The sequence below is a fragment of the Camelus dromedarius genome, chromosome 17 (assembly GCF_036321535.1).
Source record: "Camelus dromedarius isolate mCamDro1 chromosome 17, mCamDro1.pat, whole genome shotgun sequence".
In the NCBI taxonomy this organism is placed as follows: domain Eukaryota; kingdom Metazoa; phylum Chordata; class Mammalia; order Artiodactyla; family Camelidae; genus Camelus; species Camelus dromedarius.
The window spans coordinates 10,546,559-10,618,647 of record NC_087452.1 but is presented as its reverse complement, the minus strand read 5'-3'; positions in this window follow the sequence as shown (position 1 = coordinate 10,618,647).

Sequence of the window (72,089 nt, the reverse complement as noted above, 5' to 3'; positions counted from 1 at the left end):
GGAGTCATAATACGATCTTCCTAGTAAACACCCAATTCCTTTGCCATTTGTCACGTTATCTGTGCTCCTTGTTGAAAATTAACTTAGTTTCTCTACTTTTATGAGGTTCTGCATTTTGAAACTGGACCACAGGAACTGCAATCAAAACAAATGTGTCCCTCATACAGACTGAATTTTTCCAGTCCCACCACTACTGCACTGTTTACAACTAGGTAACAACCGTACTAGACTAATTGTATGGCAGAGTTATAATTCACCTTCATCCTTCAGCTCACACTCAACCAGAAACAAAGACTCAAATACTTAGCTGACAGAAGCTGGAGACAGACAAGTTTGCCGAATTTGCTCTTCTGTAAAAATAGACAAGACTGGGCTATAAAGGGGGAGGTGTGATTAGAAATATCACTTAGACTGTAGGAGCAGAGAAACCAGTGTGCTTGAAGTGGGAGTGAGGAAAGAAATGTTCTACCTGTAGAAAGAAAATGGATTGGGAGCTGAGTGATGACCTCTAGGGTCCAGCCTGTTGGCCATCGAATATCCAAATGGCCCATCTTCCTGTGCCTCCCAGGATCCTCATGCCATGTTGTCCCAAACAGAGGGTGGGGAATTAGTGGGAAATAGAACTCATGACCCACTGAAATGGGAGAGGACAGCAGCCGTTAGATACGGGTACTATAAAGGGGTGCACAGCAACATCATTTCACACGCTGTTTCCTTAAATGGCCTTCCCCTTTCCCATCTTTGAGCTTTTGATCATATCTCCTCCACCCATCATATCTTGCCTCCGATGACTAGGGTGATTCCACATCCCAGTTTTCCCAGGACAGTGCCAGTTTATTCCTATTGCACCAGTGTATCCAGTGTAATTCTCTCTCCTGCTGTCCAACTATGAACAATAAATTATCACCTCATCAAGGTCTATTTTTAGCTTTAAGATTTTCCCGTTCCTTCAAGATAGAGCATAATTACTCCCTCTTACAAGAAGCATCCCCAAATTTCATAAGTTACAATCTCTCCCTTTTCTATGACTCCCAGCTATTTGAAAGGCTATGGTAATGTTCTACTTTTATAAAACAGTAATTTGTGAGTGTATCCTTCATCTACTAGACTTGTAAAGGCCAGGACAACATTCTTCTTTTTAGTGTCACCAACAGTGATTTGTATGTAGAAGGCTACTATATATTTCTCAGATTGGTTTAAAATTATATGTAATTTCAAATTTCCTAGTCTTCAAATGAAAAAAAGGTAAGAACTTTCTGTAAAACTAGTATTAGAATTAAATTACATTATATATGCAAAACACCTAGCACATTGTCCATCACACAGTAAGTTTCAGAATTGGCAACCATTTTAATGTTATTATAGTTATAAACTATTATTATAAATATTTTACATATTTTAAATATTTGTACTGACGAATTAGTTGGTTTTTCCTCTGCATCACCATCACTCTTTGTCCATACATCTATTACAGCATTTTTCATGTATTCTTTAGATACATGTCACAGCTCAAGTACGAGACACATAGGACAAAGACTATGTTTTTTAACAATGTTAGCACAAAGCCTGGTTTATAGTGTAGTTGAAAAATATAAAACATGTTGAATTAGATTTTTGCTGTGGATGCCACAAATTCATTCATGTAATGAGTGACTATACATAGCCACAAGGTGACGGAAATATTCTACAATTAGATTGCGGTGATGTTTGTATAACTACAAATATACTAAAACTCACTGACTTGCACACTTAACCTGGGTGAATTTTATGATATGTAAATTATACCTCAGTAAAGAAAGTGAACTGACAAAGCAAAATTAAATTGAAATTAAAATTAATTGAATTGAAAACCTACTAAATTACAGAATAGTTACGCAGAAAACCTAGAAACATCTCCCATTTGCCAGTCACTTGCCTCAGATTCCCAGCCCGAGAGTGTTTACCTTCCATCTAATTAGGAAGGAAAGCTAGAAAGGTGTGATAGATGCAACATGCCTTTGATGATTTTTAAAAGGTGGGGTGTGGGCTATAGCGGAGTAAGGAGCCCTGGGTTCTATCACTATCCATCAGTCAACAACTGGCTACCTAACCGAGGAGAAACCATTCCCCTCACAGGTGTTCAGTTCTCACATCTTTAAAACGAGAGCCCAGCAGACCTGGTGTGCTACGCTTGCCCGTCCATAACACTGGAGAAGGAGCTGGCCCAGGTAGCCACAGCTGACAGGATGAAGAATGGACACATAATTCAGGCTGAGCCAACCAGATTCTTCTCCTAAAAATTTGGCTTTGAGGCTCTGGGCCAGTAAATGTGCAAAGTGAAGGGAAAGTCGTGGCAACTCCTGCCCTCAGTGCAGTAGCTGGACAATTGAGAATCTGAGGAATGCCAGAGAAGAACAACCCACAGTGAACAGCAAGAAAAAGAAGCAAACCAGAAGCACAGCAGACAATTTTGAGAGATGGTGGCAAAGGCAGACCGAGTTTCTGAGAGCTTTCTGCTTCCCATGACGTCAAGCAATGCTCTGTGTCCTATTCTTAGATTCCATGAAATCTGTTGAATCCTTATAATAATGTCCAATTTTCTTGCTCGAACTTGAGTGGCCTCCGTTCCTAGCAATCAAAGGAATCCTGTCTGGAAGAGAAGCCATCGCAATAAGTGATTTCTACGGAGTTTCTCAGCTCTTACACCTTTTTCAGGCTTGAAGTTACTGGCCAGCATGCCTTTGGCACCCAAGCCCACCAATGACATAATGACTTCCTCACAGACGAGTTAGGCATTTCCCCATCAAAAACCACCTCTTCTCTTCAGTAAAACTGACCTTGAACTGTAGATTAGTAACTATCACCAGATACCAAAGATGTCTAAATACCATAACATTGGTATTCTATGCACATACATCATTGCTAATTAAACTCCAATCTTTCTTACTAGATTTTTTTTTCAGCTTCATATTTTTCTCCTTTTCCTTGAGCACTGGTATACCTTTGTATGAAGTGTAATATTGCCTTATTGCCTGTGATATGAACAGAAAAAAATTAAGATTTGATTAATTTTGTGATCTCTTATTTCATTAATCTGCCACCTGTGTTTGTTCCGAGATTGTGGGCAAAAGGAAGAAGTGTTTGGTGTCTGAATATTCAAGATGATTTTGGTTACAAAGCCACTGAATTTATTCTCTGTTTATAATGATTTTAAGCAGAAATGAGAAAATGGTGTCAATTTGAGCACAATAAAAGAAAATTTTAGATGGGGAAAAAAATAGCCTTGAATTGGCCAAAACAAAATATGCAAGGTTGAAACTTACATCAGTGTGTGTCAAGATTAAAGTACAAAAGAGTTAATAATAAATAAAAACCCCACATCTATACTCTTTTAAAAATTTTTAGTTAATGGTATGACTGAAATAGAAGGGTTTCTAACTTTCAAATCATGAGAACAATGTTATGTATTACCATGAACAAAAGTGGATCCCTGAAAGACAGCTGGGGAAGATTTCTTCAACATTGCCAAGTAAATATTTGGGAATAACTATTGGATGAGCCTACTGCAAATTGTGCAGCCGTCCCACCTCATTTCAATCCCTGCATTTTAACGTAAGCTTGGATTTAAAAGTTAAGACAACCAAGATCAGGTGTGGGATTCTATGGTCTACAATTGTTAGCAAAAACATCCTAGTAATTACTCATTTAAAAGGCACTCCTTCCAGCTCAGCCCCCTCTATTCTCTTGCTCTCTGCAGTTTCTAATCTTTGAAACAACGTAATAGCTCCCAAGATGGGAGGTCAAAACTCCAGTGATTAAAATCCAACTATTCCATTCTGCTTCACTCCCACTTCATAAAATGGATTTTTAAAATGGCAGGCAAATGCAAATCGGCACATTATCCCATCTTATTGGGCCTAAATGATTTTAGTGCCTCCCAAAGAAGGAGCTAATGTGCCCCATAAGTAAAACAATCGAAATTTAAATCCTCTAGCCTGTTTTCTCACCGGACCACCCACTCTGACTTCACTGCCAGACAGCAAGTAGGACATCAGACATCCTACCTACTCACTCAGAACCCATGCACCCACCTTTACCATCTTGCTGAGTCGTGAGAATTTAGAACAATCATAGGTCTTTTCTGGCTACCATACAAAAATAACATAGCATACTGGACTTAAATGTGCTATCAGCTGCCTACTTCGCAAAAGTTCATTCATGTCCTGGAGCAGCAGTTCTCAATCAGGGGTGATTTTGTCCCCCAGGGGCACCTGGCAATGTGTGGGGACATTTTGGTAATCCCAGCTTGGAGGCGGGCAGGTACCACTGGCATCTACTGAGACGTGGACTATCCCATGTCTGAAATTTGGTTCAGATGTCAGGACTGATGATCACACACACACATACAGACACACCTCAAGAGGGTAGGAAAAGGTTTACTGTTCACATAATAAGGCTTCCTGGAGAGTGCAGGTGCCCAAGCCAGCCTGAAAATGGCTCCGGTTTTTACTGTGGCTAGGAAGTAAACCTAGGGTGAGGATTCCCACCCACAGGCCTGGGTTCTCCTGATTTGAACTTCCCTGCTAGAGCCAATAGAAGGAACATCCTAGCTTTCTCAGGACCTGTTCAGGCATGGAGCAAAAGGACAACAGGGAGTGGTGGGGCTTGAAAACTATCAGTGATCAGTCATCAAAAATGGAGTCAGTTTCTTTATCATATCTTACAATACACAGGACAAGCCCCTACAATAAAGTTTCTCCAGACTTGAATGTCAGTAATGCTAAGGGTTTAAAAGCCCCTGCACTAGAGTTGGGGTCGTCTGACTCAGACCTATCACTCTACCTAGGTGGTGGCTCTGTGGATGCCATGTGCTTCCTACATGGCCCCCTCAGCACCCAGGCACTCATTTCTCCAGCTGTGCAGGCTGCTGACTGCTCACAGCAGAGTTCCTCTGCCGGAACTGCCCTCGGTCAGCAAAGGGAGCTACCTCACCCAGGGTAACGCCCCTTCCCTAAGAGCAGCCTACACCCCGTTATCTGCTATGTGGGTACAAAGGTCCCACCTCATCCTCAGTTTAGGACAACTCTGTGAGCTTTCCAAGCTCCCAAGCTCCCCAAAGGGATCGACTGAGACCTCTGTTGTAATTGCCTCTCTGTTCGGTTTCTTCTTCTGTCCAATCCCTCTCCTCACAGGTTTTGCTCCTACACTGCACTTCCCAATAAGCCCACTGCACACAAATCTCCATCTCAGAGTCTCTTTCCCCAGGAACTTGACCTTTCTTTAACCAGACCTAGAGTGAGAAATAAAATTTACATGGTGACCAGGAACGTATGCGCATATATATGTGTTCTCTCTACATTAATCAAGTTAATTTTCACAAACCAATACTAACCATTACTAATGTACATTCCGATATTTTCTGTTCTAGTCTATTTGTTTTAAGCTGTCCACGAGCCAGTAAAAGGATCTCACAACCTGCTAATCTGTCTTGATCCACAGACTGAAAAGCATTTGTTTAGATGTACAACCAGATTAACTTTTTTTGGCAGACCATACTTTTAAAATTGTAACTAATTGGTTTTTTCCCAGTTACTCAATTTGATAGGCCAATTTGGATCCAAAGGCCTAATTAGTTCTATGTGTGTAGCCACAAACAGAATAAAAAGTCTCAACCACAAGCCACTCTAAAAGAAATGGGCCTCATTACTTTCAATCATGTTTTATAAACCCAACTAAGGCTAACAGATTGTTAAGCCCTTGCCAAAACCTACTCCACTGAGTTGAGTCATGATCACGTCATTAGAACTAACTGGATGCAATGCTCAAAGTGTTAATTTTCTTAAGAAAGTCAAACATTCCCCTCACAAACCTGACTTACATAATTGTCTTAAATGACTGCCACTTTCTTCTCTGAAAGAGAGCAAAGAAAAGCTCTGATAAGGTTACAACAGAGAAAGTTTTGCTAGTTTTCAACATGTAGGAAAAGTAATTTAAAAGATGAAGAATTGACATGTGTGCCTCTTGCCTTATCAATACCGTTCGCAAGGGTAGATAGAAGCTGTATCTCATCAGGATTTAGTGCTTCTGGGAGGCGGATTCATGAGAAGCCGGGGAAAGCGTCACAGTGAAATGACCAGAAAGACAGTGATGAAAAGAACACTAGTGAAGTCTTAGAAATTGTCCACTGCTCGCTTTTTACAGAGGGAGAAACTGAGGCTCGGGTAGGGTAAGTGACTTGCTTAAGGGCAACATGTGACAGGCAGCCACGCTGGAATGGGAACCTAGGAACCCTGCTACCTTGCCCTGATGCTCTTTCTGCCACATCGTGGGCCTTCCAGCAGTGAGATCTCCTTCTGATCAGAAAGAGCCGATTCTTTGTGATTTCTAGATTTATTCAAAATAAGCTCAAAGGAACAGGTGGGGTTGTTTTCCATTCAAAATACACCTACCTCAGGGCTTGCTGCCAACATTAGGAATATTCTGACATCTTTCCACTCACCTGTAATAGCAGCAGAAGTTTACTCCATTGTTCTTCTTTTGCTAAAATGGGCAATCCCCAAATCTATTCTCTCTTCTGGAAATCCAGAAAAACTGCTAAAACCTGCCATGCTTCGTTCTTTGAAACACTAACTGAGTCCTTGGCAGTGAAAAGACTTCAGCAAGATTATGGCTTGAAGTCGTGGGGAACTTATGCCTTGTTTGCTCATGTGGCAGTGTAGACTCTTCAAGTCAAGACCTCAAGGAAGTTCTTATTCTAAATAAGCCTTATTTTAGAATTGCCCTTTCCAAATTCCTATCTGATTCTTTAACAGGCTTTGTAAAGAAATCCCTTTATCTCTTTCGGATTTCTGGAAATCCTGCTGGTTGGACACAGCAAAGCAAACAATTTTGCTTAAGTAAATTTCAGATCTTTAGCACATACTAAAGCGAATGTTTGCTATTAGAGCACGTGTAAATATTTTATGAAAAGAATGCTTGCCTAAAGTAAACATTTCAAAGTGATCAAATGGAGCTTTCATTTAGAAACTACTTTCTCCAAGGGTTTACAAACACTTGCTTGATCATAAATCAAGATTTTTTTTTCACCTTGCAACTATTGAAGCATGTTCTTCTGTTGAGTCTTATGTTTGCACAGACTTTCTACTCAGGGGGAATGTCCATGATTTCACTCAAAGTTCCCCAGGAATAGTCTAATAGTCTGGAAATCTAGAAGCCTATTTGGTCCTCTCTGTGTTGTTAGTTAACCAGCTTGGTAACCTTAAGCAAGTCAGTGCCCCACTCCTTAAGACCAGGAGGATGGCCTGAAACTCCTGGAAAATACTTTCTAGTCTGATTCACAGGGGCTCCCCTAACCCTGAAGGCATGAGGACACTTCGGGTGATACCATCAGCCTTTGAATCTCTCTGTGTTGATGGCTAATTACACTAAGGAGCTATGCAGTTTTCTGACAAAGATAAACCCCATTAAAAATAAAGTCCAATTTTCCATTTCTCTTTTTTGCATGTTTACAGTTTCAATCTAAAATTCTAGATGACAAGAAGAGTCCATAGGATGCAGGGTTAAGAGAAAGAAGTGAGCACAAAACGTAGCTACCCCATTTCCTAATCTGTCAATCGGGACTAATAACACCAACCTGATAAAACTGGCAGGAACATTAAAGGAAATAGGATACACTGGGCCCACGGCATGTAATCTACTGTCATGAGATGGTAGAGAGTCTTAGGATAGTTAACAATGATACATTTATCCAGCTCATGAGAAAACTGGAAATAAGAAATTATTTCCAGGATGAGTTTAGGGGGAGAAAAGAGTAATTAGAAAGAATGTTGTCAATAATAATGTTCATTTTGAGAAGAAAGGTGTAAACAGAGAGAAACTTCTGGAAGCAAGGGAACTTCATAAATGAGAAGGATGTATTGTGTGGATCAGAATAATGCAGGTTATAACAGGATGAGCTGGACTATGAAAGAATCCTATCTGAGTTGGAGAATAAAATTTTTAGAGAATGAATTATGAATCCTCTATAAATTCTCAGTAAATCCACCAACTACTGAATGTTGACATTCTGCAAAATGACAGAGATCCATGTGCTCCTGAGAATGACTGAGATTTTCTTCAGGTAACAGGTTAAACAAAACAAAAAAAAAAAGGATGCTAAAAAATGTAATGTAATATCTAGTCACATTGTTACTGAAACAGAAGTGAAAATAATGGTTTCTGAACTCTAAATGCTACTTCTTTAACATCATAATTATTAATGCACAGTCTTAGAGATGATATGACTCTCTATGTATTTGACATTTTAAGGCCACCAACCATATGCCAAATTCTGTAGTGGGCACAGAGGAAAATACGGCAAGAGTCCCTATTCTTCAGAATTCTAGAGTCATCTATCCATATTCCCAAAAGATAAGAAACTCTGTACAATTATTTTGTTCCATTGGTTCCCTGTGTACCGTGTTAAGTGCTTCTGCATTACATCATGTACGCTGACAGATGCACTTCTGCCTCTGCTGGAAAACGACAGGGCATTTTCCGACCCAAGGCCAAACTCTCCACTTGTGAACAGATGCTGTAACCGAAATCTGCATCCTATAACTTCCACCTAATCCCCCTGGAGTCACACAGTATCAGGCTAATTCTTTTTCCATATGTCAGCTGTTCAAGGGATGTCAGCTAGCAAGGCCATATCATCACCAGATCAATCATCCCCTTTCCAAGCTCACCAGGTTTAACTCCTGTTTGCCACTCTATCCCTAGCACTTAGGACAACATCTAGCATGTAAGAGGAATTCAGAAACATTTTTCCTGTATACGAAATCCTAGCCACATACCTTAGATGTCCTATAGTTTATTGATACCCAACCCAGAAGATAAACATCAGCATTGAGCACATTTTCCCAGGTATAGTTTGACCAGGGCAAAGTACAGTACAACCCAATGAAACATTACCTTTTCCGGCAAAAACATCACCCATTCACCCTGAGCACGAAATTAACTCAGAACCTCAGCTCTTACTCATGGCAACATTTTTTGGGGCAGGTCTTGCCAGCCCTTCATTTGTTTTGTTTTGTTCTTTTTAATTCTAAACACGGGTCTTCACATTTATCCTTGTATATTTTTATCTTGTTAAATCTGGCCCTGTTTCCTACCTTGCTGGTTTTAGTTAAATCTTCCATGTGGTTTCTAACATAATGTTTACCCTCTCCTAATTTCAGGCCTCCCAAAAATCTGATTGGCAGACTTCCTCTGTGTTATCTAACTGACAAAGCAGAGCCTCACAGAATGCCACTAGCAACCGAGCTCAAAGTTGACGCTGATAACACTATTCAACTTCTAAATCCCCATAAATCACTATTATTTGGCAGATATTTTTCTCAAAGATATCATGTAAAACTTTATCAAATGCTTTGCTCAAATTTTGTTACACCAGAGAGCACAGCTCACACTGTAGTAATTCTAACCAAAAGCTAAATATGCTGGGGTTGGGGGGTGCCCTGTATTTCAGTTCATCTAATCTGCTGTTTATTGCATACATATAACATCCTGATTCCTTCAGGGCTTCAAATTTTGAAATTAAGCCCAGGTTCTTCAGACTCAAAAGTCTTAGTTTTTGGTACTCAAAAGTAATTTCTCTGTTTTTCTGCCGTATTTCTCCCTTACCCGCGGCAATGAATGCTTCTTATTAAATAAGAAAGGAGCAATTTGTTCAAGAGAATGAACAATGAACGGGTCCATTTTAAGGGAACACTAGTTAAAAACGTCAAAACATTATCAAAATATTATCTGGCTATATAGGTTTAGAACCCGATCTCTCTCACAACTGGTTAACTTTTCTTCTTGATGCAAGAATCTCAGTGCTTGGACTAAGTGTATATTACAACTTTCTATCCAACTATGAGAAGAGCAACTGAACCATCATGAGAGGGGCATTTCATGGTATTCCACACTAGTTAAAGGTTAATATAGAGATTAAACTTTACATGAGGCAAACTTTTCAGGAATTTTTAAGAAAAGGAAGATCATAGCTCTGTACAGAGAAAAATGACTATTTTTATTATTTTGCCTTTAAAGCCATTGACAAATCTAGACTTTTGGAATACGTTGTCTTCGGTTGTTCAGGCTTTACCATCTGTTAGTACGGAACAACCTATTTTTCTTGGGGGGGAAACAACATCTATGGCATATGTTTGCTTTAGAAGATGGTTTGTTTGAGTTGTTGGAATAAATCACAAGGTCCTATTTCTATTTTTGTCTTTTCACAAGGATTTCTACAGTTCTTTTTAAGGTATGTTTTTTAATTAAGGGAAAATATCCACTCAACACATAAATGAAATTCATCTGCATTCACCAAGGGAAATGTAAAGGAGCTTTAAGCTCTTGAGGAGCTTAAAAATATAAGGATCAAAATTAAGGTCAATCAAAATTGCTAAAATAAATATCTACCACTGCATTCTCTAATAGCTTATTTATTTACTTACTTATTTATTTAATATAACTGGTTATATTATTGTGATGCCAGCCTCTTCTCTTTTGGACCTTATAATATAAAAATGAGCTTCTTGCTGTTTTTTAGTGTTGGTTGAAAAATCCCATATCAACATCTCTGTCCTTCCTAAAAGTCTTTTGAGATTAGATTCTTAGCTGTAGTTAAGTCAATCAAGTTTTTCTGTGTTTGACTCATAATATATTTTAATGAAAAATGGGTGCTTAAAGCTCAATAATATGTGATTATTAGAGTGATGTATTAAAAATAATATTTCATGACAGCAATGATTCTGATATAAATTATTCTAAAATCCTCTTGGAAGCCCATCCTTTTTGTTGCCCTTATGAAATAGTATCACTTATTTTGGTGTAGAGCAAGGATGATAAATAGAAAATTGTTATGTTTTCAACCATAAATATTCATTAGAACTTGTTCCTGGTCAATCTGTGCATCTCTCCTTATTTTAGCTCATATTGTTTCCTCTCAGTTCTTCCTTGTATTTTGCTGGAAGCAAAATGGCATAGTCATAATTCTGCAGGATCCGTGTTCTCTCACTGCTGAAGCAACTGAATGTGCATAACTTTGAAGGAAAAAAATTAAACAATAGACGAAGAGCTCACTGATGACAAATGTCTTACTTACTGATTCTAGATGAAAATTGGAATAAATTATTGGTTTAATAATATTACTCAAGAATTGCCAGCCTTCTGAAAACATTAACAAAATGACACATGTGAGTTCTTTCTCACATTGAAGATACTTAAAGACTCTAGTCCCTTGAGGATAGACCAATTTGAATTCTTCTCAAAAATCTAATACATTTATTTTAAAAAAAGGCATTTAAGTAAAACAATGAAAAGGGAGTCCTCACTTTATTAACAATTTCCTCATATCACCCATCATACTATCATCCTTTACAGATAAAAGACTTACCCTCAATATGGGCTTAATAGTTATTATAGACCATGAAGAAGACACCCAGATCTTATCCTTGTTTAGGCAAAAGGTAATAAAGCAACTAGAAGAGTATAAAACATTCTCTCTTATCTGGTTCAATATTAAGGAAATACTAAGAAACCTGTAGAATGCTAGTAAAGTTTTGATTTTTTAAAAAATTTACTACATGAAAATCTCTATGGAACCACAAAGACTGCTTTAGGACATACTTTAAGATTTTATAGTGCCTCGGAAACATTATTATGGCATTAAAATGTAGATAAACTCACTCTTTCATACAACAAATATTGATTGAGTGCTTGTTGGGTGTCAGGCCACATCTTAGAATTAAAGACATTTAATACATGTTCCTTTTTGTAAAGAAGCTTCTAGTCCAAGAGGAGCAGACAGACAAAAAAATATATACATCTAGTAATATGTTAACTATGGTATCTTAATTTGGAATTCTCCCAAAGCAGACTCTGTTACAAAGACATGAGTGCACGTAATTTATTTGGAAGGTGACCCTTGGATCACAAATGAGCAGGTTACTATGTGGGCAACTGACATTCAATTCCATGAGGTCTTGTGTGGAACCAAGTGCAGCAAACCTCAGAATCAACCCAGTGAGGGGTGGGTAAGCTGAGCTTCCCATTATACATTTCCTCACTGGTCGAAGGTTGTCTCCAGAAATTGTAGGTTGTCAGTTAGAAAACACTCTTGGGCAGAGAAGCAGAAAGATGTAGGCTTTTGAGGTGGGAAGCCATTGCCATGCAGGGGGAACTGTTCACCAGAGCTGCAGGTAGACTCTGAAGTAGCCAATAGGGTATGAGATATAGTACCAACTGCCTCTGCTACAGATGATGCTGCAGAAGACTCTGCTTGTGGAGTGGGTTCCAGAAGAAGAAAACATTAGTTCTACCTGGTGAGTCAGGAAAGACGTCAGATGACAACAGACGCCTAAACTGAGTAGGTGTTCCCTGGGAAAATGCGGAGGAGCGATGTGGAGGGCTACCACTTAAATGTAAACAAACATAGTGGAATATCAGATTACAGAGAGGTCAGTGAGCATGGAGTCCTACCCATGCACTGGCTGGGATCAAATGCACTGCTGAGAGAAATACACATGGGCTTTGGCTCAGGTAGACACAGGCTCCAATAGAGCCAGTTTTCAAATCGAATGTAAACAGTTCAAGCTATTGACCATGTAATAGACAGTTCCTCACGTCAATTACAGAAACAACTGCTTTACTTCTCACCCTTGGATTTGACCAGAAGATGTGAAGGTGGAATTGGGAAGCTGGAAGCAGACAGATGAGAGCTTGACTGACTGGTGCTCTGTATGTAGTGGGACTTCAGGAGAGAAGCTAAGTTCCAGGAGAACAAATGAGGGCAGGGTAGGGCACTGGTTTCATAGAAAATGGGGAACTGGATCAGTTTTCATGGCAGGTACTAGAATGCGGAGTATGAAGGAGTGACCAGAAACACAGTTCTTGAAATTGTGCTCCAAACAGGGACAAAGAAACAGAGCAGGATCACACTAACTAGAACTGAGACACCTAGAACAAGAATAGCAGCAAGAATGATTGATCCAGAGCAAGAAGTTATAAAAGTATGATTTCTTCATTTCCTTATAGACCAAACCAGTAGTTTGGAAACATTATGAGCGTAAGAATCATTTGGCAAGCTTGCCTTAAACATGCAGATTCCCTTAGTTCTAATCCTCCCTGCCCATATATCACACTTCCATAGGTTAGTAGTGAAGTGCAGGAATCAGCATTTTTAACAAGAGTCCAAAGTGACTTCAACACAGGTGTTCTGTGCCCTATGTGATAAAAAAAACAAACAAACAAACTCTGAATTAAGGTAAGGTTGATTCCAGGGTCTGGGGGTGAGCTTCAACTGATCCCAACAATGTGTAAAGCAGAGTGATCAATTCATCCCAGTACACCCAAAATGTTCCCAGTTATGGGAAGGAAAATCCCATGTCCCAGGAAACCATTCTGCCCCAGTCCTGGAACAGCTGGCCACCCTGGCATAAAGGGAAGTTCCACTGAGTCAGGTCGCTCATGAAGACCGAAGCATCATTATCTCAATTCTGTGCAGCCCTCTAGACTCTATATTGAACCACCATTGTATTCCCCCACACAGTTCATGTTACTTCCTACTAGAGTCAAATCTGTAACACTTACTAAGGTGAGATCTGATGTTTAAAACCTCATGAGGTCCTGGGTTGAGGTCCTAGTCCCAGAGGTTACAAACCTACTCCAAATTCCCTTGCCCTCATGCCTAGAGGAACTCCAGAAAATAAAAGGGAATGAAAGAAAAGCAAATACAAGCACACACTGGCTTTTGGATGACTATGTATAAGAACATCCTAACATCATGTGTGAGACTGGCCCCCGGGGCCAGGTACCTGGGTTGTATCACTGCTCCATTGCTTACACGCTGTGTGAACCAGGTCAAGTTACTTCCGCTCTATGCCTCTGTTTCCTCATCCGTAACATGGAAATATGCATCATCATAAGACCCTTAATAATGTCTACTTCATAGGAATAAATTAGTCAACACACGTGAAGCCCTCAGGACAGCGTCTGCCACATTGTAATTCCTCCATAAATGAAAGTTATTATGATTATTAAAACCCTAATATCTAAGACAACTCCAAGTCATTCAGCTACTTGTATGAATAACCTTAGTCTTCCAGTCCCCAGGCAAATTCAGTTGTAACATTCAAAGTCATTTGATACAAAGAAGCTTCTTTTCTTATTACGTATGTAAAATACGATGTGGAAAAATTTACCCTGCACTTCAGGGTCTCTCTGGAGCTGGTGGAAGGAAGAATGAATCAGCCCCACACAGGATGCGTATCAGGGCCCCCGTTGGGCTAGAGCATCCAGTAAGCGCACAAGCACAGGGAGGAGGCCTGGAAACACTTCAAAGCCTGCAGACACTCAGATTGCTTCTTATGGCTGGTGGATTAGTATCGGTGTCTGTCCTTAACCACACACTTCACCTCCATATGTCTCAGCCCTCTTCACCTTTCCCTCTGACTGTGACAATGAGAATACTGAAATCAATAAGTTCACTCTCCTTGCTCCAAATACTCAAGTGCTTTGCAGTGAAAAATGATTCAGGAGGAAGAAGCCAAGGCAGAGGCAGGGAGGATATAGGTGTGTTAGAACTGGCAATATCTAGAGTCTAGAGGAAAGGGGAAAGAGGACAGTGGACTAGACATGAGAAAACTCAGGTCTCACACCATTTTTTTCACTAATCAGTAGAAGGAATAGAGAATTTTAATTCCACAGACCCTGCAATTGCTCCTCTGTAAAATAAAAGTATTGATCCAGATAAACAGCTATCATTCCTTCTGGTTCTAAAAATCCTAAACATTTTTATGATAAAATGTCAGACAGTTGGTTTCAGTTTTATTCCTCTCTTTCATAAGTTCCCTCCTCCTTCTTTCCCTATTACAATGTATTCTTCTAACATCAAATTCTCAATTTAAACCAACTTGTACGTTTGTCTTCCCTGTTAGACTAGAAGCTCCTCAGTGGCAGAGATTTTTTCATCTTGTTTTGTCCCCAGTGCTTAGAACCACACCTGACACTTAAAGGTGTTCAGTAAGTGTCGTGGAACTGAACAGTGCACTAACCTCCAAACAGGTATTAGTCAGGATCTCAGCTAGAAACAGATGGCCCACTCACACTGAGCAAATGCGGGGCCATTTCCAAGGTTATGGCGTCGTGAAGCACCCTGGGGTGACAGCAGGAAGAGTTACTACCCCTTCTAGCGCTGAAGGGCTGAGGGAAGTTTGCAGTTACAGAAACCCTGAGCAAGTAGCTAAAGCCACAGATATTGAGAGAGCCTGCATGCCAGGGCTTGGGACCTTCTTCAGAAGGAAGCAGTTGACCTGCATTCCAGAAGGGATGGAATTGGGGGTCCTAACCGCACCCTTCCCTGCCCCATCCTCCAGTCTCCTGCCAGTGCGCCCATCGGCTGAACACATCAGGAAGCTGAGAGCATGGTGGAGGGTCTACACAGCAACCCCCGAGGCCAGCCCCCTGGGGCACAGAGTGAGGTGACAAGGTTGAAGAGCAGATGCTGTGGAGCAGAGAACGTCCAGCATACTCGTGTCCCTGTATCACTGCCTCCTCGTCTCAAAATGACCCTGAATGACTCTGCCCTGAAGAAAGGTAACTTCTTTTCTCCACAAATGTAGGGACATTTCTTCCTCAAGTATGTACATATGTACAGATGGTCCCTGACCTACAATGGTTCAACTTACAATTTTTCAACTGAATGATGATGCAAAAGCCATACACATTCATTAAAAGCTGTATTTCAAACTTTGAGTTTTGATCTTTTCCCAGGCTCATAACTGGCACAACACTCTCTTATGATGCTTGGCAGTGGCAGTGGGCTGCCGCCCCCAGTTGATGCAGGGTAAACAGCTGATACACTGACAACCGTTCTGTAACAAGACACTCTGTTTTTCACTCATCAGCGTATTCACTGTTCCCCATGGTGTCATCAAGAGTCAGGGTGGAAGGAGAAGTCCGCTCCAGGACTCATAGTATTCACAATTCCAGGCAAATGATGATAATAAAAAGCTTCCAGACTTTTAGTTGGTTTTATTATTCTTTCTAAATTCTCCATGGACAAGGCAGCCCTCCCCTTCCTGCCTGCATCTAGGGCAAACCACTAAACATATATTAACTCATTGAATCTTCGAAACATCCCTGGGCGGTAGATACCTTTATTATTGCCAGAGAGGTACAGAAAGATAAGTGATTTTCTCAAGATAACAAAGTTAGTAAATGGCAGAGTTACGATTTAAATGCTGGCTGTCTGGTTCGTAATAACCATTCCAACTGGCAAGAAGATGATAACTTCTTTAAAATCAGAAGTTATGCCTATTAAACAAAGCTCCATGCAGTCCCTTGGTAAATAGGAACTTAGAGTGGTTTCTTTGCGATGATTTCAGGCCTAAAGAACTGATCCATTTTTCTATATACACATAGGATTCTAAATAGCTCCCTCCTGATTTTTTCAGTTGGTTCTATTTTGAGTCCCAATAAACATAAATCAGAGTGCTTACTAAGAATCCAGGTGCAGTTGACAGAAACCAAATAACTACAATTGTCTAATCAGGCACGTGGAGGTAAGTGCCATGCCAGCAGCTGTAAGGGCAGGGCAGGGAGTTAACGCTCTCCAGGGTTAAGTGAAACCGCTTCTTGCGTTCTGACTGGACAGGTTATTTGCAACATTTCTTTTCTACGGCAACCACGCCTGCTTCCCCCAACCCCACTTCCCTCCTTCTCAGCCATCACCACCCACCGTGGCCACAGTACCCATGGCACTGCTGGCACAACCTCAGAAGCTGACAAACGTATGAGGGCCTGAGCTTGGGTCAGACCCCTCCAGATTAAAATGACCATAACAGCAACAATAATGACAACGGCTAATACCCATTTAGTGCTTACCGCTTCCTCTGCACGGTTTCATCCAATCCTCAAATAACTCTTAAGCAGGAACTATTCCTATCCCCATTTTCTACATGAAAAAAAAAAAAAATGAGACTCAAAGAGGTTCAGTGAAGTTGTCAAGATCATATTGTTTGTAAATAGTGGTGTCTGGATTTGCCGGGAGGCCTGTGTGACTTCAGAGTCCTTGCTCTCAGCCCCTCTACTATACAAAGGGTTTCCCTGCAGTGGTACAATCAGAGGAAATAAAACAGCACAGGAATGATGGAGCGTATGAACAAACAGGAGAGTATGAACAAATTGTTTGAAGCAATTTCTGAAAGAAGCAAGAGTCCTAAGACAGTTGTCTCTTTGGCTGTGTTTGGCAGGTGGGGAGGGGTTTCCCTCCCTGGGATAGAGTTAAGCATTTGCAAAGTTCTGGGAACCCCTCCCGGATCATCCCCATAGTTGTGACCGGCTGATACTGTTATCCTTTGTCTCTATTTTAAAAAATGATTCTAGGAAAATTAAATCACTTTCTCCAAAATATGAGAATCCCAGATCTCTGACCTTCTCCAATGAGTCCTCGGTCTATTTACTTAGTTCACAAAACTCTTCTGCCTTGCATTAGCAAAATAAAGTTTAAAAAAACAAAATGAGATTTTACCCACAACAGTTAAATGAAACTCTCCAAATTAAGCCCATTTTTTTAAGGTAATTGAATGCTAAGTTTTTTTACTTAAGAGCAATTCCATTCCACCCACTCCCAATTACCATATGAGACATTCACATTCACCAGCATGCTGTAAATGCTGTAAGTGATTCACCTATTCCATTCTTCTCCTAGTCCATGTGTCTTTTTAAGCAGAGAAGAAGATTTAAAAAAAAAAAAAAATTCCCTGCACAGCAATGCCAGACCTGAAGGTACCGTATCATGACAAACAGATCCTCAATCCAAAATGAACATACTTCATTTCCCCCTTGGTTTATCTTGTTTTAATCTCATGATATATGGTAGACCCACCTGGATCCAAATAATGCAGAGTGTCCATAGAGCTTTTTTTAAAACCTCTTCCAGCTCTGCACTCCAGATGCTCAGATGGCCTCGTACAGGGGAGAAAGATAAAGTGGTAGAGGACTTGCTTAGCCAGCAAGTGCATTTGTGAAGTAAGTTCTCCCCTAAATAAGCAAGATGGCAGATAGGCCTTTCAATGCACAACAGTCCTGAACAATTCTTAGAGGTTGCTTGGAAAGATGATTTAGGAATGTAGATTTGAAAATCGTTCCTCCTGACCCTGCCAGGGCTCAGGAGGAGAGAGCCGTGATCAGTCAGAGCTGTCTTCCATAGGTGCAGAAAAGAGGGGCAGCAGGATACAGTTTGGGGTCTGGCAAAATACACTCGATAAGATGATGATGTAACCAATCTTGGCCGACTTCTGCTGATATTAAGATTGGGTTTACCATAAGCTATTCTCATTATTTGCCCCTAGGCTCTCTTATGTATACATTCCCTGTCTAAGACCCAGAGTGATAGATACAGTTTAAAAGACTTAAAAGAATGATGTGTTAACCCCTGTATATCTATCCAACCGGTCCTTTATCACCATCTCCACTGACATTACTATGGCGCAAGGCACTGTCACTTCTCACTTGGCTGCGGCGATACCTTCCACACAGCCTCCATGAACTCCAAGAACCAGCTCTTCTTAGCCCTAGAGCACCTCTCCTCCCTACTGACAAAAGATTCATTTCAAATTACTAACCTGGTCATGTCATACTTTGCTGAAGTCCAGACTCCTCAACGAGATCAACAAGCTCCACATCCTCAGGCCCCGAATCTCCTTTCCAGCTTTGTCTTTTACCTTGTTCCCCCTAACTCCTCCTGAGCCCTCACATGGGCCTTTCAGTTCCTCACGTGAGCTCTGCTGCCCCCACCCCCACAGGTCTCTGCACATTCTGCCTGGTGTTCTCTTTCTTCCCAGACAACTCCCCCCTCCAACATTGGTCAAGTCACTCATCCCAATCATCCTTCCTCTGGGAAGGCTTTCCTGAAGTGACTATGTAACTTGTCATCCAAATCAGGATATTTTTGATAACAAGAGGGCTACCAAAATTTACGTTGGGGCACTGACTGGGACCCTTGCAAGATGTCTTCACAGGAGCTCATATGGGTATATAGCTCTCCTACATATAGGGATGAAAAAGTAAGGATAGAGGAGAGAATTGGAAACTATCTTGTTTACTGAAACTCAAACCACCTTCCCCCATCCCTCTTCCTCTAATAATCAAGCACAACTTAAATTGTGGCTTAAAAAACCACAGGTGTGCCTTTATCTCCCAATTCTACCATGGGAGAGAGCTGACATGGAAAAGAGAATAGGCTCCCCTTGTGGGTGCTGGGTGGAGAGAAACAAGCACACTCCGCTTACTTGGACAGACATCCCAGCTTTTGCTCTCCATTTAGAAGTATTTTGATGGCTTTTTTGCTTATAAAAATAACATGCCCTCATTATTTTTTTAAAAAATTTCCAACAAAATAGAGAAGTAGAAAGTTAAATAATCTCCCACAATCTAGCCCCCTTTAATGGACCCATTGTTGATAATGAGGAATCTATTCTTCCAGCCTTTTCTCTACGTCTGAAGAAAATTTGCGTTGCTGTTTTTGAAATGAGAGTACATCGTAAGTGCTGTTCTGCAACTTGCTGTTATTTTTTACTGAATATACCACAGGTGTCTTCAGAGAAAGAGAAAAGCAGCCTCTGACATCTGAGAGCTGGCCTGGTACTACAGTGAGAACTTGATGTTCTTCTGTTAAACATTAGCAATTTCAAAGAACATCAGCAACTTCAAAGAACATCAGCAACAGACAAGGCCACTCTGTGACCGTGGTGGATCAAGACGAAAACAAGACAACCTGTACTCTCGTCTGAAAATGGACGAAACTTGAACATTGTCCAAGCCCCCACAAAAATAACCAAACATTCCCCTTTCCTGACTAATGTCAGTGGCTACTGCCTCTTTATCAATTACAACTTCAGCTTTGCTCTACTCCGCCTTCCTTCCAGAAAAAGATTGATTAAGATGTAAATTCATGGAATTGCTCTGCTTCTTGACAGCATTCACTCCACAGCAAAGCCCTGCTTCCTCAAACCCTCCCCCAAACCACCTGACACAGGCCACATTCCCTAGAAGTCCTTTCTGTCACCCTCTAATTGAGATGCCCCACCACTTCCCACGGTGAGGTTCTCTCTCCTTGCCATGAGGAACAATCCCAACTTGCTCAACTACAGGCGTATACTTGGTGAGAATCAGCTGGAGGGAATTTGATGTCAATATGTGTGTATCCGTTTATTTTCAAAAATCATTTTATGGCATTCAATTGTATGAATTCACCGTATTTTATTTAACTGAGTATCTACTGATAGATATTTAGGTGTTTCTAACGACACTGCAATGAGTATCTTTCTTTAAACATTTGTGTACAATTACTTCATTAGTTCCCTAGGATAAATCTCTAACACTGCTAATTGCTGTGTCAAAGACCATCCTCATTTTCATTTCATTCTAAACTAGTTTTTTATAATATAAAGATAATATGTAATCTTGGCAAAAAAATAACAAATCAAAAGTTTAGATGAGCATAAAGTTATAAAAAAGCTCTCTTTCTCTCCACAACCCTCTGGTATCACTCCAAAGAGATAACCATGTGTATACTTCCGTAACTTTTACCCAAATGAAAAAATAGGTATAAATATAATTGCGTTTGTGTGTGTATGTGTGTGTATGTATACATACAGATACATGCACACATATACATACAGACAGACATTCTCATTTTTTAAGGTCATGTTAGGCTTGTATTTAGTTTTGATTCCTGTTGCAAAATTATCTACTATAACATTTACATTCCTACAACAGTGTATGAGCATATCTATTTTTCAGTATGTAAACTTAAGATGTAGAATATTAAGAAGAAAACCCTATGGCCAAACTCTCAGATCTGCTTTCCTTATTTTTAAAAGTCAGCTAATAATATCTATTTTGCAAGGCTGTTTTCAACATTAAATGAGATTAAATATAAAGAGAAATTCCATGCATTGTCTAGACCACAAAATATGTATAAATAAATACTAATAATTTTTATTATTATCATCATTTGGTTTATCTGCCACATTCAATTAGTTCTATGTAGTGGTCCCAGTTCTATTCTTTAATGTTAAGAAAATAAATCTAATATTTCTAACCTTAAAACCTTGAGTTACTGTCTTTAATAACTTCAAGGGGCTAAGGAATTTAAATGATATGAGCTGAGCTGGCTACAGTCTCCAGGAAGGAAAAATATTTTCCATACTATCTTGCTAACCAGTCCTCTGGCTACAATTTTCTATTGATCTTTCCCTCGGAGAATTTGAGAATATTCTAATACTGAGAACTTTGGCACACAGGCACTTGATAAATGTCTCCAGATTCCATCTTAAAGAGCAATAATGCAATTTGGGGGAAAATAAAGAGGTGGCAGGGCAGAGGCTCTGAAGGATGAACGGATAGGTTTCATGGGCCCATTTCCCCATTACAGAAAGAGATATTTATTGCCTGCAGCACAGCTGAGGGACTGCATTTGGAAATGCCATAGACAGCGGTCTGTAGCTGAGGTCCTGGGGCTCAGCCCAGGATAAGGCATTTGGCAGGTTCAGGCCCAGAATGGCAGGAAGCCTGCTTTCCAAACAGCAGCTGCAGAAAGAGACGGAGTTTGTTAAAACTTCTTGGGCCTCATTTTCATCTCCCACGGCACCCTTCGGCACTCTCCCAGGCACAGTGCTGTCTTTGTAATCCAAGACAGGGAAGCAGGAGATGGAGAGAAAGCAGAGGGGTGAGGGGAGGAGGACAGGGTAAGGAGAGGGATGAGGGGAAAGGAAAGGGAAAAGGCGGGAGAGATTGAGAGGGAGAAACGAGAAAAACCTGGAGAAAAAATATGAATTCACTCCTTGACAATAATAACCACACTCAAGATAATAGTAACAAAAAGATCTTTCCCACAGGGGAACCCTGAGGTTTTCCTGCATTCAGGCAGGCCTCTAATCTGAATCTACAGATGCGTTATTATTATTATTATTAATTTCCTTTTATTTAAACTCTTAATATCTATTGTTTTAACTCCAATAATGAAATTTTTTAAATAACAGTTTTCCATTTTACAGAAGAATTAGCTCAGTAATATTAAATAACTGTCTTAATATTACTTCAGAAGTTGATGACCAACGGGATATTAAGAAACAGATTCCTAGAATCCCAACCCAATGCTTTCTCTCCTGAGCCAGCCTTCTGACTACCTCTCTGTGTTTTCCTGTTTGCTTAACAGATGGATCACACCACTGTGGATGTCAGCTAATTGACAGAAACAATTCCATTCCATGCTCAGATTAATAGGTTGAGTATGCATTTGGATTTCACTCTTTAGCTTCGTGACTATAAGCAAGGTCCTTATCTCTCTGTGCTACAGTTTCCTTATCCATAACGGCAAAATGGGAATAACAACAATGCTACCTAAAAGGGTTATTATAAAAATGAAATAAAGTAATGCTCACAAGGTGCTTAGCATGGTGCCTGACACATGGTGAGGACCCAGTAAATGTTAGGGGAGGTGGTGGTAGTTAAGTACCAGTGAATTATAATCAGACTGTATCAACAGCATTTCTCAGTTAACACAGCAGAGATTGAAAAAGTATTCTCATGACTGATGTTAAATTTTTGATGAAAAATGCAATTGAGATTGTCTAGAGCTAGGGAAGCAAGTTTTTCTAAGAGAACACACACAACGGGGCAAACTTTGGTGTTTATTTAGCTAAAGTGCTCAAGGGCTCAAGTCTCAAAAGACTGGATGGTAGGAGATACCATGAACTCTGTACTTCACAAGGACACCCCTCAGAGTCACTCAGTGCCATCGTATGGGTGGTTCTTTACCTTTAGGGAAACATTTATCTTTTTGAGGCTCTGATGCCAGCTATGGAGAAAAATTTACAAACATGCCAAAATGTTCTATCCAATTTTTAAGAATTATGCCTCTGTGAAATGCCAAGCACATGTTGAGAGATAAAGACAAAAGATGTAATAGGAGGAAACAGTGTTGCCCGTCTCCATGTAAGATTTACAGCAAAGTGGAATTTTGATCCTAGATTCTTCTCCCTGCTGACTTGGAGCATCAGCATCTCCTCCAGCCCATGTAACTGGTAAATGTATGAGTGAATATTAGGTCAGAAATGGAGAAACAGGACAGAAGCAGGTGGCGGGGGTGGAGGGGGAGATGTAGTACTGTGTAGGTAAGAATCTAGAGCCTTTTATTATGCCTCTCCTGCAACTTTCTCACCTGATAAAGGGGAAAAACAAAACAAAACAAAACAAAACAAAACAAACACTGGATGGATTTATAGGAACAAAGAAAGGGTTCTTTCAGCCCTGTGATTCTCTATTGAGAAAATTCATCTCCTCTACACTTTCCATAAGGCATTAGATGCTCTTCATAGTTATTAAGACAGCAGATTATTATTAGTTCTATGAAAAATATTGAACCACAGTTGTTCTCAGGAATATCTTGCTGTGAAAGCTTAAATGTCACAAGGTATTTGGTCATAGATCCTAACAGGGCAGGCTAAAGCCTACAGACATCCCAGAAAGGCCACAAAGAAATGACAGAGGTGGACACAAAATAGGTCTGGGGATGTCAGAGACGGGTAATACATTTTTCGTGAGAATAGTGATTTTGCCCTAGAATATAGCTTGCAGCTCTCCAGTTGCCTTTCTTTGGCCTGTTCAGCTAAGGGAGCCATTCCTCAGCCCTGGATTATAGCATTTCTTTATCAATTATTCAATAAAGCTGCAAATAAGAAAGTTCCAGCACTGGCTCAGTAGTAGAAGTTGTCACCCTCTTTTTCACCTGGTCTTGCTATGAAAATAAATTCAGCATATCTGGACAAAGTCTTTCCAAGGATCTATTCAAAATAAAAGTAAAAAATAAAAGTGTGACTCAGTCTATTTTATATATCTTTAAAGTGTGATATATTTTATATATCTTTAAAGTTTGATTCATAGAATCAAAACATCTTGGTGTTGAAAGGAACTCCTAAAGTCACCTAGATTTAGCCACTTCAGATGTAGCAGAAGAATAAACAGAATGAGGAAAAGGACCACATTAGGTTATCTTCCTTCCTTTTTTTTTTAAGTGATTTTTTAAGTAGATTTTTTTTTCTTTTAAGCTCAGGCACACGGTGTACACTTGAGTAACTAGAATTAAGCTGACAAAGTATTGCTGAGCAGAGAACCAACTCTAACAAACAGATAAGGATGGCTGATTATCACATATCAATTACTTCTAGACACACAGATTTAGGTTTTCCCGAAGAACTTGCAGGTACTTTGTGTTTTTTCAGTCTCCTAATAAGCCTATTCAGCCCTGGGGTGCCATCCACTTTTCTTCTTTCCACATTCAAGACAAAATCTCCTTTGATCCAGACTCTACCTCTAAAATTCTGAATTAATGGGGTCTATGTAATGCAGATTTTAATGCACATGAAATTCTGTCTGTATGTCCCTAATTTTGCCTTCAGCCCAGGCTCTCTCCCGAGCTCCACACACTCCCAGTTCTCCACTGCGGCAGTTTTCACACTGGAGTACTTGTACCCTCATATGCACATGGGAAGGTAAGAACAGTTTCATGGGAATGCATTTTCAGATCATGGTCATGGGGGTAAGAACAGTTTCATGGGAATGCATTTTCAGATCCTCATTTTCTACGTACCTTTTTCCCTGAAACTTATCTGCCTAAGAAAGCACCTCCAGTCAACATTATGCCTTTCCATCTCCCCCGTTTTCTCCTCTTTTAAAATAGAAAGGACTAGCTCTCATCTATCCTCAATTTTACTATAAAATATATCAGATGGTTTCTAATTCTTCATTTATAATAAATCTGAAGGAGAATTAAATAAACATATCCATTAATACTTCATTAAAGTAAGTTTGATGATAGATTATTATGTGATTTTTTTGTCAAATATCTTTTGAAATGTTCATGGCATTGGGTAACATGGCTATTTACAAAAATAAACACAGAAGTGACAAAGAATTGATGTTGCAGCATGTCTCATTCTAACAATTAGTCATTTTTATTCTTGATCCAGGAGCTAATTAGAAAAGAAAACCAGCCCCAGTTATTTCATCAAAAGATGCATTTCCAGTACAATTCTATTTAGTAAGTGTTTACAGAAATTTGTACTATGTGTTATTCTGATCAGTTGTCAACTAACTGATCAACTAACTGTAATAAATAATTTAATCCAGCAGAAAATTTTAACATTTAAACCTTATGAACATGAGAAATTTTAATTAAAAAAAAGTTTAAATTTGTATGCATTTATTTTGTGTGGTAGCTAAGTAGACAGAGTGATCAATAAAAGCTTCCAACAGAAAATTATATCACTTTAGGATAAAATTCTGTGGGGAAGTAGAATGGACATGTGCATACAATGAGAAAAAGGAATAGTGTATAATTTTTTTGACTGTAAGAAAAGCTTGTTCAAGTGTATTGTTAAATAGATGATGATCATCAAACCACTAATGGTTTATAGGCCTGGGGATACATTTGAAAGAGATGTGTAATGTTTTATTTTAAAATATGAACAGTGACAACACACTGGAAATCATATCCTCTGTAACTGTTTAAATATAATGAAAAGTACTAGATGTGATCCTACAAATGTGCTGGAAGGTGGGTTTTCAAAATGCTTCCGATTGTTCAGAAACAAAAGCATGAGAAGTCCTTTGTTCTTGAACCTTGCTGCTGGAAGTGTGACCCCTGGACTTCATCAGCATCGCCTGGGACCTTGTGAGAATACTGATCTCAGGCCCCAACCTCAGACCTGAAGAATCAGAATCATTTCAGTAAGAGTCCCAAGTGATCGGAGCAGTTTAAGAAATGCTCTGCAAGATTCCTTCACCTGGGTGGTATCTCCGGGTCAGCCTATTATCCCCTTAACCATCAACATTTCCTCCACTTGTCTTCCTGTCCTGGTTAATGACAGCAGCATGCAGTTAACCTTTGCTAGAAACCTTGGAGTTGTCCTTAGTTACTCTACCGCTCCTCACATCCAATCAATAAAGAGGCCCAATCAAGTTTATTTTCTCCATCAGTCACTGTGAACCAGGCAATGAGGACAGAAAGTTAACTAAGATATATTCTGGGCCTACCTTGCATATCTGACTTCCAATGCTCTCTCTGGAGGACAGACTGCCAGGTGACCCACACTGAACCCTGCCTTCTGGTCTTCACAGCTTTCTGTAATCTCCTCCCCCGTCATCTTTGGGGGAGAGGGTTGATCTGTGACTTGCTTCTAACCAATACAGTACAGCAAGTAGGTCATCCTGTGACTACTTTACATTATATGACTCTTAGCAGGGTTGCTCTGGAGTCCCCTCCACATTGCTGGTCTTGGAGAAGTGAGTCAAGAGGATGGAAACTGCGTATGGAGAAGGCCATGTGGCAGGGACAGAGGGCGCCTCCAGGAGCTAAGGCAGCTTCTCGCTGACAGCCAACAAAACACTAACACTCTCAGAATCACATCTACAAAAATAAATAAATACATAAAATCTGCCAATAACCAGAAAGAGCTTAGAAGCAGATTCTTCTCCAGCCAAGCCTCTAGAAGAGAGTGCAACCTGGCCAACATAAGGAGTGCAGCCTTGACCCAACTGGGAGAGAACCCAGCAAAGCCACTCCTGGACCGGGAACGTGAGATAAGACACAGACACCGTGGGATACTAACCATGTGGTGCCGTAAGCTGCTACGTCTATGATAATTCCTCATGCACTGCAGAAAGCTGTGCGTGCTCTGACAGTGCCTTAGCCGGGCAGGTCCAGGAAGACCTTCTGCATCCCCTTTCAGTCCAGTCTCTCTCCCCGCTTTATCCAGGTCTGAAGCTTGCCAGCAGAGTCAAACGAACTTCACCACGTCAAACCCACACTTAGAACACTGTGAGGGCCTAAAAACAATGCCCAGCATTCGGCAGGTTTTCAATAAATATGTTAAATGAATGGAAAGATACAAGTCCTAAGAAGTTACCTGTACATAAGCAGTGAAGCAGTCTACTTAAAAAGACACAGGGCAGGCCCTCAGGATAAGTAAAGAGAGATGACGAGGCTGAGATAGTGGTTATCCTGCTTGAATTTTAGTTTTACAGCTGTCGTTTGAGTTCTTTGAAAAGTTATCTCTAATACCTGACAGTCCTTTTCTTTAGTAACAAAAAAGTACGCAATCTTCCATAAGCGCCTAATGTATGTATTTTAAAATCATGTCCTATTTCCAACTGTAAGGAGAAGAGAACTCTCTGTCTACTGAACAGTGAATCTCCCCCTGTACATTTCACTGACCCCCCTTGATTTGGGATCCGGCACATGCCCAGCATACACATATCCCACAGACACACTTCCTCACATCAAAGTAACTTTCACATTTCCCTCCACTTTGCTTTATTCATTTGCAGAGAGCTTTAAGAGTTGCCAAGTTCAAAATGTGTTGCTAAGAGACAAACTTGCTCTGTGGTTAAGAAGCAGGAATCAAAGGCAACTTGCTAATAGATTCATTACTAACTCGTTTATCAACCTTGGAAAATGCTGCTGCTCTGCCTCTTGGTTTTCCTAAACGGCAATTTAGAAAAAAACTATAAAGATGGATGTTCTGTGCTGTCCTTCTGTTCATTCCCATTGTGACAACACAACACTGGAATGCAGTTACCACACCCACCGCCGGTCTTCACTCTGTCCACTCTGTGCTGCAAACCACGGCAGTTAACTTTCAGACAGCACACCTCTTATCTTCTAAAGTCCTCCAGTGACTCCCCAGTGCTTTAAGGACCCATTCAAGCTGTTCTGTGAGAGCCCTTTAGGATCTGGCTTTCTCTTCCTGCTCTAGTTCTCTGTGTTTACCTTGCATGTTCCTTGTACCTCAGCCACCTGGCTCTCTAGCTAACCCATGCCTTCCATTTCAATATTTTTTTGCTGCCATTCTGGCTGGTTTAGAAAGAAGTGCTCTAATATTCTGTCGGAATTTCCCCCATCCTTCAAAGCCTTTGAGACACCTTTTTGACAACATGCTCATAGCAAAAGTAATCCCCCTTTCCCTTAACTTCTGTGACTTTTCTTTTTGAGGATTCCTGCTGTCTTCACAGTGGTGGTTACAGTGTGTGTGTCCATGCCTTTCCTCCACAACTACTCTGTTAAGTCCCTTGGTTATAGGAACTGGGTCATCACACTTGATACCCACACAATAGCTCACACAAGCAGACACTCTATTTGCTTATTGAATAATAATACTGGCAAATACTTGTTGAGTGTCTTAAACCAGGTTCTAAACTATTTTATATGCATTATCTTACTCCTCATAATAACCCAAAGAGTTATTGTTATCAACCCCATTTGGCAAATTAGAAAACTGAGGTTCTAAAAGGTTATAACCTAGCTCAGGGTCAGCCACACAGCTATGAAGTGGCCAAGTCAAGACATGAAAAAAAGTTTGTGTGACTCTACTTACTACTAAATGCTATTGTCTAATGGATATTTGGTGGCTTAAAACAAAAGTTCTGAAAACCCTTAAAATTCTCTTGAAAAAAATTACACTACATCATTCGTAATAAATTCCATTTTTTCCCAGGCAATCTTATTCACTGCTAGTCGGAGTGTATATTGGCATGGCCCCTTTTCAGGGCATTTGGATATTATTTTCAAATTTTTCATTGTACATTTCATTTGCCTAAGTTAGGGTTTCATCTGATAGTATATAATAGGGGAAAATATTGCAGTAGCTGAAACAACATTGAAATTTAGTTCTCTTTATGTAAAAGAAATCCAGAGGGAAGCACCTCAGGGTTACTACGCCGGCTTTAAGCTATCAGACACCCAGGCTCCTTCAGTCTTGCTACCCCACTGTGCCCTTAGCATGTTATCTCATGATCCAAGAGGCTGCTCAAGTCCAGCCAATGTGAAAGAGAAAGGGGTAAAGGAAAGTTTACTCTTCCCTTAGTAAGGAGACTTAAAAGAATTATATAACACCTGAACCCGTATTTCATTGGTTAAAAGTAAGACACATAGCCTTGCATAACTGCAAAGGAGGCTGGGAAATGTAGTCTTATAGCTGGCTCACTGTTGCCAGGAATAAATGCAAGGTTACATTATTAGAGAACTAGGAAATAATGGATATTGAGAGGCAACTAGCAATATCTGCCATGTATCTAATACAGGATCTTTCCTTCTGGAAACTATTTAAACAGGTAACAAAGATATATGCATAAGGATACTTAGTATAGCACTACCTGAAATGACCAAATATGAGAAATAAGTCTGGAATCTTTAAGCGTTTGGATAAATTAATTATGGCATGCCAATACAATGTGATCATGCTCCAGTGCAGATAGAGTTACAGTATACAGTTACGTGAGAAAGCAACTTGGAAAAAGAACATGATTAAATTTGTAAATAAATACATTAAATAAAAATAAAAATGGTCATGTTTTACTTTATATGCTTCTGCATTGTTTTAAATGGTTTTATCACTGAATATGTATTACCTTTACAATGATCTGTTTTTAAGTTAAAATTTTCTTTATCAATTAGAAAAAGTATCTTTAACCTAAGAGCAGTTACACCCCTTCATACAATTGTTTTTGTTATTTCTCCTGCTTCTGTCTGGTTTCTTAACTTGGGGAAGCAGCCTTATAAAGCTTTCCTCTTGAGACTATATATTAGGAGATTGCTTTTGAACCACTCTAGGAGAGTTACCCATGAGGTTAACACTAACTTCTCTTCCTTCAGACTGCTCCAGCCCTGTCCCCTTAGGCTGTTTCCATGTAGACCCAGGAACACTGGGATTCACAGTTTTAAACTGGAGTTTCATTATCAGGAAGTTTGGGAAATGCTAAATTAAAGTAAAATGGATTTCCGTTCTACAGGATATTTTACAGCCTTTGTAGTGAACGACTGTTGTGAATCTGTAAGAGAGTAATAATGCAGTAATATGTAGTTTTTAGAAAGCACTTTACCAGAAAGAAACTGTGTTTTTTTTTTTTTTAATGGATTTTCAGGTCAAATAATGTTCAGTATACCTTCAGTAAACTCTGTTCCACAGAAAAGCTTGACCCGGTCATCTTTCCTGTCTCCCAGCACCAGCTCACCATTCCTCTTGCTCCAACTTGCGACCCTAACTCTGGGAGGTTTTCCAGATTTATTAATCTTCTGTTCCACCATTTTTGCTTGACAAATCTCTACTCTTCCTTCAAACATCTACTCAACAGTTAGCTCCTCCAGGAAGCCTTCCTTGACCATCTTCTTACCTCTCCCACCTGCCGCACGCCTCCACAGTTCTCTTCACTGTGACCATAGTACTTGCCACTCTGTACAGAACGTCTCATTCACTGATTATCAGTCTCCCCTGGTAGAATGCAAAGCCCTCAGTGATGAAGGCTTAAGCAAACTGATAAAAACAGGGAGTAGAGCGGTGATGACCAGAAACTCGGAGGGTGGAAGAAATGAGGATATGCTGTCAAAGGTACAAGCTTCCAGTTACACGATGAATAAACTCAGAGAGCCTAACGTACAGCATGGTGATTATAGTTAATAATAATGTATTATATACTTGAAATTACTAAGAGGGTGGTTCTTTAATGCTCTCAACACAAAAAGAAATGGTAGTTATGTGACATGATGGAGGTGTTAGCTAACCCTAAGGTGGTAGTCATTTTGCAATAGTTAGCTTTATCAAATCAACACTGTACACCTTCAACTTATACAATGTTTTATGTCAATGATATTTCAATGAAGTTAGAAAAAAACCATGTGAACAGAAAATTTGATATTAACAAATGCATCCTGACAATGGAGAAAAAATAAAATTTCTAATAAGAAAAAAATAGTATTTTTATGATATAATACAAAAGCTTAAGTATCATTTGCGTTTGTATATTTAGGGCCTAAAATATAGCACCTGGAATGTTGGAGATAGTGTTAAACATACTTTTGGATGAACAAGTGGATGCAGTCGATAACAAAATAATGTCTTTCTTTAGGATAAGTTACAAAGAAGAGAAATTCATAACTACATACCAGGTAGTAAAAAAAAGTCATTATTTAAAAGAAAAATAAGAAATTCATGAGTTATTTACATGAGGAAAGTTTCATGACTGAAAGCACAATTTAAGTAAAGTTTCAGAATTTCAAATGGCTATCATGAAATAAAAAATACCATCTTTAATTTGAGTTAAATGCTTATTTCTCATATCATAAATCCTGATACAATTCTCACATTAGGATGTAAAATAAGCACTGTTTCCGTTTATAGAAGGGTCCTGTTAGCAAACGTGTAGGATGTTGTTGTGGGTTGAATTGTTTCTCCAAAAAAGACAGGCTTAGTCCTAACCTTCAGTACCCGTGAAGGTGATCTTATTTGGAAATATGGTCTTTGCAGATGTAATCAAATTACGATGAGGTCACACTCAACAGAGGGGGCGATAGAGGGGGCTCTAATCCAATATAGCTGGCATCCTTACAAAAAGAGAGGAGACAGAGAGACACAGAAAGAATGCCATGTCAAGACAGACAGAGATTGGAGTGATTCACCTACACGTCCGAGAACTTTAAGTATCATCTGCAACACCGGACACTAAGATAAAGGCATAGAATAGAGTGTCCCCTGGAGCTGCAGAGAGAGCACAGCCCTGCTGGCACAGTCTCTGGCCTGCAGAACTGTAGGAGAATAGATTTTTTTGTTTAACACCACAGAGGCTGAGGTACTTTGTTACAGCACCCCAGGAAACTGAAACAGATGTTTATTGCTCTATGCAATTCACTTAAACCAGTGGCTCTCAGACTTCTGACCCCAGGGTACCTGTCTATAGCATCTGACTGAGTAGGTATGGGGTAAAGCCCAGAAATGTGTGTGATTAATAAACTCCTCTGCTAATTCTAATAATGGTGGATTACAGAGAAACTTTCACAAAACACTGATTTAAACTGCCAAGGTGTTTTGTTTTTAACCTGACTTTCTTCAAAAGCCAGGCTCTTTCTCCCGTGCTTTTTCGCAAGTATTCTGGAGAACAAAAAACAAACATGCATTTGGTTCAATACTAACTCAAAATGGTCAACAATGATTTTACTAATAAATCAATGCTAGCTGAGCCGACATACTGTGTCGCAAATTGTAGACCAGAGGGAAAAGGGCCAAATGACTCTCCCACTGAATACAGGGACTAATGGAAATTCTGACAGATCCTTATCTTGCACCAAAATGAGCAGGTGTTGCAACAGTGCAAATGAGTTGTGTTGCCAAAAGCATTCTTCCTCTCCTTCTGGTGGCTCACTTTGAATGTTTCAGTGTGTCCTCTCACTTACTGAACACCTGCAGCAAAGCTAGCAGGAGAGTGGAGGGCAACTAGGGGCTGAACAGAAGTTATGCTGCTTCTACAAAGCCCTGACTTAGAAGCTCAGAGCATGGTCTGCACCAAGTGCAGAAACTAGTCCAGCCATCAGACTCTGAAAAATACGAGAACCATATTTAGGTGGAGCTGGTGGCAGCTCAGTGTTAACGGCACCAGGACCTGGATCTCAGTACTGAGTGGATCAGTGAATGCTGCCATTTGAATCAACAGGCACACCAGTCTCGACGGGTAAATCACAAGTCACAGGATTTAGAGCCTGGGACTTGCCTTAGTCATGTCTCTACTTGCTGTATGATGAGGCCCAAGTTATCCAACTTCTCTGAACCTCAGTAACCTCACCTATAAAACAGTGATAACTCCTACCTCCCAAAGGCTATTTGGAGATTGAATAAAGCAGTGTATTAAAAATTATCCATCAAATATTAGTATAGGTAGACAGTCACACATATTTTCTTTGGCCATGGAATATACTGTCAGCCCTAGGCACCTGCTTCATAGTGTGAGCTCTAAACTACCTGCACGACCCCCATCACTGGCTGGTCCCGAAGTAGCTTATGCTGTGGACAGCAGATGCATCAGGTATCATGGTGGGTACCTTAGACGGTAGAAACCCTCCACTGTCATCCATTGCGACCAGACAGGTAGTTGATCAATTAATAAAAAAAAAAAAATTGGCTAAATTGTGAAATCCTTAAAAACAAGGCACACACACCTTGAATTTGTATTGTAACTTGAAATGTATAAATTAGATTCATTCTTATGTTTTTGATGAAGTTTTGTTGTTGCAGTTGACTTCGAAACAGCACAACGATCTGAGTTCACACCATCTCTTTTGCATAAACACTCAAACAACGCATCATCTACTAGGAATTCTGAGTGCAGGCTCTTCTGGTTTTTATGATTCCCTTCACCCCGAGGTTTTTAGAGTTGTCTTGCCCACATCTCATTCAACAGCACTCTCAGCAACTCAACCTTACTGTTTCCAAAACATTCACTGAGTCAACAACTCTCTTTCTGCACTTATATTAAATCAGTTGTGAAACATTTAATTGAAATATGTAATTACATAACAACTAGAACTGGCACAAATAGATATGGGCAGCAACACAGCTGACTCTCGGCAAGTATACAGCCGCACTGATGGGAACAGAAGCACCAGGATGAAACCGAGAGCAGTCCACCCGGTAGGAGCTCGCCGCATTCTTCGAGCCTCAGGCAAGATGTTTTACGTAAGGGGTGGAAAGCTCTGGTTAAGCGTGTGGGTAGAAGGCGATTGGTTAAGAGTTTCTGATGCAGCAGCCTGTCTAACAGAGATGCACTAGACTCTCAGCAGAGAGAGACCCAGGGGGCAGCAGAATCAGCATGGCCCAAAGGAGGCTTGATTAGAGCTGCAGCTCTGGGCTCTGCTATCAGAGGGCAGGCAGAGAGCTCTGGAGTGCTTTGTAAGTTCCACTTTAAGAAACAGCTTACTTCATCAGCTCCTTGAATACTAAGAGGTTCAGCCCCTGATGAAGTTTTCGTCCACCCTGACCTGGAGAGAAAGAAAGCCCCGGAAAAAGTAGGTCTCGGAGTGAGCATCGGCAGACAGCTGCACCTCCATCCCTCTTGACTGCAGCCCCAGCAGGAGTCCTTGGAGAAAACCCCTAGGTCACAGTGCTCACTGTCCACTCAGAGCCAGACTAGCACTCTTTGAGGACAGCTTCTCCAGCAAACCAACATCACCAGCCTCAGTGACAAGAGCAACAGCCACTACCAGCCATCAGGCCCTCTCTTACAGTCATACCGTTAAGTGCTGTAGAGACATCGTCTTACTCATGCTTTACAATAACTCCAGGAGAGCACTGAGAATCAGGAGATTCAAGACTTACGAACATACAGCTGGCAAATAGCAGAGCTTGGATTTAAACCCAAATCTGTCTTACAATGAGACAAAGTTCTTTAATCACACAGCTGAACAAGAAGAAAGAAGCGGAGTGTTCATGGGTGTGGTGATTTACAGAAGCACGTTGTGATTTTAAGAGCAACAGTTGTAATTATTTAAATGGCATCCCTGAAGGCAGAGGGAGGCTTAAACTTCCAATGGTCAGCATCATTTTCCTGGTGAGGAAATCTGGACTAATCTGCTTGGGATGATGATGATGATGACCTAGTGGTGGATAAAGACAGAAGAAGAGAAGGAAGTATGTGGTGAGGGGCACAGGGGGCAGTATTTAATGTCAGGCAGAAGAGTAGCCCTTCCAATTTATTATTATTTTTGTTGTTCTGTCTGAGAAAATCCCATTATAAAATATTGCCCTAAAAGCATCATCTATGTGATGGCCAAACCTTGATCACTAACAGCATATGGTACATTTCTCTCACTATGATTGACAGAGTGAATGCTTAGCCCTGGCACCCCACACCAACGGTAAGTTAGAATGGTTTGGAAAATACTCGGTCCTATTTAAAGAAAATTCATACATATATCATATCGCTTTCTTTCTCCAACGTTCCAGTGAGACTGGGAGAGAAGGTATTAAATTAGCATTTCAACTTTAGCAAAGACAAGATTCACTCAAGTCCACACACTTAATTATAGATATTAGAGCCAGTTTTTTTTTTTTTTCCTGTAAGTACTCATTTGATTAGAAATAAGGCAAAAGGGCACAACAGGGTAAAGAAACGGACTCAAAATGAATGTTTCCTACTGATATTTCTCAAACTAAAACTAAACTTAAATAATCGAAGATGATTGTGTTAATTTTTTGAGATGGTTGGTTGAAAGACAGAGAATAGAAATGCAAAATCTCATTTTCATTCATCCATTAAATATGTGTCTATTAAACAGCTACCGCATACCTACCAAAGTGCTAGGTGCTAGGTGCACGGTGGTAAATAATGCTGCATGATCCCTGCTGATCCCTTCTGATCCCTGCCCGCGATCCCTTAGCTGTCTGCTCTGCACAGTCAAGCTTGTATTACGAGACCAAATACCCTAAGGCAGGTCCACAGCTGGCCTGTAAAGTACCTATTAACCTTCTGAAAGTACAAATAGAGTTTTCGTTATTTGTCTATTTACTCTTCTAAGAAATGGGTTCCTAGCTTCTGTTGATTTCTCCGATTTTTAACTTTAAAAGTTAACAGCTAATAGTAAAAAGAACCATGATTGAAATGAAGGAATAAACAATTAGTTATTATAAGTGAAGGATGACCCTCTCCTCTCCCCATCCCCTCCGCAATCTCTGATCACATCTTATCTGGTAAATCCCAATTACCCCTGTGTGATATTTGCCTTGTAATCTCTGAAGTACTAAGAATAAGTAATAGTTGATGTTATGGTCATTATTACTCAATTTGTAGGTCTCTTCTTCCAACATTTCCAAAGAAAGTCAAATATTTAATAACCAGTCACTGTGTTTCAAAGACATCATCTTGCAGCACAGGCCATTTATGAAGCGAGGGACAAGAGACCTGGCATTCAAGCTACCACACTGGCCAATTAGTTTGATCTGTTTTCCATTTTCCATCTTTCTTCCCTTCCATCCTTCCTCCCTGACTGTGTTTCCTTTTGAAGGATACAAAGACAGTGAAAAATTTCAGGTTTCTAAGGGATTTTTAAATGGTTATAAATTCTGGAAATTTTAAATGTTATTAGTGTACCCTGAGGCTAAATGGGAACAATGGTTTTTATAAGTACAATAAATAAATTAAAACGCATTCTCACAGAGCTAGGAATAAGCACCTAGGCTCCAAAACCCTCCTAGGAACCAATGGAAATGAATGTTTTTCATCATAAGAACCCCAGGCACAGTGTACAGGCTGCATCCTGAATTGTACATGGTTGGCTAGATATATCCTCCTCTTCCTTTATTTGACATACACTACAGTCAAAAACCCTCAGAAGTATTTAAGCAAGCACTGTCAGATAATTGTAGCCTTTGAAAACAGCCACCTAAAAACAACACACACACAGACACACACACAAACACACACACACACACACACACATACACACTCTGCTTTTCCCAGCTTGTATTTCCACACTGCTTCTCCTATTAAAATGACTTATTTTTTAGAATAATCACACATATTTTGATCACACACATAGTTTTGCTTTTCTGAAACAGTTCAATTACATTCATTGTAAAAGCATTTGAAAATGCACTGTTTCCTTTACCGCAGCTCACACACTATCAGTTCATCCTGTGATTATGATAGAAATAAACACCCCACAGGAATCCTCCGTCTTCAGAGTCAGGAAGGTACGTAATATCTCTAGGTTTTTCAGGATTTAAAGCAAAGTATATCTAGAGAAAGTGTTCCTGCCTTGTGCTGCTGTTAAATTCAAAGGAAACACGGTTATTTGGCTTTGCAGACCATGAGCAGTTCCCTTCCTCTGACAGCTCTTGTAATAGTGACTGGGATAGAAGTAAGACCCTCAGAACGTGAAAATCAAATTCTATATAATCCGCTTACAGGGGAAGCAAATTAAAAGCTATCTTTGTGAGTTTCTGAGCCCAACACATGGTCTCCTCCTCAAATGGAATTTGACACTCAATCCATCCCTACCACCGACCTGAGGAACGTAAGTCTGTCAAGAAGCTTAAAATTCGCTAACAAGTCCACATGAGCGATCAGCTGTCCAGTCCAAATTTAAGATATATTTGCTTAAGCTTTCTAAATATAATTTTTTTTCTATTTTTTGTTGGTAAGTAATTTTCCTGCAAGTCACTTAAGCATTCTAGGTCACCGCAGTATCTCAAAAACAGCATAACTTTCAGCCTCTCTCTCTCCGTCATAAAACATTACAAAGTCAAGTCTAAGCCAAAATCATAAGCCTGTCCGAAAGCAGCTCTGTTGAGATGCTATTTTCCTGTGGTTGCTGTTACACCCACTCTCAGAGGAGGAAGCAGATGACGCTCCAGCCTCCCTCATGATGGCTGTCTGCAAGCTCCCTGTGCTGCTCGTATTGCTACAAACCACACTAACCACTCAGAAATATGAAAGAGGAGCTGCAGTCTTTAAGCCAAGTGGAAATTTAACTGGCAATATTAAAAATTTATTTTATCTTATTGCATTAGGTACACACTAACAGGCAAATGTTTCTAAGGGTATAGCCCATTGGTTAAAAGTACAAGTTTTGCCATCAAAATAGAACATATTCAGGCTCACTTCTGTCACTAGTTAGCTGTGTGGCCTCGGGCAGGTTACTAGACCTTGCTGTGCACAGTCTTCTATTTTATGATGTGAGGATAATGATGGTATCTCTCTCGTATAGTCACTGTGAGAAATAAAATCTGTGATTCTATCAGTTCTTCTTCTTGGGCTGCCTTTGGAAACTGAACATCTCCCAGCTTCATCACACGCAGCTTTAAGATATTTCCATATAGGGCTTTTGCCCATAAAAAGTGAGATGTGGGGAAGACTTCTTCAAATACATGCAGAAAAGCTATCAATCCAAGCACTTCCCTAAACAGAAGCAATCCCCTTCTTAAGAGGAATTCTACTTTCGGCTTTAAAATGAAATAGTCTAGGTGGAGGCATCACGCACAGCGTGGCGCCCGTGCTAAGTTCTCAGCACGTGTGAACTGAATCTGAGGCTGCAGCTTGCCCACGCTTGTTTCCTCAGATTCTTGATGCAAAATCTTCTATTACCCGCCTGGCTGCCTTCCTCCCCGTGCCACTCCCTGGGGAGATGCTCTTTCTCCTGCCCGGGAACCCACACGGGCCATACCTTTCTCATATATTGGATTTTCTGTTTCCTGCAGCCTCTACTGGCAGGAACCATAGCAGCAGAGAGGAGGAGGGGCAGAGGGTAGGAGTGGGAGTCAGGGAACCCGCTCTGCTGACGGGCAGGGTGCCATCAGAGAGGTGCTGGATTCAAACCTCCAGCATTCAAACCACACCCAGACCTCTGAGAGGACCGCCCCATGGCCAGTGTTCTCGTCTCCTTGACTCATCCACGTATCAATGTGAAAAACCTGGATCCTCACGGCTGCCTGAGCATCTCTTCCCTGACACGTGCTTCCCAGCACACGGGAACTTTGTCCTCACTACACACACTGACTCTCAGGGACCAGCAGCAGCCGTATCTGCACTTCCTCCCCCCAAGGTCGCAGGAACCATGCGGTCATCTTCGATGGTGAGCACACACCTGGGCTGCGGTCGGAGGCCCGGCAGGGAATGTCAGCAGACAGACACCCCTCCCTGAAGCCTACTACTTCCCTACCAAGTCTCTATATGAAAATAAGAACTAAGTCAGAAAGAGTCATGAGCGAAGATAATCAATATGATCCGTGGCGGAACCTTCACTTCTGGAAAGGTGCTCCCTCTAGTCCCAAGGAACAGTCCCCAGGGAGAGCCACCAGGGAAAGTCCCGAGCTGCCTCAGTCCACAGACGACCCCCGCCCTATTGTAGGTGACTCCTTGGGGAGCTGGAAGGGTGGGCTTAACTTTAGCTCGGCAATTTGTTGACGTCTTCAGCCATTAACCACAGCTTTCCGACCCTGAAACCAATCGCTGTGTTAGTCTTAGCACACGCCTGCCAGCACAAGCTGCCGACTGTGACTCAGGCCTGACGGCTGTGTTTGGGTACATACCACCCGCCAGGCTCCTCCACGCCTCTCATCTCACCTCCAGCAGAGGAGATTCCACTTAACTCGCCTCCTGATCCTCATCATCTGCAGGCAGTGTCTCATAACCTCTTACCCAGCTCTGGCTCCCACCTGCCACAGAATCTGAAGTGTTCACACCACTGTACTGGGAATCAGAAAATCCAGGTTTTAGTCCAGGACCCAGTCTTATACGGTCTTGGCAGCAGTCTCTTGGTACAGTCACTTCCTAAGCTCCACTGACGTATTAGCCGGCTAGCACTCCTCACAAAGTGCCACAACCTGCAATAAGATTGCAGGTTTACTGTCTCACAGTTCTACAGGCTAGAAGCACTGAGGCTGTCAGCAGGGCTGGCTTCTTCCGAGGGCCGTGAGGGAAGGACCTGTTCCAGTTCTCCCAGTTCCTGACGGCCTGCGGTATTCCTTAGCTTGCAGATGAACGTCTCCCTGTGTCTCTTCCCTCTCGGTGTGTTTGCGTTAAAATGTTCACTTTTTATAAGGACATCAGTCACACTGGAGTAGGGACCCCCCCCCCCCGACTCCAATAGGACCTCATCTTAACTAATTACATCTGCAGTGACTCTATTTCTAAATAAGGTCATACTCTGAGGTACTGGGGGTTAGGGCCTCAGTATGTGAACTTGGTGGGGCTGGGGAGGGGGCAGAGGAGACATAATTCAACCCATAAAAACTGGTAATCCCTGTTTTTTCTACTTGCAAAGTTGATGTGAGAGAGATTGAATCTTAGCATTTTGCAAACTGGAAAGTACTACACAAATACAAAGAATTATTAGGACTTAAAATACCTGCTGGAATTTGCTGAGACTTACGGCACCTGGCCATCCGACTGATGATCCTATATATCACAACAGTGGACATGCTACTTCCATAAACGTGAATTTATTTTTCTGCAAGTGGTATGTCCTTCTCATTTATTGATTTGCATAAAACGCCATTTAATGGCTTAAATATTTATATTATGTGGACTCAGTAACAGCTTAATTTCTACAAAATAAAAAGGTGCATTATCTCTTACTGCAGACAGACTCTTTTTTTCCAAGTCATTTACATTTCCATCTCCCAAGACAGAACTTATGTAAATGGATTAGTAGCATAGAAACAAAATCTAGTCTAGGCAGCGGGGAACTCTGACTGGGAAAAGGGCTTGTACTCTGAAACCATTTGCATCTTTTCAGTCATAAGAGTTTCTCCAAAGCCTAAGTTGATAGAGGAACACATGAAAATCGAACTAGTGGAAATGATAGAGATTTATTATTTCCCCTTAGGAGGAAAGAGACAGGAAGCTTTCTGATTCTACTTGGGTGCTCATCCAAGACGATAGTATTGGGCCCATCTTCCACCCAGGGAAGAAGCAATAATAATCAACAATTGTTTTCATACAGTAACTACAGACTGTTTTTTTTACACTTTTGAAAACTGTTTTTTAATTGCACGGTGGATAAGTTCCCTGTAGCTGCTGTAACAAGCTACCACTAGCTTAAAATAACGGAAATTAATTCTTTCACAGTTCTGAAGGCTACAAATCCAAAATCTAGCAGGACCAACGCCCTCTGGGGGCTGCTCAGCATTCCTGGGTCTGTGGCGGCCTCACTCCAATCTCTGCCTCTGCCCTCACATTGCCTTATCCTCTCTCCGACTGCGTCTTCTCCTCTTCCGTCTAAAATCTCCATCCCCTCCCTCCTTGGAGGACACTTGTGATGGCATTCTGGGCCAAGAGGAGGAATCCAGAGTAATGTCCTCATCTTAAAATCTTTAACTTATCACATCTACAAAAACCTTTCCTTCCAAATCAGGTAACATTTACAGGTTCCAGGGACTGACAGGGATATTGTCTGGTGGAGGAAGGGGCCACTTTTTGTGTATTACTCGTGGGAAGGGAAAAGAAGCTTTCAACACATTTTTTTAGATTGTTAGTTTTCAAGCTTTCTTCCAAGAAGCCTTGCGGCTCTGAGACAGGATAGCAGGAACTGCAGAGGAAGGTGAGCTGAGACCAGATCCTGAGCCCCTGTCCTCCCCATCTGATTGAACAGCTCTGCTCTTCTCTTGGAAAAAGGGGTCCTGTGAGAAATGTCATTTCAAGGAAGGATTCAGTGGCTCAAAACCAAGGCTGAAAACTTCTATTCAAGATTGGTGATTCTGAAAATGTTTTTCTGGCTACACAAAATTCACGTGGGAAAAAAAAAAGTTATTTCTTAAACAGAACATCTATTCCAGCATGGGAGTTTCTGAGTCGTAGGTGTAGGGAGGAAACTTGGAATGTATATTTTAAGAGGTACCATGCTGACTTGATTTCATTACCAGGACTAGGGGTCATACAGCTCCAGGTAAATCAAAGACCTCATGGGCCTAGTCTTGATCTATTATTTGAAATTATTGGCAGGAAAAAGAGGGATCTCTAGCATCCAGTAAGAATAAGAAAGGGCTATTTCTGTGATGTAAACACTTTAGGGAATTTTTTTTAAACAATTATTGGCATTTGTTTAAAAGCATTGCGGTTCCCCCGAAAGAACATACTGTATGATTTCACTTGTATCTGGTACCTAGAAGAGTCCAAATCATAGAGACAGAAAGCGGGAAGGCAGTTGCCAAGAGCTGGGGAAAGGGAAGGAGGGAGAGCTACTGTTTCAGAGGTACAGATTCAGTTTTGCAAGATGAAAAGAGTTCTGTGGATGGAGAGTGGTGATGCACAGCAGTGTGAATGTTTTTAATGCCACTGAAACGTACGTGTATAAATTTCAACGGTTAAGGTGGTCAATTTTATGTTACGTGCATTTTATCACAATTTAAAAATATTGTTCTGAACCCCGGCCACGGGCCGTGTCGGTGCTCCACCTAGATCCCATTCGGCCCCTCCTTAACATATTTGTGCACCCTTTTCCTCCACAATTTTGATTATAACAAGCAGCATGCATAGCTTACCCTTGGAGAACGTCCCCCAGGCTGTTAGAGCCACTCTTTATCCACAAATGCCCAGGAAGTGCGTGGGTGGCCTCCAAATCCCAGGTGCTGCCTGGGAAGGACAATTCTGAGGCACGGTTTATGCCCCATAGTAGCCTCTGAAAGACGCTGCCTGAGATCTCACTTTTGCCAGGCCTTCTCCCATATCTTGGGTCCTTGTCACACTTGGAGCCCTTCCTTAATAAATCACTACGCATATGGAGACACATACACAAAACAACATTACTTTGCACATTTTGACTGAGTCCACGAGAACAAATCCGTGTACCAGAACCAACCATATGATTCTTCCATTAAAATGTTTAAAGAATTTTGCTCTCTCTTCTGGAATTTGTTGAGTTTTTTTTATATATGTCATCAGGAATTATGTGAAGAAGGTCATAGGAGTGACACATAACGTTACGGCACGTCAGTGCAGGAGGGAAGTAACTCAGGCTGGAATAACCAAGGGCGGCTGCATGGAGGAACGGACAGGGCCAGGGAAGATAGGAAGGATCTGGGTAAGTGAAGACTGGAGGACGGTAGCACAGAGAGTAGAAAATGATTTCAGAAGTTAAGATGGGAAAGGAAAAAGTGGGTTCCAAGAAGGGCCGTGAGAGAAAGCATGTTAGAGGCTGCGCCTCCCTCTGCTACTTGGCCCATAGGCAGGGCAGAAGCGGGAGTCCGAAGACTAGAAAGCAGTTGGTTACCGCAAGGTTTAGACTTAAGGGTGCTGAGCTAGGAGAGAAAGAGAAGGCAGGCGCCAGAACTGGTGGGCCACAGGGACTGGATACACAGGTACATGAAGAGACAAAATTCATAACAGGCTTGGAACAAAATGAGATTCTGGGCATGAAAGGGTTAATTTTAGGAGAGAGGAAAAATCATGCTCCTCCTGCAAATATAAAGTTAAAATGTGTCAAAGATTTTATTTAGTTCATTAAATAATGAGGGAATAAGCAAGTTGTAAAAAATGAGTTCAAAGGAGAATTCAAAGAACAGGCACACATATAGGCAATCAGGAATGCGGAAATACAACTGCTAGCAGACGCATCTATGCAACTCCACCAGGAAAAAAAATTGCATTTGCACTCCAAGAACAAGAATCGTTTGCATTACTATTCATTGTCTACAGTTTACAGATCTAGAAAATAGTTTGGTCAAAGATAGTAAAAGACCAAGGCTACTATAAAATCAAATAATCCCAAAGAGTAAGACAGTTAATGCCTCAAATTCAATTGAAAGGACACCCAGAAATCTCTTGGCCATTTCGAAGCTTTTCAACTTTTCCTGACAGTGGTCAGATAATCTGGGGAAACGTTGAGTCAGACGAAGTTGTCAGTTCTCTTTTCTCAGAGCTTCTAATGGGTAACATACATTTAGCATCAACAAGAAGAGAATTTAGTATAGACCATTTCCCAATGTATTTGCTCATGAGACCATTTGTCATGGAATTTTTTAAAGATATTATAAAATATCAATATAGAACTGTTCAGGAAACCTGCACATGAGTGCTGTAAGCCCCTGGAGTTAACAGAAGGAAAGAGGAAAGATCCCCTTGCCTGAGGATCTTGGTGGCTTTCAGGCTTTATTCTCATTCCTAAGTGAGCAAATAACTCCAACAGGTTTCCTATAACTGTCCTTATCTCTCTTGCTTTCCCACCTTCCTAGCCCATTGCATAGTATACAACACACCTTCAAAGCAGCACCTGAAGGGTTGAAAGGATTAGATCAGAGATGCTGAGAAACCATTTTGTCCCGTCCTCTACCCCACCCCAAATTTTTATATCGACATCTGTTATTTGTGTCTAGCATGCCTTGGGCTCAGTTACAGACTGAGATATTTCTCAAAAGAAAGGAATGGTGGCTAGAATGCACCTGCCACAGTTATGTCTGTCAACTTGGCTGTCTATTCAGAGCCCATAAGAGCACTCACTGAAGAATGAACAACTGTTCTAATCAGCAGTAAGCTCTTTGGAGACAAGGGTATCTTCTTCCACCCTGGCTGAGAAAATAAAGCAAAGGCACCAAGCCATTGGCAGTAACTTCCTTCTGGGGAAAATAGAAATTCTGGTCATTCTGTGTCCTAGAATAGGGCAAAGCTTGGCATTTGAAACAAGAAGACATGAATTCAAGTCCTAACTTTTTCATTCATTAATTATATATCTTGAGGCTAGTACTTCACCTCTCTGAGCTTCCACTTTTTTAACTGTAAAGCAAGTATAAAAATAACACTGAGTTTAGACGGTTACTATGAGCGTTGAACTATTCATTGAGATAACATATATGAAGCACCTACTGTTTATCTGGCATATAATAATTGCTCAATAAACATGCCCCAAATTTATTTCATTTACTTAAATATGATAAAACATTGCTATTTAGATAGCAGGGCTATAATGTGTTACCCTTGATGGTACCCCGATGGTTTTACCTGAGACGTGTAATTATTTTTATATGTAATGTGAGAAACAGTACTTGCCTTTAAACCCATAGTTTCACAGATAATTTTGTTTAGGACAAAACTAAAGTATTTAAGTTAAAAAAACAAATCAATACAAGGAAAATATTCAGTTGATAGTATTACAGGCAGAGCACAGAATTAGAACAATGGTAAAGGTGGTGTATGAATGACAGAATTTTGGGAAACACTGAGATAATGGACCAATTTGAATAGCCCAAAGAGGTTCGAGAAGCAAAAGATGGAAGTGTATGGAAGAACACTTCACTATGGAAGAATTTTCACAGATACCTGAACACAGATGGACTGGACCAGGTAAGTATTCTGCTGCTGGAGACATTCCAGCAGAGATGAGCAGACCTGTTTGGAGGAATGGCATAGTGGGAATTCAGACGTCAGACGGGTGATTAGAACACATGCCCATCAAAGTCCTTCTGAACCACATGCAGCTATGCTTCTATGGTTAGAAGGACTTCTGTTGTGGAAGCATACACATCAGGGACAAGCAAAAATGCTTCATAAGAGACTCCTGGGAAAGGGTGTCTTCAGTAGCTGAGGGCTTGGAGGTTTCTCAGCTGGGTCCTGAGAGTCGCCCTGAGGAAATTTCTGTGGCCTGCCTCCATCTCCTCTGCATGCCAGTATCTGTCACATTTCACAGGTACTGCACTTTTTCTTCACTGAATGCCTCCTTTGAGAATAAAGTTCAGATCCTCCACCACACTGATTTCCTCTGGGTGTGAACCAAGAGAAGGCCCAGGGTAATTAAAGCCCACACGCACAAGCCTGTCTGACTGACTGATGTGTACTCCCCTCTGACTGGGGTCTGATTTGAACAAGAATGGCAGCCGGCAGAGCCAAGGGAAAGCAAGGACACAAGAAAGCTTCTTTAAATTTGAAAAAGAAAATGTCAGACCGAGGCTGGGTGCATCTTCAGCCACACTCCCCCACCCTCCTCCCGTAAGACCTACACAGGCTCAAACCGAAGACTTGTTATGCCATTCCTGGGATTCCACGGAGAGTCTCTGCGGATAAAAACCTGACCTCCTGGCCTAACTGCCTGGTTGTTCCACATAAAACACGTTTTATAGATTGTTGGAATAGGCAGCTGCCCAAGGGGCATGCTTTCCTGGGATCTCGGAAAGCCCTTCAAATACTTCCTTTGGGCTGAAATCCCTTTAACAGCTAACCATGTCTTCATAAAGCAACTGCCTCCCGAGAAAGGAAACACCATGACTGCCATTCAGGCTAAGGTGGAAATGGCCAACTTGATCCCAGATCAGAGAATTTCACATTAGGAATATTACTGCTATAGCTGCTACCTCTAGTAGTATGTGCCGGGCCCAACCCTAGGAAATGCGTCCTTTGCATGACTACCTGTGAGGCAGAGGCTTTCATTATTCCCATTTTACAAATGAGGACCTTCAGAATTGGGGAAGGTGAAGGCTGGGCCCTTTAAAAAAAGAAAAAGTTGGAAATTGAGATGCAGAATACAGATGTAATGTGTCCACCATTCTGCATCTCAAATTTCCAGTATGGTCCATATGTAATGTGTCCATGATTATACAGACAGTAAATGGCAGAGCTGGAACCCACGTCCAAGGATTTCAGGAGAAGACAAATTCCAGGCTCTTTCTAAGAAGAAGGTGAAATGGAGTAACAGTTTGAGACGTCAAGGATTCTGGGCGCCTGACATGTAGGAGGACAGCAAAGGGTGATCCTGAGAACAATGAGCACGTATCTCCTTCACAATTCTGCCCTGGTGGCAGTGCACTGTCCTAGAACAGAACTCTTTGAGCCTTTACTATGTTATGTGCCAGCACCTTTCTAGGAGGAAGCAAAGTATTTTGGTACCAACAGAGGCACAGGATGGAACTTCAGCCATGTCATGTTAGCCATGTGGCCTCAGATAAAGTACTCACCCTGCTTAACTGCAGGAGAAGCAGAGGTTGGGCGAGGGGAGGCCACTTGCAGGGACTAATGGGACAGAAGTTCAAATCTAGGTTTCCTGTTACAGTAGTTGGTCAAACAGAATAATTAACCACAGTTATGGTTGTCATTTTGGGTTTTTTGGTTGTTGTTGTTTGCCTGTTTTTAATCCAAGAAGCAGGGGAAGGAAAAAAGTGAAACAGGTTGCTGAATTCTAGGTGCTGTACCCTGGCTGGGACACCCCTGCTAAGTGGAAGGGGCCTGTGGCCCGTTGGCACTGAGCCTGCTTTCCTGGCTCTCCAAGGGCACTTGGTGCTGCTGTCCTCACCAGGCCAGCCCTCAGTAAGGAGCAGCCTCTCTGACTTCCCGTGGGAAATAGTGCCCCAGTGACCTGGAACCGACAAAAGGGTCACCTGGAGAATGAAGCAGCGAGCTGTCATCAGTGACCTGGTAAGTGAGGGCCAAGGAGCCCTCCCTGACCTGGACACTGCAGCAGTCCGAGGGGAGGCTGGGCCCCGAGGAGGTCTTTACCACTTGGAAGCTGACAATCCTAGCAGCTGCGGTTGCCCAAGGTGCCACGTCCACCAGCTCTGCTACGAGAAGCAACCCACGTGTTCCCAGCTCTTGCTGGCATTTACAGGGAGGGGATTTGCTGTCCGTAACTAGCTGGCTTAGAGGGATAAAAGCATCCCGGGCCTGGGGCAGGCCTGGGCCCCAGTGCTTCAATACTTCATGCCAGGTTCCCACGTGATGGGCTGCAGACATTAACTGGACACCTGGGCAATGTTGATGGCCCATGACCTCAATCCCTGTTTGTTTGTTTTTTTAATAAATCAAATAGTTCTGAAACCATCTGCAAATGGAGAAGAGAGAATTAAATGAGAGGCAGGAAACTAAATGGCAGAGTTGTGGCTCTGCCGTTGCAAACCCGGGTCTAAATCCCCAGAAGCTCTCGGTGTGTGTGGCCCCTGCGCCACCTCCCAACTTCTCTAAACCTTGGTCTCCTTATATGTAAAGTGAGAGTAATAATATTCCTTATTCATATTAGAAGTGCCTTGAGACCATACAGTAAGTGCTCGCTACGATCACACTGTGTGGTCATTCCCTATTCTCTTGTTTGTATCCCTGTGCATGAATAAGTTATGTAAGAATAGAAACCACAGCCTCTCTGCTCACCTCTTGATGTAGGCTGAGTCATCCTAAAAGTCAGCCCTCAGACAGGTATTTGAGAGCAAATAGTTCATTTGGAGCTAATCCCAGGAAACATGGATAGGAAATAGGAAAACAAGGCAAGAATGGAGCCAATAATGAGGACATGAATTATCTACCCAGGTAGTGCTGGGGGCAGCCGAGGCTCCATCCTGTTAGGAACCTCTGGGAAATTAAGCTTCCACGTCTCATGGAGAGGTGGGAATCCGACCAACAACCTTTGTGGGGTTTTTGTGTTTTTTTTTTTGAGTAAAGGCAGATTTATTCAGAGAGAGAGTTATTCAGAGTGCAGGCTGTTTCAGAAGGCAAGAGAAAGGCCACAAGGTGTGGGTGGGGCTTGGGTGCCCAGTTTAAAGTAAAAGTAGATACACACTCCATAGAGAGAGTGCAGGCCGTCTCACTCAGAAGGGAGAGCGTTGCTAGGCCCACAGTCTTGTGGGCTTGGTAACTTCATATGCTGACAAGTGGAAGGATTATCCCCACTACTCTGGGGAAGAGGGTGGGATTCCCAGGAATTGGGCCATCATCCACCCTTTGACCTTTTATGGTCAGCCTTTAAACTGTCCTGGCAGCTGTGGGAGTACCATTCAGCATGCTATTGTATTTCAGCAAGTGTACACTGAAGCTTAAGGTCACGGGGGAGGTGAATCTTGATGCTAATTGCTGTGTCATTCTTTTAATGGCTGTGCCCCGTCCCATTCCCTCCTGTCTCATTCCACCCTCAGAAATTTTACTCCCATAATCTCACACCAACAACCTTTGGATGAAGGTAAGGGCTAAAGGGATGAGGAAGTTGCGCTCTTTATCCACTAACTCCGTGGATGAAGGGTGAGGGCTGCTCCCAGGGGCATTAGCTCCTTGGCATGCCCACCTGCTCTGGGCATCTGGTGGAAAAGAAAGCTCAGGGCAGAGAGTCCTGGAGCTCGCACGGGACACCATCAGCATGTATCGCAACAGTGAGTCCCCACAGAACCGTGGTCAGGGCACCAGCACTGTCTGCTACTCCTCTATTACCTGGCCTTTGGTACAATGCCCGACACACAGCTAGTGCCCAGTAAACACTGAGTGAATGAATGGGAGAAAGCAACATGGACACTGATCATTATAATACAAGACAGTAACTGATCAGAATCATAAAAGAGGCAATTAATTTAGCAAGGGAGGTTAAAAAGAGATCAAATTTATTTTTATCTACAAGTTATTACCAAGGTTTTAAAGAAGAGATAGCAATTGAGTAGGAGGTATCTCAGGATATGTTACGGGCTGAATTTTATCTCCCAAGAAATTCATATGGTGAAGTTCTAACGCCCAGTACCTGAGAATGTGACAGTATCTGGTGATGGGTTCTTTAAAGAGGTGATTGAGTCAAAATGAGGTCATAAGGATGGGCTCTAGTTTTTTTACGACTGATGTCCTTAGAAGAAGAGGAAATTTAAACACAGGCATGTACAGAAGATTAGACCACGTGAAGACACGGGAAAAGACAGCCAACTAGGAGAGGCCTAGAGCAGATCCTTCTCTCAGGGATTTCAGAAGGAACCAATCCTGCTGACACTTTGATCTCAGACTTCCAGCTTCTAGAACTTGAGAAAAAAAACATTCTGTTCTTTATGCCACCCAGTTCCTCGTAGTCTGTTTCAGCCGCCCTAGAAACCAGTACTGGATAGGTAGCTCTGAGCCTCTATAAGGTCTATCTCCAGCCGAGCAGGCTGCTTACACATTGTAGAGGCTTAAAAAACCTTTACCCCGTGGTGAATTGGGCTAAGAGGTGGGTGGAGGAAATGTATTCTAACAGAGACAAGGCATGGATAATGGCATGGAAACCAGAAAGTGTGGCAGCTACTAGAAACAGCAAGCTCAGTCTGGCTGGAACCTAAGTGCTAGTGTTGTATAGCGTGGCATGGTGTTGGGATGCGAGGCTGCATTTGGAACGAGTTAGTACCATGTTAAAGGGTGTGGACCTTATTCACTGGTGTTGTAGCAACGACCCCCTGCAACAATCACCGAGCCCTGTGTCCCTGCTTTGATTCTGGGATTGACCAGTAGTACATTAGCAAGTGTGGTGCAAACAAAGTGCTGAGAAGCACTGGTACATTGGGTTTGCCCTCTGTTACTGCTCTTAGGAACCCTGAGATCACACATGAAGAGGACAAAGCTAACCTCCTGGAGGATGAGAGACAGGTGCACTCCAGACAAGCTGTGCCAGATAAGACTCCTAGACCCACCAGCATACTCACCTCCAGCTCTATGAATGAGACCGTCTTAGGCAGTTCAGCCCGACAGAGCCAACCCAAACCGGAAGAACCACCCACCGAATTGCTAGAAGTAATAAATATTTGTTTTAGTCCACTAAGTTTTGGAATGGCTTGCAGTGAAAGCTAACTGATACAACTGGGAGGTCATTGGAAGGTTTCTGGAGGTGGGAAGGGGGTATAACTGAGGCTTTAAGATGAATCTGGAAATAGTGAGCAGGATTTAGAAGGTAATTGCCCTGGCAATTCTCTTCAGGAACAAGTAAATCAATCCTTTGCTCTTTCTTCTCTGAATTTCTCTAGTGCTGAGACCAAGAGGGGCCACACACTGGACACTAGGATTACATTATGGGTTCACCATCTAGAGCTACTGTTCACAGCTGCTGTGAGATCTGCTCTTTTGGATCTGAATTTTTCAAGCAAGGAGCAAATGTCAGAGGTGGAATTCCAAGATAACAGAGCAACAGAACTATTACCGAATGCCAAAACAAGAGGGATCGAAACAAAATAATCTAAAATTCATAGCAGCTGAACTATAGGGGAGAACAGTTCACAGCCGGAGTTGAGGTCGGGCAAAAGGAATGACTCTCACGGCTCTAAGAGACAGAGCCCATGTCTGAGTTGACTGCGGCCGGTTGCTTATCACTGCTTGGCCCCAACTCTTACACCCTGGAGACAGCCAACGTCCCCTAGCTACCTGGAACATAACGAAGATCTGTGGAATTATTTTGACTTCAAAGCTATGATGAAAGGCTAGGTGAGAAAGGAGGTGTGAATCATTGCCTCTTATTAGCCATGATACTCTTCTCTCCAACTCTTCTAAGAATCTGATGCACTATGTCAGGCAAGCAAATTCCACATAGAGACAAGTTTCCACCACAGTGCCCTTCACTTGCGACGACCACCACATTTCCAACCCACCAGAGTAACGCTCGCAGCAACTTCATCCTGCAGCTCTGGGCTGCGTGTTTCTGGTATTCACAAGCAGCCTGACCAAGGTCATGGGAACAATGTCACTTCCCAGACAGTCATGCAAGCCAGGAGCAGAACCTAAATTAGAAACCGTCTCTCCAAAATGTCCAGCCTGTGGCTTTATCCACAAGGCCAACTCTGCCCTCTACTTAGCTGGTCACAATTCCCCCAAAGATGAGGATGAGGATAATTTATGAACTTAGAAAAACTGCTGGCTTTTTTCCCACTAAATTCCAGTGTACTCTATAACATGGCAAACCACATGAGACTTCAGCTGAAGTACAGAGCAGGGAAAGGGTGAAAAATCTGGGTCTGGCTCTGCTAAATTTGTTTTACCCTAAAAAAATCATAATCCACTGTAATTATGATAAAGAACCCAGAAATGATTCTCTGCCTTCCCCCAAGCCCCCTCCACACCCACATTTTTGAACTTCAAAGGAAGCTGATCCTCTGATTACTGGTAAGCAGCATCTCTGACGTCTGGGTTGAGAGCGTGAGTCTGTGTCTCTACGGAAACAATTATCTGCAGGTCTGGAAAATGAAGAAGTTGAATTACGTTTCCGTGGACGCCCGTTCAGATGCCAGACATTAGTGCAGAGTTGAGAGCTATAATAATCCTCTCCAGATAAATCCTCAGCAAAACACAGGACCTCAACAATCTGCTGTGTTCACTTTCTCAGGATGGAGAGCTTCAGGTTGGGTGGGTATTGTTTATGCACAAGGCTTATATTTACTGATCATTTCATGAACGTTCTCTCACAGAGCTTCACAGACGTCTCACACAGGCTGTTCAGGGCACAATTCCTTTAAGTGGGGACTATCTGGTGTCTGAACTTGGCCAGCTGCTCGCAGATAACTGATTTCATATTGAGTTTTGAGTGAGACTGATGGGTTTTTGAATCTGTGACAAGCAAGCCCCAATTGTAGCATAGTGGCTGCATAACAGTATGGGCTTAGGAGAAGGGAAACAATAGCCCTAAGTTTCATTATTAGTAACGACAACATTAAATATCATTGCTAAGGTTATAAACAGTAACAGCAGATAACATTTATTGAGCTCTTAGTAGGTGCCTATGACCAGATTTCAGCTCCATCCATCATTTGCTGCTGGTTTGACTTAGAAAAGTTACTGTATTAGTCTCCAGGGCTGCTGTAACAAAGTACCAAACCCTGGGTGAGCTTAAACAGAAATTTAGAAAACAAGATAGTCCTGGAGGCTAGAAGTCTGAAATCAAGGTGTCTTCGGGGCCATGATCCTCTGCTGGCTCTTGGGGAGAACCCTTCCTGGCCTCTTGTAGCTGCTGGCGTTTGCTGCTGATCCTCGGGATTCTGCGGCTTGCAGATGCGTCACTCCAGTCACATGGGCATCTTCTTTCCGTGTGTGTTGGTCTCTTGTGTCCAAATCTCCCCTTTGTATAAGGACTCTAGTCATACTGGATGAAGGCCCACACTGACGACCTCACTTGAACTTGACTAACCCTGCAAAGACCCTGTTTCCAAATAAGGTCACATTGTGAGATACCAATAGTGAGGACTGTAACACGTCTCTGCGGGGGTGGATGGGGACACATGTCAACCCACAACAGCTACCTAGCCTCTCGCCTACCCTCACTTCGCCTACAGAATACGGGAGGACTGACCTCACAGGGGGCTGAGGGATGAAATGAGACAATGTACATGGAGTGTCTAGCATAAGGCCTAGCAGGCGGGAAATACCAGCTATTATTATCAAGAAAAGGGACTATGGATCCTTAAAACTCAGTTTGTTTTGCTTTGCTTTACCAAAAAAAAAAAAAGTCCACGCTGGTGATATTTTCCTACAATTCTAAAGGGCATAATGGTTTTTCATAACAGTATGAGTTGATTTTTACATCTTGTCTTTTATCAAAGAACTATTTGTTTGAAAAAATATATATTTTATTTGAATATTACCACCTAGTCATACTATGATAAAATCACTTTGAATAAATACCTTACTCCCAGCAAGTAAATAAACCTTAAAAGTTAAAACCCTGATCAATTTGGAAAAGGTTAGTAAATCTCCTTTTATCTTTAAAATAGAAGAAACGAAGGCTCTAAAATGTAGTATTAAGGACTTCCGTCCCCCTACCAATGCTGATGTAGGTAAAATATATTGCAGACATTGGGAGATGGGCTCACAACACTGAACAGAGAATGACTTTGAGATTCAAGTATATGTGGGTTCAGCTCATAACTCTACTGCTTATGGCTCTGTAACTAGTGAGAAGTTACTGAACGTTTTTCATTTTTGGTTTTGTCATCCATGAAATGAGAATAATGCTCCCTGAAAAGTGAGACAGCCTAACCATGGATGAATAAATAGATAGACAAAATGTGGTATATACATATAATGGAATATTATTCAGCCTTTTAAGAAAAACAAAGGACATTCTGACACATGCTACAATATGGATAAAACTTGAGGATATTGTGTTAAGTGAAATGAGCCAGTCACAAAAGGACAAATACTGTTTGATTCCACTTATACGAGGTACCTAGAATAATCAAATTCATAAAGACAGGAAGTAGAATGGTGGTTGCCAGGGGCTGAGGGGAGGAGAGAATAGGGAGTAATTGTTTAACGGGAACAGAGTTTCAGTTTTTCAAGAAGAAAAAGAGATCTGGAGATAGATACTGGTGGTGACTACAGAACAATGTGAATATATTTAGTGCCACTGCATTGTACACTAAAAAATGGTTCAGATGATAATTTGTATACTATGTGTATTTCACTATAGTTTTTTAAAATGAATTTAAAAAATAAATTTTTAAACATTAAAAAAACAGTTAGCTAAGTAAAGCCCCTAATTAGTGTCTGACGTATAGCAGGTAGAAACAGACACACCCCATCACTATTCCCACCACCAGTCCTTGCAAAAAGAATTGAAGTGGGCATAGCAAAGGAGTCAATGTAAAAGACATAATCCATTAACATTTGATTTTGAAATGAAGCTAATTAAGTAGGTGAATAACAATGGATCAGGCGATATGAAAACTAGTCCGTGAGCTGCTATGATCTAGTTCATTGATTGTGAGCAAGTCACTTAGCTTCTTTGGACCTATTTTCTCAACCTTCAAATAAGAGGTTAAACCAGATAATCCATTAAAACCCAGTCTTTATTTAGAGGCTTTCATTACATAAATAAAGCCAAGACATGGTATTTAAGAATGAAGGGTCACAGTTTGGCACGCCAGTATGTCCTCTTCGTGCAAAAAATAGGAGAGGGGATATAACTGTTATCATGCTAGCATGGAAAATTGGCCAAGAGAGGGAAATTGATTTAAAAGTAGGATGAAATGAACAATTAACAGCAAAATGTCATACTGTTTCAATGTTTACTATATTTAAAAGAATATAGTTTTGCAAGATGAAAAAGCTCTAGAGATCTGTTGCACAACATACATATAACAAACACTACTGTACTGTGCATTTAAAAATGGTTAAGATGGTAAATTTTTTGCTATGTGTTTTTTACTATAGAATAAAAAGTAAAAAGAATATGCGTACACTATTTTCTTTCTTTGGCCTCACTTCTCACAAATAATACCAATGGCTTGCAGAATTTTTAAACAGCAAATCTGTTCTTCAAAGAAAATTTTATTGAAAATGATCATTTAAAATAAATGGAATTGAAAATGGAGTACTAGATGGAGGGGTATAAAACCCCTCGTCTTGGTCTCTTCCCCTTGTTCTCTGGACCAACCCCTAAACCCTCTGAAGATTTCAGGTTCTCCAGCAGGTGTGTCTGGAAATCAATGCTGTGCACTCTATAAAACAGAAGTGCAAATGCCCTCTCAGTGAATTCAACTGGGAATTAATCAATAATGGTAGAGCTTTATCAGTCCAAGCCCTACATCCATCTAACCATTCATTGTAAGTAATGTTTAAGTGGACCTTAGAGAAGGTATCTTTGTGTGTTTTCATGAAGAAAGTTTATGGATATAATAGAAGGTGAAAGAAAGCATCCACGTCTGATGCCCTCACTAACCCTTCATTATTTAGCACATGCTCAACAAAGATATGTATAAATGATCGCATTCTTGAAGGGACCCAAGTTCTAGAAAAAAAACATAGCAGGAAAAGAAGTATTTCATTCATTCATTCAAAACAATTTCCTTATCATGAACTATATTCCAGGCAATTGTAAGCACTAGGGGTAAAAATATAAATCATACACAGTTGCTACACTCAAGGAGTTCAGTGTCTGGTAAGAGAGACATGATTCAGCAGATCATTCTAAACAATTGTAAAAAACGCAAGGAGAATTATGCACAGAACATTACGGCAGCACCAAACCAGCTGAGAGGGAGCCAGGGAAGGTTTCTTGAAGAAGGGAAGGAAACCTAGCAGGCCAATGATGGGGGCAAGCCAAAAGCACGAGTACATGTGAGAAAAACGTGGTGTACTGGGACCGCAGAACACACAGGACAAGGGAGAGATGGGGGAGACGGAGCTGAAGCGCAGGGTGGTGGAGAGTCCGCACGCGAGCAAGGCCGCCTGTGTTTTCCTTTCCTAGCTTTGCCTGGCCCCTTTCATCCATCCTAGGGAACCTCCAAGGACCCCTCCCGTGGAGATGCCCTAGGTTCCACGACACTTCCATGGAACCTTAGGATTCTTTACTCAAGAGTTGACTTGTTCATGGAGTATGCGGGAAGAAAGAGGAAAGAAGAGAGCTAAAAAGAAAAAGCAAGGGAACTACCACCTCCCCAGTAGAAGCTACCATAAAAAATCACGTGACATTTACCAGTAGAAGAAAGCAATGAGGCTGCCTGTTGAGAAAAAAACATGAGTCCTTGGCAGGCTTCTGAGAGACAGAAATGTTTCACCAAAAGGCACGGTGCCGTGAGGGCCCAGGAAGGACCTACTCCACCGACTCGGAGGGACCATGCTGCGAACCGAGGCTCAGGGTCCTGGGTTGATGTACTCGGCATCCAGCAGGCCTGACTCCCAGGCCTCAGCTCAGTGCCTTCAGGTATTCTCAGCTCAGACGTGCCCTTCCCGGGACACCTCACCTCCCAGCTCTATTTAATGAGAATCTACACTTACAGTTGCATTTTCTTAACAAATGTTAGAAAACTCGGGCCTCAGTTCTCCGCAGACCAGCATGAATACCTGAGAATTTTCCTCTGAGAGGAGGGAGGGTTCTCTAGAATTTGAATCAAAATGCTGAGTATTCAGGAGGGACTTGTTGATTCCCCTTTCCCTTTCCTATCTGAACAGCCAGTAGACAAAATCATCAAACAAGCACAGAAAATGAAAATGCTGACCTAGGGCAGATGTGAATTAAAATTTGATAGTAAAGACTGCAGAATTCTCACTACTGCTTCTGAGAAAAAAAAAATGTATGTTTTAAGTTTAAAATCCTTTAGTTGATAAAAATCAAAGCAACACTTTGTTCCGTGTGCCAGACTGCATACGTTATTCTCATGTCAGTGCACACCTCAGGAGCCCAAAAGTGGTACGTGCTAGATGCAGACCACAGGTTACTGCAAGAAAATGGATTTCAGAAACAATAAAAATCAAAAGCAAATACCCCTTTTTGAGTTTTCAAATCAATGTTCTAGAATCGAATTATGCTTGTAACCAGGGAGAAGCAAGCATTCTTCCTCATCACTCAAAGCACTAACACTTCCTTGTAGATTTGATTCTCAATTTCAATTTATTAAAAAGGAAGAAAACATGTTGAAGACTTAGACTCTCCTATTTTCCCCCCTTTTCATTGTCTGCACAGCAAAACACTCTATTATTTAGGACAAGATTTTGCACTAATATAGATAAATCTGAAATATTTTTGTGACTAAATTTAGATTTTAGTATAACTGATACTGGGTGAGGGGGAGGTTTAAGTGATTTTGGTACCAATACTCAAGAAAAGTGTTTCTACATTTTCAGTAAAACTACAACAAACTTTTTTGACAAAAATGGAGACACGTTTAAAGTTTGAAAATAAAGTTCTAAGTCTTACATTGAAAAACAAAAGACAGATCGACAGTTCTGTGAATTAGTACAACAACTTGTTATATTTAAGATTCTATTTTTAGAGCAGTTTTAGATTCACATCAAAATTGAGCAGGAAGTACAGAATTCCCAAGTATTTCCCCCCTCACATGCATAGTGTCCCTCACCCATCCCCCACCAGGGTGCCACATTTGTTACAATCAGTGAACCTACAATGACACATGATTATCATCCGAAGTTCACTCTTGGTGTTACACATTCTATGGGTTTTGACAAATGTAGCCACCATTATAGTGTCATGCAGAATATCTTCACTGCACTAAAAATCTCCTGTGCTCTGCCTATTCATCCCTCCCATCCTTCATCTCCCAGACAACCACTGATCTTTTCCAGTCTTATAGTTGTGCCTTTTCCAGAATGTCACTCAGTTGGAATCAAACAATATGTAGCCTTCTCACATCAGTCTCTTTCACTTTGTAACATGCATCTGAGTTTCCTCCATGTCCTTTCATGACTTGATAGCTCATTTCTTTTGAGCACTGCATAATATCCCATTATCTGGATGTACCACAGTTTATTTATTCATTCACCTATTGAAGAACATCTTGGTTGTCTCCAAATTCAACAATTCATTTTTAAACTCCAGTTTTAAAGAGTAGCCGTCTGAGACCAATTGCCAACACGCTCCCAGACTGACTTTGCTAACTTCCTCTAACAAGTAACTCATCGTTTTCATAAGGCAGCCCATTTCATTACAGGGTATTTCTAGTCACAATTAAAAAATTCTTCCCAGCAGCAGGCTTTTCTGCATTTCTCAAATAGGCCTTGTTCCTTTCCATGTGTATTTCCAAGTGTATTTTTTCAAATCAAAAAATCTCAGTATTTTTTCTATTGTTTAAAGGGAAAACAAACAGAATTGTAATTTCATTATTTTTTCATCCACTCTTGCTATTTATTTTCTTAAAATATTCACAACATAGACTTTCAGACAACCAACATGACCCCTCACAGACTTTTTTTCCTCCTAGACAAGCATTACTAACCTTTAAAGTTTGCTCTCACGACATCATTTTGAGTCTCCCACGCCATTCTGGCCATCCTCATTTGGACACGCTTCTCCTTCTCCTTTTTTATTAAAGTACAGTCAGTTACAATGTGTCAGTTTCTGGTGTATCACATAATGTCCCAGTCACGCATATATATACATATATTCGTTTTCATATTCTTTTTCATTAAAGGTTATTACAAGATATTGAATACAGTTCCCTGTGTTATACAGTAGACATTTCTTTTTTATCTATTTTTATATGGACATGCTTCTTTTTATATATATTTTTTCTTCAGAATTGGGCACAATCTTCCGTGCGTAATCGGGTGAATGCAGAGGAGAGAGAAATAGTTCTCTCTCGTGTGGAGTGTATACATTCCAATTACTGCAGTTGGAGGCTGCATCAGCTTTTCTGCCACACTGCTCTGAGACCACATTCAACCTACACTTAATTAAAACTCCCTCCTTTCCCATCTGCTCTACTGTGCCTCCTCACTTCTTTGTCATGTTTTCTGTCCTACATTTCATCTTGTTACGTTTGGCTTGCTGTTATCAATCTGTCAAGATAACTTTGAAAATTACATCTACTATCCAAAGTGTCTGCTCTCTCACCTCATTTTATAGTATTTGTGATTTTGATCAATTGTATTTCATTCATTCATTCATTCACTCATTCATTCATTCAACTAATATGTATTAAGTGTCAGTTATGGTGTCAGGTTCTGGGCCAGGCTCTGGGTATACATAGTGGACGTTAAGTCTCTATTCTTAGGAAAGATAATGATCGATTATAACTGATCAGACTAATACACACGTAATTACAAATTGATTAAACTGTTCTGAAATTTTAGAAATGCAATTGCATCAGTGATTAAACCCAAGTAACCTAATGTGGCTATAGGCAGGGCAGTGGTAAGGAAAAGTTTTCCCAGAGAAGTAATGGTGAGCTGAGAACGAAAGGACAAGAAGAGGTTAATTAGATAAAGGGGTGGGGGTAGGGAAAAACATTCTAAACAGAGAAAAAAAAAAAAGTCCTGGAGGAGAAGGAAGCATCGCATGGTTCAGGGATCTGAAGCAAGGCTAGGATGTCTGGAGTACAGAGGGGTGGTCACAGGAGAATCACACCAGGTGATGCTACAGACATAGGCAGGGCCAGATCCTATAAGGTCTTTGTAGGCTGGATTGATGATTTGGCTGTACCCTAATAGCCCACAAAGAGTCCTTCTAATGCAGACTCCTCTGTTATGAATTTCTCCCTTAATTCCCTGAATTTTCAGAGCCCTTTCCCCCATTAGTCAAATCCAAACCCTTTGGCTTGCCATACAAGGTCCTCAAAATTTGATTTTCCTTTTCAAATGTATCTCCGCTGACTTCTTGATGTGAGCCCTGTGCTCCTGCAGAAACAACCGATCAAGTGCAACGTTTTCCCACCCTTCTGCTTTCACCTGGAACATGCCACCTCTCCACTCCAGCCTCAGTTGCAGTCTTTAAAAGGGATGCACGGTTAAATGCACGCACAGCCAAGTAGCATCCCCTCAGATAATGGCTTCTCAGTGAGACTGTAATTTCCCAGTGGGTAGGAGACATTTTTGTTACTTCTTTTGAATGTTACATAGCTTCTACACTATTTCTGCACACAATAAATAGCTAATTCATGTTTACAGATTGTGTAAGTAGCCTCCCCTAAGAGCTCCCTACTGAATAAGATTACTGCTTTTGTAAAGCACTGCGTCCTTTGTAGTAGGCACAACAGTAATGCCTGAGGATTACGAAATTCGGTTTCCTTAGAAGAGATGCTGTGGAATCTCCTGTGTTAGGAGTCTTCAGACAGTAGAGAAGCCAAACGAGGGCATGTATATTTCCTCTTCCCTGATGTTTTAGGGCGGCAGATTCCACACCAATTCTGAGCGATATCCAAAACAATCAGTTGAAAAGGTGTTCCTTGGCCATGTCTGTTTGGGAACACCAGGTTATGAGTGAATTCAATTTGTGGAGCTTCTCAAAGCATTAGCCTATTGGTGGGTATTCTGATTGCCCACAAGACATTGAGTCATTTGTTGGACAAATGCTAAGAATTTAACATATATCAGGTAACATGTTAACAGAGGTATGCTGGCAAATGTTTAAAAACCAGCTTTCTAAGGAAAAAGAAACCACACACCCCAACTTGAAGAGTTCACCAATGTTTATAATGTATAGATTCCCACATGGTTGATTTCAAGCTATCAATGTGACATCACTGAACTTGCAGTAGGGACCAAATGCACAGTCAGCCCCTTTCAGCCATTTCCAACTGGCTTCAGCAGAGTAGGTGTTAACCAATGATGAATAAAACAGCCATGGTATCTACCCTTGTGGAACTTACAGTCTAATGAAGGCAACAGAAAATAAGCTAGTTAATAAATCAATATATAAGGCAAATTGTAAAGGGGATGGCCAAGGGGAAATACAGAGCCCTGTGAGACAGAAAAACACTGGGAACTGGGGAGGTGGTCCCATGAGTCCTCTCCAAAGAAGGCATGCTCAGAACTAAATGATTAGAAGGAGCCTGTCAGAGGAGGGGAGAGGGGAAAAGCATTCCAGGTAAGAGGAACAGCATGTGCAAAAAGATAAGCCTGCAAAGAATGTGGTCATTTAAAAAGGACTAAAAAAGCTATTGTGCCCAGATGGAGTGAGGAGTGGAGACTAACAGGTTGTGAACTTGGGAAGGGAAGCAGTCTGTGGTGCTGGACCTCCTAGTGGGGAGTTTGGATTTGCAAAGGCAAAAGGAAGCAAGTAAAGATCATTTTTGTTTTGTTTAAGGAGGAACTAAAATACCCTTAGCAATTTTACAAGCTCACTTTTGGCCGCTGTGTCAAGAATGGCCTGAAGCATTTCCCACCCTGAGGGGACAAAGAGCCCGTCCTTGTCTCAGGGTCTTTCTCTGGAGTGCCCTTCACAGCATATTTTGGAAAATGTTGTACTGGGACTTTTAAAGATGCATATAACTAGTTAACCTCAACTGTCAACCTCTCATGCATCAAGGAACAAATTCCTAACCACGATGAATAGAAGCTTCTCCTTTGCTGCTCCGTACCAAACCATCCTAAGCTTTCCCAAAAGACTCAGTACAGTCTCCACTGTTATACATATGATAAAAATGAAAACAGCTTAAAAAAAAAAAAAGTTGAAGTGAAAGACGCAGAGACACTGTGAGATCCAGGTCAGATAACACTGGCTGTTGATGGTTATGTCCAAAGCCTGGTTGTCTCCAAGAAAACAGGTGAAGCTGGTTGTAAAGCAGCACTGTGCAATAGAACATTCTGAGACAACGAGACAGCGGGAAGTTCTGTGTTTTCTCTGTGTGGCATTGTGGTCACTAGCCACGTGCCTCTAGAGCGCTTGAAATGCAGTAATATGACTGAGGCCCTGAATTTTAAATTTTATGTAATTTTAATTCATTTAAATGAAATTTCAACAGCCACACGTGGCTTTGGCTACCATAACAGATGCTTCAGTTCTAGAAGATGTTAATGGTAAAACAAAAAGTGGTGACTTTCCCCTTATTATGGCTAAACAAAACCCCTGCCCCTAAATTAACTTAGTCTCATAGGAGAGCGGTAACACACTGAAGGTATTTCAAAGGTCAATGCAATTTAGTCTTCTAATGCTATTTTCTGCCCCCCTTTTTTATCCTATTCAAAGCCATATATACACAGGAGAACCTGTTAATGTCTCTAAATAATAGATTAGTGTTATTTATTACTTGTGCTTGTGTACTCATTTTCTCCTAAAAATATCACCCCATTTTAGGAATAAAGACTTCCTCTTTGACAGAAGAAAAAAGGTGGAAGGCAGTAGAGAACAGAATAGTCTTGTGACTTTGTTTTGTCCACGTGTAGCTGCAACTGTGCAGCAGCTATTACCCAGGGCTCCTATTTTTCATGTCACCACTCAGAGTTCCTTTAAATCTGCTTTAAGCTCCCCAAGCCCTTTTAAATTACATCATAGCAAGTCGATGGATGGGGGAAATGGCAGGGAATGTATGGTCCATTAGAAATTCCCTGCTGGCCTTCTCTTACACAGTGTTTCTCAAAACATTCTGTTATTCTGCAAGATAAGTCTTTCTTATTGATTGCACTCTTCAGCATCCCAATCATGAAGAACCAAGCTTGTAAATGGTCCAGCGCATGGGGTTGCAATATGCTGTGTTCAGATGACGCTGCCTGTCATTTTCTAGATAGGTTTGCTTTCCTTCTTCATTTCTTCATTTTTATCCTTTCTCCTCCCTCATCTGTCCAACAAACTTCTGAGAGCTGACTATGTACCTGGTACAGGGCACTGGGGATAAAGTTGTTAAGATGGAGCAGTTTCTACACTCATGGAACAGTGGAATGCTACCAGACCCAGAACAGCATGCCAGGCAGCCCAGGGCTGCATACGAACAGAAAGGTTTGGGAAACAGATCAACATATTTGTCAGAAAAAAGAAAGAGGAAATGAAGACATGGGCTTAGAGAACCAGCATACTGAGTTCAAATTTCATCCAGAAATTTTGCCTTTGCAACAAAGAAAAGAAAAATACTTCCCAGAATCATCTTTAAGGGCCACAGAAAGAATTATTTAAAAATTATTGAAAATCGCACCAAGGCAAATCTCACTCTACATCAAAGCAAGCAGTTACCCACGTGGGAATGGAAGAACAGACAATCTCTTTCAGGAGGCTTATAGTTTAAGATCGATATGTGGAGCATTGAAGCTTTTCTACTGCTAACCAGACAGCCTGAAATCCTTAGCCAGGCATTCAAGACGCTCCAAAATTCAGCTCCATCTTACATCTCCAAATTTACATCGCTCTGCCCTTCTCGGCTACAGCCCGATGCATCTATTCACTGTGTCCTGAAATGTTGAGGGATTCCTTTGTTTTCTTACCAGATTCTTAGCAATTCTTCAAAGCCTAATTTCTTACCTCCCATATATATATATATAGGATTGCCTGATCACCCCAACTTCTAAAGAATGTTCTCTTTCTTCTCAGAACTAGTAAGGCAACTTGTGAATATGATACTTTTTAGACAGTGACTATTTATTACTTTGCAGATAGCAGATTTATTAGGTATGTCTAAGTCATAAGAGCAAGGTGCCTTACAGTCTCCTTTCCACTAGTAAGATATTTGTGCATACATTTATAGTACATAAAGCATTGTGACAAACCTTACTTCGTTACATGTAATCCTAACTACAGTCCAGTTTGGTAAGTATTTTCTTCCCCTGTGTATGGAGGCAGACACAGGGGCTCGGAAAAGAGAGCCAATTCACCTGAGTTTGCACAGTTAGAAAGATTCAGCTGAATTTAAAATGAGGACTTTCGACTCCAAGACTAGTGCTCCTTCTCCATAACAGTGAAGAGTTTTCTAACCCAGAACCCTTGGTAAATATGCCTCTGTGTGCCCCAGATAGCTTCGATCACACAGTAAGTGTATTGGGTGTGTGTAGAAAGACTGATTAATCTCTGATTAAAGACTAACATGAGGGAGGGCTCTTCCACAATCAGCTTCGTCAGTAAAGCAAAAGGGTGGGGACGGGGCTTTACCTCTTACAGTGCCATCTACGACCAATTTCAAATTTAAAAAACAACGACAAGAAGAATTGTCTGTGATTACAGCTGTGGTTGCTCCAAACACATCTGAGTCACCTAACCTTTAGATCTGCTCTTTCCTAGTGGTTTCAGGCCAAACCATCCAACCCTTCATGGTATAACAGCTTCTCCATAAATGGAAACGGATCAGAACAAGCTATTAATACCCACGCAGATGCAGAAACCACCCGGATGGATAATTTCAATGTTAATACAAAAATATTTTAAAGAGCTACAGAATGTCACATAGAGGATTAACAATACAAAAGAGATAGAAGGCATTTATTTTTGAAAAGAAATTTCTTTCTGCGTATCACTTGCACATTTTAAACAGAGCTTCTACAGCTTACACCTGAATTCCACTTTCTAAGCAAGAAGTGCGGTGCATCACCGGGAAGCGTGCCTCTGGGTTACGCGTGCTTCATCATACTAGCTTCCCTTTGCCAGATGTGATCTCTGTGCTGTGCACTGTGACGGAGCTTCTCCGCTCCTCACAACAACCCTGCAACCTGCGTGTTATTAGACTCCTTCTCCTGAGGAGGTGTGTGGGTTGCACAATTAGGACACTTACTGCCTGGAGTTGGGGCAGAGCCCACAGGTTATGGGCTCATTCCCAGAAGACTGCTCCCTACTTCAGATGCCATTCTTAAGTAGTGGGCCCCCAGGTTCCTCACCCTTGTGTCCCGCTTGGCTGCAAGTGGGAGGCTCCCACAGCTCCAGGCCTCAGGGTTCGATCATTTGCTCAGGTGGCTCACAGAACCCAGGAAAGGTTTGCTACTGCTGACTTCTTACAAAGGACATTTTAAAAGATGCAAATGAACAGGCAGATGGAGAGGTACACAGGGTGAGGTCTGGATGAATACTGAGCGCAGACCCTCTGTCTCTGTGGAGTTAGAATGTGCCACCATCTTCCCAGTACACGGATGTGCTCAAGAACATTGAAGTTCTCTGAGCTCCATATTTTGGGGGTTTTTATAGAGGCTTCATCACATAGGCATAATCAGTTATTGACTCCATTTCCAGCCCCTCTCACCTTTCTGTAGAACGGAGGTTAGAACTGAAAGTCCCAAGCTTCTGATCATTATTTAGTGTTTCTGGTGACCAGCCCCCATCCAGGAGGCCATCAAGAGTCATCTCATTAGAACAAAAGGTGCTCCTATCACTCAGGAAATTCCAAGGGATTTAGAGCTCTATGTGAAGACAAGGGGCAGATATATATATTCACACACATATATATTTCTTATTATTTCACAGGAGGAAGAATCCCCAGAAACTTACTACAGATTGGTAGAATATAAGAATATATAAGGATTGTTACAGAGATTACACAATTACATTATGGTTGAAGAGAGAATTTTTTTTACTATGGAGAAAATGACTTAGAAAATAATATTTAATGGAAGATTGAGTGACATAATAGCTAAATTGGAAAAATTAATATGAATTCAATTTCCTAAAGGGAAATATTTCTTCTTGTTTTTTCTCTAAAAATGACTCAACTGCATCAGCAGCCCTTTGACCCCATCATCTCTTTATGTGGCTCTCTAGGACCCAGATGCTGGTTTCTGATATGTTTCTCCTAAAAAGAAGCCTTGGAGCCTCAGAGGATAACTGATTCCCCTGCCGTGGCTCTCAGCAATAATATCAGGAGAGCCTGGAATACCCAAGTTTTGCTAAAGAAAATGGTGCTCTTGAGGACAGCAGGACAAATGGCCAGTTTAAAGAGACTCTTACCAACCAAGTTAAGGCAAATGGAGTATCAAAAAGAGGAAAATAATTATGGCTAAATGGGACAAGTCTGTGTCTGCGAAAGGCCATGATTCCATCCTGATAACAAATGTGGAAAGTTAACACAAAGTGAACTAAAATATAGTTTTAGTGCAAAAATAAAGAGTGACTATAAATATACATATTTGCTTTTTAGTTGGTTATAATAATTAAAAGAGAAACTACAGGGAGTGTGGTGTTGTTTCTTCTATTTATTCTTCTGCACATCTTCTCGTAAGGTATACCTGGGTGCTTGCTGTCTAAGTAGAGGAAGGCAGATAAAGGAATAATGAGTCAGCCAAGTAGTTCCAAGGAACTTTGGGACTAAACCCTTATACAGGAAAAACTGATGATGGCCATTCAGTGATCAAATTGAAAGAGGGTTCAACAGAATTTTAAGATGATTAGTTAGTCAAACATCCTCAAAGAGCCAGATGGCACAAGTGATGATAATGAAACACTAATTAGGCATAGATAAGTTGTTAATAATACTTACAGGACAAAGCAATGTATAATCATTTGCAGAATAATTGATAACCTGGTACTGGTCATGCAAAACTTAAAGAAAACCTGATTCTGGGGGGAAAACACAAGTTGCAAATAACTAAACCTGTGAGGGCGACACAGGATTAAAAACATGCCACTAAAATAATAAATTAAGTACAGTTTTATAAGGGACCTTGCCAAATGATCAGTGGCTCAGGTTCAAATCAGCTTGGGACAAGCAATCTGCCCCTTTCACAGATCAGAAATCAGCTTGCTGATTAATCTAGATCCTAGAACTGAGGTGATGTGAGATGACACTGCGGTGGTTTTGTTTTGAGGGTTTTTTTGGAACCAGAAAAGACTTTGGAATCCTGAGAACACATCAATATAAACCCCACTATAATTTCTAAATTAAATTAAAACAGCTATTGTAACCCTACAAAAGTATTTAAGAATATATTTAGAAATATTAAAGAAATAAATCAGACCATTGATAATTTTGAATAGTTTAAGCGTAGTTACAGAAATAAGTTTAGTAACCATTGTAATTATAATTGTTTTGCATAGTCTTTAAGGTATTTATAGTGTCCAAAGTTTCAGTCACATTAAAATTTTCATTGTAATTTGTACATTCTGTGAGAGTTTAATTAATTGAATGTGTAATAAGTTTCAAATGATCAATTTGGTGTTTCAAGTTTTGTTTATTAGCTATGTACACTTAATAAATTCAGCATTTTGCAAAGTACAGCAAAATAAAAGTTTATGTTCCTCTCTATTAAATTATCTGCCAGGAAATCAAAAAAATTTATCAGGAGAAACAATCTCGGAAAGGTTAATTTGTCCAAGCTCAAGCCGCAGACCTAGATATGGATCAATCAAAAGCCTGTGTTTATAATTTACTGCACCACCAACTCTTTGCAGACATTTTTTGGAGTAGCTTTTCTCACATTACTTAAGGAACTATTTTCTTTTTCACTTAACAGTGATTGATTTGGACACAGCTGTTTGGACACAGCTGTCCAAACAGGCTCCCCATGGGCTGAATTCAGCCATTACAACTATTGTTTGGGCCACATAATTTTTAATAAAATGAAGACATACTTGACAATACTTTTAGATAGAAGAATTTCTCATAGAAATGCAAATTTCTAGCTTCTCTTGAAAAACTGGCAGATCTGGCAACATACAAATTCTTTTCTAAGATTTATGCTCATAGTATCTCCATTGTGTACATGAGGAAACAAGTAGAGTCCTAGAGGAATTCAGTCCTTGCCCAAAGCTGGGAAACTAAAATCAAAACTCAAATGCAGATCTGCCCTTCTAGAGTTGCCACGCCCTGCTTTTTTTTTTTTTATAAAGGAGCCATACCTTTTTTTGAAAAAGTTAATCTAGCTGGCATATAGCTGCATATTAAACATACACACACACCAGAGAAACTTTCCCCAAAAGAAGAAACGTCGGTGTACCTTCAACCTCTTTTATAGTAAAGAGTAGATCCAGCAAAAACAAGCATATTCCTCCTTTAACACCTTTTTATTAAGCATAAATATGAGTTAGGAGACACGGTGCAGCATCCAGTCTCAGAAAGCAATTTTCAAGGACTGAGTATCTCCACTTTGTGTTGCAAAATAACGAACACATGGACACCCCAGAATGCTTATCCAACATAGTTTGCCACGTTAGCATTTAAAATAGGCGAACATGTGCTGAGAGATATAAAGAAATGTAACTATACAGATGATTTCTTCCCTGCTTAGCTCAACATTGATCATTCACTGTTAAGCAAACACATTAAAGTAAAAGGAGTCAAGGGGAATCTGGATCTTTCCAAAGAAATTACATGGCAAAAGCTCACTGTGGGGCGGTGAGAAAAGAGAAAGCAAAGGAGCCTTCAGCAGTGCTGAAGGAAAAGCAAGAGAAGCTGATAACCTTGGCTGCGAACACTCTTTCAGACTGAGTCATTTCCTCATGCACGGAAGATCACTTTGTATGCAGCTGCATTAAGACATAAGGAGAAAGCTTTACCCTATCCGAGGGCAAGAAAGATCATCCCCTCCATGAACGTTAGAAGCATAAAAATATTTCCTCCCCAGCTTTTCCTCCAGCTCCCATGGCCTCTCTTAACCCTTTGACGCTCACACTTTTGTAAATATTAATTTCTGGGAGAATCTGTAATATAGCCTGAATTCCAGTCCTGAACACTCTGTCATGCGTGGGGAACAGCCAAAGCCAGGCACGCGTCAGGGAACTGTGGGACGTGTTTTCCTTTCTCCCCTCAAAGACAACAAAACCTCGTGGAAGCTTAAGTTCCCTCTACATATTCCAGAGATGGAAAATCTGGACCTATTAACATGAGACAGCATGTAAATACTCTGCCTACATTTAGTGACCATTTGAAAGGTTTTACAAAAAACTGAAGCAATGCAATAGAACAGGTTTTTGTTTGCTTTTTTTTCATGACTCGAGAGGGTGAAGGAGAAAGAAACATCAAATATCCTCAAGTGCTGTGATGTGGCATGATGAATTAGAGCAGTGTTTCTGAGGTGTATTTAATCACAAATTGGCTTCAGCTTTCAAAAGGACAGAGCTTATGGATAGCTGTGTCCTGAATATGAAACACTACTACATTAATGATGTATTAAATCATTTTTATAAAACAAAAATACACTGCTTCTAGAGTACATAAAAAAGTGTCCACAGCTCTTCATATATACTGTGGGAAGGAAAAGCTTTTTGCTGAATTTCAAATACCAGTGAGTTCAAAGGAATGGGATCATCTAAGCCTTGTGAGGATCTGTGTCTTCATTCATTCATCCCAAAGTATTTATTGAGGACTTACTAGGGCCAGACACTCTTCTAGGCCCTGAGGACAGCAGAGAAGGAACCAGTCTCTCTTCTCTTAGGACCGGTGTCCTATTACGGGGAAACATGATAGACAGAGAGCAAATGAATATGCAACAAGATGTCAAGGAGGGACATGGTCTATGAAAATGAGTGCAGCAGCAAAAGAGGAGGGGCCGTGGGGTGGAGAGGGACAATGCGGGTGGGTGAAGGAAAGCTTCTGAAAATGGCTGGCCATTCACTGTTTTACCCCCGGTCACCAGCCTTGAAAAGGGGTGGTACAACCGTGAAAGAGCTCGGGCTAAGCGGCCAGGAGACATGGGCTCTAGCTACGGCCTTCTCAACAAGGGTTCATGTTGGTTAGGGACACATATTCAAGACCTCAGGTACGTTGGGAAAAATGAGAAGGGCTGAAAAATTCAGAAACTGGAGAGAAATCCTTTGGCACCGTTTGTTTGAACACCAAGTCCGCTGCTTTGCTAGAAGGCAGGAAAGCACGCGGGCATGGAAACAGAAAGACCTGGTCCAGTCTCCGCTTAGCGGTCTGACCTGGGGCAAGTTGCTTCGTCACTCTAAGGCAGTATCCTCATCCACCAAAGAGAGACATATACCTACCTCAGGATGTTTCCACAGGGATTAAATGGGGTCAAACATGCAAAATTAGCTCAACGCTTGCTTCATGGTAGGCACTCAATAAATGGGATATGGTATTATTATAGCAGGTAACAAGTAACACAACAATACCTTCAAAACAGAGCCAACAAGTCCTTTTATTTTCTCAAGATGCCTCTTCTTTTTTCCAGGTGAAATAATCTGATTATGGTAAATTGCTTTCTTTAGACTGGTGAATGGTACCTGTCATGTTACAGACGGGTCCACTGAATATTTTCATTTTTAAAATAATAGAACCCATTTGTGGCTATTCAGATAAGCAGAAGGAAAAAAATCCACCGGAAGCTAATGCTAGTCGTTTAGTCACTGGGGTTGAATCATTAACAGCTGCAGTGGATGGACTTCCCTCGATTTGGCCTGACGTGCAGACACCAGCCAGGGAGAAAGAGGGGCCCTGGGCACTCAGTAGGTGTATCTCTATGTGTCTGACTAACTGCATCTTAAAAACAAATAAAAACATAAACTTTAACTTTGATTCCTTTATGGATTAGTATTACTCAGAGCTCTCTACTAAAGCTGACAAAGATATTTAAGTGTTGACTTGAAATATATTTTTGTTATTTCTATACTCTTCTCAGAAACAAAAAAGAAAGAACAAAATACAGAAACAATTTTAAAGCTTTGCAAGAAAACAACATGCAGCAAAGAGAAGATTAGCCATTTGGCAAATGAAGTCAGCCGGAGGCAAGCTTATGCCAGGAATGTTGACAGAATGACAGAGAGACCTGGTGTATTGGGACAGGAGTTCCCTAGAGGTGTCTCTTACATTTGATCCATGAAGCGACAGGTGTTCTTGGAAATAAGATCCTGTGTTTGTCTCAGGACTCGTCCTCTGTCAAAATGGCACAAAGGATTGGAAAAATCACCACCACACTGACAATTCCCATTAACCTCTGGCAAGGAATCACAGGCTCTTATGTACCAGCAAAGCTGCCCATGTCTGCAACCCGCCTCTTATCTTCATTTGCAGGCCGTGGAATTACCCCGGCCTCTGAAAATGCACCAAGAGCTCACACTGCTGCCACCTGAACCTCTTTGGTGATTAAGACCCCCCTGAGGCCCAGAGAGGAGCCTTGAGGATACATGTTTATCTTGATGAGCACATATCACACTGCCTGGGCTTTTTAATAAAGGCCAAAAACTGTTCCTCTTTGTTAGGAAAACTCACAGGGATTGAATGTCAGTCAAGCTAAATGAGAAGCAGAAGGGGAGGATAGCAAGGGAGAAGTTTGTTGCCGTATGCCAATGGCCACCGTGCTGTCTCAGCCAGAATATACATGCACTTGGGATGGAAGGAACATTCTTCTCTCATCTGTAAGAAGCCTCTAAGGAAGGAATGGCCAGTACAGGACACTGCCCAATCTCTCACCCACAAGAGGCAACCCAAATGAGTGAGGACTCTTTTACTTGGGCAACCATAAATAGCCAATCCCAACCCAGTAGTCCACGCACTCACTTCCAACTGATCAGAGTGGGCACAAGAGAAGAAATGTGCTTTGTATATTTCAGATAAGAGCTTGGTATAATCACCATGTACCCTTCCCCCTCTAGGGGATGAAATCCTAAAACAACCCCAAGCATAGGAATTTTAAAAACCATTCCTGGCTAGATTCTGACTCACATGACACCATTTTAGAAACCATATGATCTATAAAGGAAAATGTTATCACAAAGTAGCAGATGCGAAGCCTTGAAATGTCAAGCAGATTTAGAGAAAAACTATGCTTCTAAATGGCAACAGGTGCTCTTCACTTTTCATACTCATTTTAAGAGAGAAGATCAGAAAAGAGAACATATTTTCCCTGTCAATGTGATCATGGATAATCAGGCAGGAGGTGAAAACATAATGTTAGAAGTCAAAACATTTGAAAAGTTTTTTAAGAAATGTGTTTTCCATGATACTCAGTGGTTTTCAATCCTTTCGCGAGAGGAGGGTGCATGGACATGCATTGAATTACTTCAGATATGCTTCCTTTTCTTTAGTAGAAAAAAAGTAAGTTTTGCAGGAAAGGATCAACTTGTGTTTTACAAACAAAGAAAATGGAGATGATAGAGAATGAATGACAGAGAAATGCTCAGGTGACAAATACTGCATGTGTCTTCTCTATAGTGTAACCTAGCTCTTTGAAGAAAGTGTTGAGTCTATTCACATGTCAATGGATTCATAGGTAATATCCTACCTGGAGGAAAAATTAAACCTTGCATTCAGCAAGGGACTCACTGAGAAGCCAAGGTCCTTAGGTTTTGTGCACAAGCAATTATCTTGTAATTCTTTGTCGGCTGCATTTTCATTGGCTCAAATCTAGCCATTTTGCACAAGCAGAAAAATTTCTCAGTTTTAATGTCTTGTGTTACCAAAATAGAGAACTTCAAGATGGAGAAACTCTACTGAAGAATCTCACCCATGTTTCTGCCAAACTGGCAATCTTCCTTTGTGAAGGAAAAGATGGGCTGGGCTAACAAGCTAACTCACAAATCTAAGTGTAACAAGTGTCGGATTGCTGATCTGAGTTCTGCTGGGCTAACTCGTAAATCTAAGTTAATTAGTGTTGGTTTGCTGATTCCCTGTTCATGTTTTTTTTTGCTAGCCAGCTGGACTTTCAAAGAGACATATCTGGCCTTGAAATGTTGGTTTGCTGCCTCCCTGCCTCTACTTTTGTAACAATGATGCTGCTAATGCTGTTCCATGCTTATTGGCCGAATACCCCAAGCTTGTAATTAACCCTATAAAACCTCATGCACACGTCTTGGAGGTGCTCGGAGCTTCGGAGCAGAAGCCCCTCTGAGCCCGCCGGCATAATACATCTGAGTACTCCAACCCTCCAAGTGGTACTGGTTTCTTGGCTGGCCCGTCATTGCCAGAACACCTTGGTAGGTATTTTCTAGTGCTTTGCTTGGTCTTACTTTAAATATATTAAGCAAGGAGACTTTCACTGCCTAAGTCCTCTAATTCTTCAAGAGGTTTCCTTTC